Here is a 72089-nt window from a genome sequence, read left to right as displayed (position 1 = left end):
AAAACGAGGTTCAATAAGTTAGGGCATTATAAGCTAAGGAATTTAACTCTAGAGACAATTTGGTTGCTTCATATGTACAAGGCTACCTTTAAGGCTAAGTCGGGTAAATATTACATTGCAAAGCAAAATAACTAATATGAAGGAAAAATCTGGTCAAGTTCCTATGACAACATACTATGTTCATTAATCTTTGGGAGAAATTTGTGACGAATGAACATGAACATATGACTTGAAGACCACATGAAGCCGTATAAAGCTGTATGGATAATGAACCCCCTGTTATGCATCAATAGTGTAACACTCCAAATTTTACTTATGTATTTGTTTCGAAGTCCTTTATGAGTCAGTTGTGTTATTTGATAGGCGTTTAAATGCTTAAACATCATATAAATAGTTGAAAAGTTGTTGGTAGTTCACAACAACTACTCGATTAGGAGAGGACTAATTGATTAATGATGTTATGATTTTGAATGGATTAGTAGCCCTCAAAGCCAGGGCCGCAAGAGTCAAGTTGTAGCTTGTGTAAGTATACTTCGAATGGGGTAGTATTGACAGGACCATATCTATAAAGCTTTAGGGATGGTTTGGTCATCAAGTTATGACCATATATATAAAGAAAAGGTCGTAAATACCTTCGCAAATGCCTGACAATAGTTGATGAGATTTGAGAATGGTTGGCATGTTGTGGTCCCATATGCCCCCGACGGAGACATTCTCTTGGGCATAAAATAAATGTTTGATGTCTGGTTAGACAATCGTGGAGGTTTTTGGCCGAGTAACCCTTTATTCCCTTAATCTAAACTGTTGAGACCATCCGACCAACGTCGGTGGCATTCCAAAGAATTCGAATATGGAATCAAAGTCCAAACTCGATTCAAGGAGTCACACTGTGTGTCTTGTTTAATCCAACATAGTGATCATACAAAAATTAGAGATACTATTCACAAAAAGTGTTTACCAAACCAAAAACTAATTAAAAAAATATTTAAATTAGATATAAAATTTAGAATTTAGAATGTATTTAGAACAAATAAAAAATTCAAAATAAAAAAGTAAAAAAATTATCAGTGGAAAGCTGCAACTTCTTCTTTGAAATGTTTGAGCAGGTTCTCAATACTCATAAGGCTACTGTCTGTCTTATCCCTGACTTTGACATTAGCCTGGAACAATGAAACAACAAAACCTTAAACATTAATATATGATAGTTTTCTCTAGCAGCCATAGCAGAGTTAAATTTGAAACCAATTTATTTATGGGATAGTGGAGATAGGAAGAACCTGTTTGATATTAGCTTCCTCTTCTCCGACAACCAAGATGTAGTTGTATTGTGCTGACCGAGCTTCTTGTACCTACAGAATGACACAATATCTAGTTAATACAGTTTTTCGTTTCAACCTCAGATCTTTTTAAAACTAAAGCATAATACAGATTTGTTATAATTCGATTGAATTGTTGGTGGTATTCTAGAGGTGGTATGTTATAAATTATAGTGTTACAGAATTCTGCAGAGGAAAACTGGTTTTTGACACTTTTTGCACTATACTTCCACTGGTGGAAGATATGCTTTAAAACTGCACTGAACACTTTTTTCACTATACTTCCACTGGTGGAAGATATGCTTTGAATATGCTATTTTACTGAATTCACCACCAACTGATATATATTTCTTAACATTACAAAGCCTTTATATAGGCTTGAATCAAAACTGACTTTAGAAGATAATAAGATGATAATTAAGATGAGGACTCTTTGGTTCTCTCAATCTTAATGATACAATTCTAACATAACTCTAAATAAAGACAGTAATTATATTATGATGGTTACAACTCTTTTGCACTTCTTTCATAATGCTTACTCATAGTGGTGGTTACAACACATTAATTTTAACACTCCCCCTTAATGTGTTGCTCTTTAACTCCCATTGCTTCTCTAAGTTGCTGAAATCTCCCTCTTGGTAGTGCTTTAGTAAAAATGTCTGCAAGCTGCTCTTCTGAATTGCAGAACACTAATTGCACATCACCATCTTCGATCACACTTCGAATGAAGTGGTGCTTTATATTAATATGTCTTGTTCGACTGTGGAAAACAGGATTCTTCGCCATGGCTATTGCTGATTTATTGTCACAGTGGAGCAGCAGACTTTCTTCTTGCTTTTCTCCGATATCTTCAAGAATTCTTCTCAACCACAATGATTGTTGTGTAGCCAAACCAGCTGCCATATATTCTGCTTCAGCTGAAGATTGCGCTACAGTGTCTTGTTTCTTCGAACACCAAGAAATTACTCCTGAACCCAGGATGAACACATAACCAGAAGTGCTTTTCATGTCATCAACACTTCCAGCCCAATCACTGTCACAATAGCCTTTAATTTTGAGTTTAAAACTCTTTTCAAACCTGATTCCATGCTCCATGGTTCCCATGACATACCTTAGAACTCGTTTTGCTGCTCCAAGATGTAAATGACTTGGTTTACTCATGAACCTTGAGAGTAAACTAGCAGCAAACATTAAATCAGGTCGTGTAGCTGTTAGATAAAACAAACTTCCAACCAAACTTCTATACATGCTTGCATCTACTAATCTTCCACCATCTTCCTTCTTTAATTTTTCATTCACCACTAAAGGAATGTCAACAGGTTTGCAGTCTTTCATGCCAAACTTTTTCAAAATATTTTCAGCATATCTCCTTTGACAAATAAAAACTCCATATTCATCTTGGTAAACCTCAATACCAAGAAAATGATGCAGCAAGCCAAGATCACTCATCTCATATTTTTTCATCATTTCTATTTTAAAATTTTCAACCATTTCCTTGTTGTTACCCGTATACACCAAATCATCAACATAAAGGGCAACAAGAAGGATATCATCTTTACCTTGATGTTTCACATACAAGGTATGCTCACTTGGACTTCTTTGAAATCCTTGTTGAATGAAGTAGCTGTCAATTTCACTATACCATGCTCTAGGGGCTTGTTTCAACCCATAGAGAGCTTTCTTCAACTTGTAAACTTTTTCTTCTTGGCCTTTAGTCACAAAGCCTTGAGGTTGCTGCACATATACCTCTTCTTTTAATTCTCCATTCAGGAAAGCTGACTTCACATCAAGTTGGTACAAGTTCCACCCTTTTTGAGCTGCTAATGCAATAACTGTTCGTACAGTATCCAATCTTGCAACTGGGGCAAAAGTTTCACTATAGTCAATTCCAGGCTGTTGTGCATAGCCTTTTACTACCAATCTAGCCTTGGCTCTTTGAATTGACCCATCTGGATTATGCTTTAATTTGTACACCCACTTTACTCCAATAGCTTCTTTGTCATTTGGCTTCTCAACTAGCTGCCATGTTTTGTTTTTCTCAATGGCATTTATCTCTTCTTGCATCGCATTCCTCCAAACATCTTCTTTGATTGCTTCATCAAAATTGTCTGGTTCCACAACACAATAGTTACATCTTGCATAAATATCACTCAAATCCTTCAATTTTATTGGAGTTGAGCTGGGAGATGATGAACTTGAACTTGGTGAACTTGGAGAGGATGAGGAACTTGGTGTACATGGAGCCGGTTGCTCATTCTCAGCTGCTGAATTTTGTTGTTGTAATATGATTGCAGGGACTGTTTTCTCCTTCATTCTGTCTTCTTCCCAATTCCAAGAAGCATTCTCATCAAATACAACATCCCGGCTAATGATCACCTTGTTTGTCTTCAAGTTGTAAAGTCTATAGCCCTTTGACATGGAACTATAGCCAATAAAAACACATCTTTCACTTGTTTCTTCCAGCTTTGTCCTCTTTTGTTTTGGAATTTGAGCATAACAAACACATCCAAAAATTTTAAGATGGTTCACCGACGGTGTTCTTCCACTCCAAGCTTCAAATGGAGTCTTTTTCCACACTGCCTTTGTTGGACACCTGTTCATCAAATACACAGCAGTGTTAACGGCCTCGGGCCAAAAGGTTTTAGGTAAACCTTTCTCAAGTAGCATAGATTTCGCCATCTCCATCACAGTTTGGTTCTTTCTTTCAGATACACCATTTTGCTGAGGTGTATAGCCAACAGTGAGCTGTCTTTCAACACCTTCATCTTCACAAAATTTGTGAAATTCATTTGAGGTGTACTCCTTCCCTCGATCACTTCTCAGCATTTTTATAAATCGGCCACTTTGTTTTTCAACTAATGCTTTAAACTTCTTAAAGATTACAAACGCTTCAGATTTTTGTCTCATGAAATATACCCAAGTCATGCGGGTAAAGTCGTCAATAAACAAGATAAAGTACCTGTTTTTGCCATGAGACAAAGTATTCATAGGACCACACACATCTGTGTGTACAAGTTCCAACACTTGTTTGGCTCTCCATGCACTTTCTTTTGGGAATGGTTGCCGGTGGTGTTTGCCTAGGACACATCCTTCACACACACCAGATTTTTCTTCGATTCTTGGTAGCCCATACACCATCTTCTTTTGATAGAGTAACTTGAGACTTTCGTAATTTAAATGCCCAAGTCTCCTGTGCCATAAACACGAGTCATTCTCTTCTCTGGCCATCAAGCTTACATTTTTCTCATAGTTGAAAGATAGTGGAAAGCTCCTGTTGCTAGTCATCTTCACAACGGCAACACTTCTTCTTTCTGAGTCAAAAATTCTGCACTCTCTATTCTCAAAGTTTAGAGAATAGCCGTGCTCCAAAAGTTGTCCAATGCTAAGCAAATTTTCGTCTAATTCTGGCACATAAAGCGTGTCATGCATGACTTTGCTTCCTTGCTTTGTGGTGACTCCAATGCTTCCTTTCCCTTTCACTTCGACATGTTCTCCATTGCCCAATTTAACTTTTGAGGCAAATGAAGAATCAATGTTTATAAATGCTTCCTTCTGTCCGGTCATATGGTTGCTACAGCCGCTGTCCAAATACCAAACATTTTTACCTTCTTCATGCAATGCTTTTTGACACGCAAAAAACAAATTTCCTTCATCAGATTCTCCTTCTGCGTACGAAGCATGTTGCTGATTTGTAAGACGACAATCCTTTTGAAGGTGCCCGAATCTCTTGCAATTGTGACATTGCGGTTTGCCTTTGTTCCAACAGTCCTTCTCGTTATGAGTGTCGTTGTTACAAATTCTGCACCATTTGTTTGATGCTTCATTCCATCTTCCGCCATTTGCGCCTCTTCCAGATCTGCCACGTTGGTTTCGACCTCTGCCTCTGCCTCTTCCAAATCTGCCACCTCTAGAAGACTCACCTCTAGTTTGTATTTGGGGCTTATTTTCACCATTGTTGGACTGAATGTTGAGTTTAGATTGAAAGGCACTCTCAATTGATTTTTCAGAATGTCGTAACATCCTTTGCTCGTAGGATCTCAAAGACCCCATCAACCCTTGAACAGTTAAGGTTGATAGATCCTTGGTTTCTTCTATCACACCCACCATTGGGTCAAATCTTGCTGTCAAACTAATCAGAATTTTGTCAACAATTCTGCGATCTTCTATCGTATCACCATGCGACTTCATCTGATTCACCAACTCGGAGAGTCTGTTGAAGTACTCATTCAGGCTCTCGTTCTCCTTCATCCTTTCATTTTCGTAATCTCTCTTAAGAGATTGAAGCTTCACCGTTCGCACCTTTGAGTCTCCTTCGAACTCTTGTTGTAGGATACTCCAGGCTTCTTTCGATGTGTTAGCTCTCATAATCCTTGGGAAAATGGATAGAGAGACTCCTCTTTGAATCATTCCGAGAACTCCAGCATCTGTGATCTTCTTCTTCTTCAACTCTTCAAGCCGTTGGCTTGATTCTTCAGCTTTTTCTTTTGATTTTTCAGCCTCCGTTGGTGCCGGTTCTTCATATCCGTTTTTGACATACTCTAGAATATCCAAAGATGTGAATAGAGTCTCCATTTTAACAGCCCAAAAATCATAGTTCTCTCCTTCAAATAGAGGAACTTTGACATTGCTGTAAGTTGCGGAAGGGTTGTTTGTAAAAGCCATAACTTTTGTTGTTTTTGTTGGGGCTGCAAGGATCTGCAGCTCTGATACCACTCTGTTGGTGGTATTCTAGAGGTGGTATGTTATAAATTATAGTGTTACAGAATTCTGCAGAGGAAAACTGGTTTTTGACACTTTTTGCACTATACTTCCACTGGTGGAAGATATGCTTTAAAACTGCACTGAACACTTTTTTCACTATACTTCCACTGGTGGAAGATATGCTTTGAATATGCTATTTTACTGAATTCACCACCAACTGATATATATTTCTTAACATTACAAAGCCTTTATATAGGCTTGAATCAAAACTGACTTTAGAAGATAATAAGATGATAATTAAGATGAGGACTCTTTGGTTCTCTCAATCTTAATGATACAATTCTAACATAACTCTAAATAAAGACAGTAATTATATTATGATGGTTACAACTCTTTTGCACTTCTTTCATAATGCTTACTCATAGTGGTGGTTACAACACATTAATTTTAACATGAATATATGGTTAATAAGTTACAACACTTTCTTACATTCAGTAACCATCAATTAAACTACATTAACCATATAATTTGTGGTCAAATTTGATGACCAAATAGCATTTCTCATTTGGAAAAAACAGGTTTCTCCAAATTCAAACATAATTAGTTGTCACATTATCAATAGGCAGTAGATAAAAACCATGACAGCACACTATTTTTCACTCAAGAATTAAACAAAGATTTATCGGTTCAAAGGTTTGTGATACCTTCTTCTGAATCTCTTTATCAGTTGAATCAACATCTACATGATACCCTGCTTGATGGATCAAATCACGTACCTAGAAAATTGAAGAATAATAGTATGTTATAAAATTAATAAGCACCTAGTATTTCACACCAAAATATAGTAAAGTTACTCTACTCAATAATCACTCTCACATTTATTTTTCAAATGGGGTACCCTATTTGGTGCCAAAGCTTTATGAGGAAGTTAACACAGAAAATTTTTATAGAATAACACATGTAGCAAACTCAAAATATACAAATTAATCTAACAATTCGACAAGGCAGACAACCTAAGCAATTGTATCAGCTACATGGAGTAATCTGCATTTTATAAAGTATGAAAAATGACATAGGATGCTACAAAATTTACCCTCTAAGAATGTTAAAAGTGTTATCCAGTGATACACAGTTTGCCCCTGGATTAACTCTTATGACAAATATAAACATTAAAGCCAGGATTTAGAGCTTGTACCTGCAGTGCAAAAGCTTCTGATTTCTCAGACACGGTGCACAAAATTACTTGACGAGGACTGAGCCAAAAGGGCCATTTACCCTTGTAGTGTTCTAAAAGTATGGCGAACATTCGTTCAACGGATCCTAGTATGGATCTGTGTATCATAACAGGTCTCTCAATTTTGGCTTCATCTTCAGTTGAGAATTCCAACTTAAACTTTTCAGGAAGCTGGAAGTCAAGCTGCAAGCCACAATTTAATCTAATTAATTTTTTTTAAAATAAAAAACATTTCAACATAAGTCCAGTGAAACAGTGCAAACCTGTAGAGTACCACACTCGAATTTCCTACTCAAAGCATCACACACAGTTATGTCTATCTTTGCTCCATAGAATGCACCATCTTCTTTATTCCACTACAGAGTTGTACTCATAAATATAATCACACAATTGAAGCTGACAAGTAACATCCGTTAACTGACATTAAAGACCTACAGAATACCTGCCATGGCTTGCCAAACTCATCCAAAGCTTCTCTGAGAGCTTTTTCAGCCTTATCCCACTTTTCAAAATCTCCAACGCATGGCCTCTATTGAAGTATTTAACACAAGCAAGGGAAAATAAATAACCCATTCATTAAATAGATAATAGCAATTAGCATCAGCAGTAAGCATTTATGTATCATGTATCAAAAGAAATAACAAAGAGCAAAAGCATACCGTTGAAAGTTTCAGTTCATATGTGAAACCAAATATCTGATAAACATGATCTACGAAATTCAAGGCTTTTCTGACTTCATCTTTTATCTGTAAAATGAATTGAAACAATAATTTCAACTTCAGCTAAAAAGATATTTTCAAGATTTATTTTGTATGAATTTCCGTTCGACACACCTGGGACTCCCTGCAGAAAATATGTGCATCATCCTGTCCAACAGATAAAGCAAAGTACATAAATAATGAATAACTTCTAATAATATAGAAATGTATAGAAGACAAAACGGGTCTTCTTTCACGGTTCCACCAAAAAATTTCATTTGTCCCTAAATACATTTCTTCTTTCACAGGGGAGAGGTGTACCTGCAGAAATCTCCTTGTATTCGTCAATCCACTCAGGGCATCATTGGCCTCATTACGATGCAAAACCCCAAATTCAGCGAAACGGAGAGGAAGTTCTGCAAAACAAGAAAAATGCAATGAGATAATATTTCACATGAAAATATCCAACATTTGAAATCTCTTCAAACTATACACTCACTTTCAAAATAGAAACTAACTTATTAATAGCTCTTATATGTAAGGAAACCCAAAACTGAATTGCAAAGAATGAACAATTTTATTGAACTATTGCAAAAGGATAAAAGAGAAGATTGTGAGAGGATATAATTCCCCATATTCTATATCCTAACAACTTTACAGCAAAGTTATAATTTTTAATCCATCTCATGTCAAGTTCAATGTGGGTTTCTATATGCCAAATTGATATTTATATTTACAGCTTATAAATAAAGCACCCCTTGAGCTATATGATGAAGCTATTTAAAATACAGGCAAAATCAATTAATTGTCAATCCATTAACCAAGAAGCTTAAGCTGGTGCGTTATAAATAAACCAAGTACCAAACAAACACGAGTATGAATACAAAAGATATCAAATGAATACATATGTCCATGCGAATGAAAATTACCTCTATAGGATCGAACTTTGTGTTTATACATCAAGCAGTGCCCAGGGCAATTCATTGGTTTCAATCCAAACTCTTGTTTGTCAATCTAAAACATACAAAATATATAATATGAATAGATAACTTGATTGCGTTCAGAATAAAAACATATTCTTACGGTTTAGTAGATGTCTTCTTAAAAGTTTTTATCAAATTAGTACTTCTCAATTTTGCTATTAAAAATACTTACAACTCAACGCACAACGTTTACAAAACTCGATTTCCACACGATTCATCTAGCAAGGTAAAAAGATGCTACATCAGTACATCCAACACAAGCATGAAGACAAAAAACATACCTCTAAGACAAACATATCCTTTTTATAACATTCCGCGTGACTAGATTGAACCCACAGATCCTTGTTGAAGACATTAGGGGATATAACCTGATGAAAGAAACCAAGTACATTGTCCTTAGCAATTGTTAAAAGATTGTTTTCAGTAATAATCAAGAAATTTAACATCGAAACTTTACCTCTTGATAGCCCCTATCTCGGTATTGATCTCGAATGAAGTCCAAAAGCTTGCTGTATATCCGTGCACCACGCGGAAGAAAAAACCAGCTTCCCGGACTAACATAAGTAAGAAAAGATTATAACTAAATTCTCAATCAGTAAGATAAAATTATAACAAAATTCTCTATCAGACAAGAATGAATTGAACACAATATACCTCCAGTCGTGATGAACAATAAGTTCATGCTTCGCTCCCAAAATCCTGTGATCATATTCTTTAGCCTCTTCAATGTGATTCATAGTGTTAACTTCTTTTGCAACATTAAAACAAAAAGGCATAATTAAGCTTACAAATAAACCAGCGTGATACAAATCTTATAAATACAAAACAAACATATAGAAATCTCTCTAGCATCCGTTTGTGATAAAATTTAATTTATTCATTTTTTTTTCAAAAATTTTCAAATTATTATCGTATCAATGTGTCAGTGTCTTAGTGTCATATTTCAGGTGTTAGTGTCTTAGTGTCATATTTCAGGCGTCCGTGCTAAATTTTAGAAGCAGCATAAACAGGTGGAAGAGATCAGAGAAGAAACTGAAAACTTGGAAATCAAATCAAATAGAAACACTTACGGGACGAAACAAAACGCGGGAACGAACAGAACGCGGGAAAGAACGACGCGCGCAGGAATGGAACACCAGATGGATCACAATACGAGAAGGAACGATTTACGGTGGCACGGAGGTGATTAGGAAGGGCAGCACGACGGATGCCAGAAACGACGGCGCGAGAAAGCGGCGCCAGTGAAGCACACGCGCAAGGGGGCGAGTGGAAATTTGAAATCGGTTTTAGAAAACAGAATGAGAACAATAGGGTTTTTGAAGCAGATTGTGAGAGAGAGTATAGTAACGGCACAAAGGGTTTAACGTATTTTGAATCTACATAGGTCTGTTTGGTAAAAATAGCGGTTGACTGATAAGCTAGTTGATAGTTTATAGCTTATGACTGATGGCTGATGACTTATAGCTTATAGCGGATGATTGAGACTGATAGCTTATAAGCTCATTGAAGTGTTTGGTAAAATTAACGTTTTAATTAACATGTAAAATGACATAAATGATATTTAATATATAATTATTTTATTTTAAATTAAAATAAATTATACTGGTTAAAAATGAATTTTAATTGAAATAATAAGGATAAAAAAGGAAGAAAAAGTAATAAGCTATAAGACATAAGCTAAAACGCTATTTAAAATAGCGTCTAGAAAATAAGTTATAAGCTAATAAAATAAGCTATAAGCTCGTGATGAAAAGACCGTTACCAAACGGATCTAAATTATCATATGAGCTTATAAGACATAAGTTATAAGCTCGAAAATATGTCTTACCAAACAGAGTCATAGAGAGAATAGAGAGTAGAGTAACAACAAGGTACTACTGTATATTTGGTCTAGGTTCAATTGATTAAGAATTTAATTGGAAAGAAATTTTCATGTTATGAATGGTAACAGTAACACCATAAAAAAATGGTGAATTCTAGGATGAGGGACCAACTAAATCCTTCACCCATGTATCATTATTAGTCACCATAAATTAAATAATTGTATTAAATCTTATTATAGAGCTTCCACACCCAATAACTTTTTTTTAAGCTTCATTTATCTTTGTGCATCTACTACGTTTCAATCTTTCTATGTCAGCCATTTGTCAAAAACAAAACAAATCAAATAATTTGAAATTAAAAGGATAAACATAAGTGAATAAAAAAAACATCCATATTAATAACTGTTATTCTTCTTCCATCTCTCAAAGTCTTTGTGGCGATCCATGAATAATGTTTTTACTGTATTAACAAGGCTAAGATGAAAACTGGTTGCCTGTAATTGCAATTATGTTTATTAGTTTATGTATTCAATTATTCTTTTGATTGATGTTTTTAAAAATAAAAAATCCTAATTTGTAATTAATCGAAGAAATAGAATTTTTAATGCTTTGTATTAGATGTTGAATATGAATGGGAGGAAGAAATTATGTTTTAAACATATTTTGCTTTAAACAGTTTCTAGTTTGAAATTTTTAATGCAAAACAGAATTCCTAGAAGGCTGATTACAGAGGCATAACTATAAGGTTCATGTATAAGGTTCAACCATGACAGCAAGATTGCAAGTTGAGAAAGTAGAGATTATTTAGCGACGGTAACCGACGGTGACCGACGGTGGTGACATTAAATAAAAATAGAGGTTTTTGTTTTTTATTCACTTAAATTTATCCTTTTGAAAAATTAATGAAACTTAAAAAAAAAAAATTATTGGGTATGGAAGCTCTATAATAAGATTTAATACAATTATTTAATCTATGGTGGATAATAATGGTACACGGGGTGAGGGATTTAGTTGGACCCTCACCCTAGAATTCACCTAAAAAAATATATATATAAAAAAAAATTATTGTTTTTACTATCTCTTTATCATCTATTAAAAATTGTGAAATTTTTATTAGCTAAAGATAGAATTGGTATCTTTATCATCTATTAAAAATTGTGAAATTTTTATTAGCTAAAAATAGAATTGGAAAAAATATATTGAAAATTAAAATAAGTAATTTATTTAGATATTATTTTATTCTAAATAAATCACTTAGTCATTATGGGACGGAGAGAAAATTCTTATTTATTAAATAGTGTATTTAAATTGTTATTAATACATAGTGAAAGAATAATAAATTAAGAGTATTAATTATAAATTTAAATTGAAAAATAAAATAAAAATTACATTGAAAATAAAAGTGACTATTTTTTTTGAATTATAATTAAATTTTATTGATTAAAAAAAAAGTGAGAACAAATAATTTTAGGAGATACGGAAATTATTTTGATACCCATGATTTTTTTAGTTAATTATCAATATTGTTAATAAATAAAGTAATTTAAAATATGATATGATATTAAATACTATTATTTATTATTTTATTGAGCAAGAGTATTGTTAATTAAATTAAAAATATCAGAGTATTTATTAATAATATTAAACGAAATGTTAGCATTTCTATGTTATAAAAATTATTGGAGAGTTAGAATATGACTATCATGTGAAAATATGTACTCCTTATGTTATATATTATTTGTCTCAATTGGATATCCTTAATATATTACTCCTAAAACACAATACTATGTACCATTTTAAGCGCCTAAATGCAATCAATTCCCGTCTAAACCAATTTACTTAATATTTGCAATATTTTTTATCTCAACCACATTTATTAGAAAGAACAAAGCGCCTAAATGCAATCAATTTCCGCCTAAACCTATTTACTTAATATTTGCAATATTTTTTTATCTCAACCACATTTATTAGAAAGAACAGGAACGCGTTTGCTATTCCTGTATTCCCTTTTTTTTATCTCAACCACTTATTCTCTTTTACAATAAATGTGATTTCATTATTAATTATTAATTATAATTATAAATTATAATAAATTGTGAACTATTTTTATGGAGTCATTCTATAATCCTTTTTTATCTCAACTACTTACACTCTCATTCTATATTCTCTTTTTTATCTCAACCACTTATACTCATTTTCTTTAACCCACGATCACCTCCTAAAAAAATTGACATATCCATTCATTATTATTAACTTGATTAATTGATTAGTAAATAAATTTTTCATCCCATTAAATTATAATAATTAAAATCTATTTCATCAATTTAATTAATTAATTTATTATATTTTTATTTTTTATTATTCCCTTTTTTATATCAATCATTTATATTCTTTCTCTTTTTTATCTCAACCATTTATATTTTATAAATAACTCAATATTTAAAATCGTGATTTAATTTATATTCTATATTCTTTCTCTCAAATTATATTTTACAATTAGCTGAATATTTAAAATCACTTAATTATTTTTAACAACATATTTAAAAAAAAACTTTGATATTAAAAAATATTATATATTTAATATAAGTAAAAAATTTAAAATTAAGAGCATGTTTAAGTTTCTTAATAAGGTGACTGATGTGCATGATTACAAGCTTTGGGATAAGCTAAAGAGGCTGCAACCTACTATCAGAAGTTTGAGTAAACCTTTCAAAGGAATCAGTATGCAAATTGATAAAGCCAGAAGGGAGCTGGATGATACTCAAAAGCACATTGTGAGAAATAAAGGGAACAAAGAGTTGACTAAGGAAGAGAAACAAAGAACTAATAATCTCTTGGAACTGCTGGCCATTAAAGAGCAAATTATGAGGCAAAGAGCTAAGATCAATTGGATAAGGCTTGGAGATGAGAACAATGCTTATTTCCATGCAACTTTAAAAAGTAAACAAAGCAATATGAGGATTCATAGCTAGCATACTAAGGATGGGAGAATTATCACTGCTCATAATGATATAACTGAGGAAGTTATCCAATTCTATAGGAAGTTGATGGGAACTGCTCACAATAAGCTGGATGTTGTGGACATTCAGGTTCTGAGACAAGGTAAACAACTTTCTAGTAGCTGCAGACTTGACTTGATTAAGGAGGTTACTGATGATGAAATAGTAAGAGCTTTAAATAGTATTGGAGATATCAAGGCACCAGGGGTAGATGGCTATAACTCTAAATTTTTTAAGACCTCCTGGAGCATTGTGAAAGATGATGTTACACAGGTTGTTAGAGGTTTCTTTGATAAAGGGGAGTTGGATAGTAAGTGGAATCAAACCCTCATTACACTGATCCCCAAGACTGCTGCAGCAAAAACCATAAAAGAGTATAGACCCATTGCTTGTTGCACAACTCTGTACAAGATTATAGCAAAAATTATGGCTAGGAGACTGAGTGCTATTCTGCCCAAGATTATCAGTAGGAACCAGGCTGGTTTTGTTCCAGGGCAAGATATTCATGATCACATTTTGCTGGCATATGAATTGGTGAAGGGTTATGGTAGGAAAGGAGGTATGCCTCGTTGTATGCTGCAAATGGATATTCAAAAGGCCTATGATTCTGTTGATTGGGGAGCTCTGAAAACTATAATGGCTGAGATGGGATTCCCTAGGAGATTCATCAATTGGGCTATGCTGGCAGTCACCACTGTGAGTTACCAATTCAATATAAATGGGACTCTTTCTAGAAGGATGCAAGCTAAGAAAGTTTTAAGGCAGGGAGACCCCATTTCTCCCCTATTATTTGTTGTTATTATGGAATACTTACATAGGCTTCTTGATGAGCTTAAACATTCTGATACTTTCAGGTTTCACAGTAAGTGCAAAAAAATTGGGCTGATAGACATGAGCTTTGCAGATGACCTATTGTTGTTCACCCGGGGTGATGATACTTCTGTGCAGAGCCTTATGGAGAAGTTCCAGCAATTTTCTAAGGCAACTGGGCTAGTAGTCAATCCTGCAAAGTGAAAGTTGTTTTGCAGTGGCATGGACAATGCTCAAGGAAAAAGATTGGAAGAGATCACTAGGTTTGGTGCTGGAAAACTACCTGTTCAATACCTTGGGATCCCTTTGGAAAGCAAGAGATTATCTAGCAGGCAGTGTGCTCAGCTGGCTGAGAAGATTGGTAGGAAAATCAATCATTGGTCTGCTCAGATGCTGAGCTATGCTGGAAGGATACAGTTGATTAAAAGTGTCCTCTTTAGCACAGCAAATTATTGGCTTCAGTGTGTTCCTATACCAAAAGGTGTCATTCAAAGAGTTGAGAGCATATGCAGGAATTTTTTGTGGTCTGGCAAAAGTGAATACTCCAGTGAAGGATAGAAAAACACTTAGAAAGGGGGGGGGGATTGAATAAGTGTGACTTTAAATCTTGGACGATAAAAATAAATTGCACAATTATTTTTATCCTGGTTCGCTGTTAACGAAGCTACTCCAGTCCACCCCCGCAGAGATGATTTACCTCAACTGAGGATTTAATCCACTAATCGCACGGATTACAATGGTTTTCCACTTAGTCCGCAACTAAGTCTTCCAGAGTCTTCTGATCACACACTGATCACTCCAGGAACAACTGCTTAGATACCCTCTAAGACTTTTCTAGAGTCTACTGATCAACACGATCACTCTAGGCTTAGTTCACTCCTAAGACTTCCCTAGAGTATTCTGATCAACACGATCACTCTAGTTACAAACTGCTCAGCCAACTGCTAAGACTTCCTAGAGTATACTGATCACACTGATCACTCTAGTTCCTTACAACTTAATGTAATCTATTCAAGAGTTTACAAATGCTTCTTAAAAGCGATAATCACAACTGTGATATTTCTCTTAACGTTTAAGCTTAATCTCACTAAAATATTACAACAGCAATGTAGTGAGCTTTGATGAAGATGAAGATTCTGAGTTTGGATTTGAACAGCGTTTCAGCAAGTTTTATATAAGTTGTTTTGGTGCAGAATCGTTAACCTTGCTTCTCATCAGAACTTCATATTTATAGGCGTTGAGAAGATGACCGTTGAATGCATTTAATGCTTTGCGTGTTCCGTACAGCAATGCACTTAATGTTATACGCTTTTGTCAACTACCTCGAGCCTTGTTCACGCTGTGTCTACTGACGTAGCCTTTAGTAGCTTTTAACGTTCCTTTTGTCAGTCAGCGTAGTCTGCCACCTGTACTTCCTTCTGATCTGATGTTTGTGAATACTGCGTTTGAATATCATCAGAGTCAAAACAGCTTGGTGCATAGCATCTTCTAATCTTCTGACCTTGAAGTGCTTCTGAGCGTGATACCATCTTCTGATCTTCAGTGCTTCTGATCTCATGTTCTTCTGATGCTTCCATAGACCCATGTTCTGATTCTGCTTCGACCATCTTCTGATGTCTTGCCAGACCATGTTCTGATGTTGCATGCTGAACCATTTGAGATACAACTTCTGAGCGCTGAATTATGCGTACTCTTTATATATTTCCTGAAAGGGAAATTGCATTGGATTAGAGTACCATATTATCTTAAGCAAAATTCATATTATTGTTATCATCAAAACTAAGATAATTGATAAGAACAAATCTTGTTCTAACAATCTCCCCCTTTTTGATGATGACAAAAACATATATAAATGATATGAATTTGCGATCAGAAAGAGTAGACGGCAAAAGACAAATTACACAGCTATAGCATAAGCATATGAATATGTCTCCCCCTGAGATTAACAATCTCCCCCTGAGATAAATAATCTCCCCCTGAAATAAATACTCGAAGAACTTTGATAAAAGACTTCCCTGATTATTTCGGTAGAGACGATCATATAAGCTTCTGCCTTCAGAGAATTCATAGCTTCTGACTTCTGCTTCCATTGGACAGCTTCAGAACTTGAATTTCTTTAGATCCTTAGAACACTCACAGCTTCTGATTTCTGCTTCCATTCAGGACAGCTTCAGAACTTGACTTTCTTTGATCTTCAGAACATTCACAGCTTCTGACTTCTGCTTCCATTCAGGACAGCTTCAGAATTTGAATTTTCTGGATCTTTTAGAACATTCACATCTTCTGATTTCTGCTTCCCTCGGATAGCTTCAGAACTTTGAATGTCTACCAACATCACTTCATGCTAGATTTGTATCAGAACATTGTTGAATGTACCAGAGCATCATCAGAGCATCTCTACATCCTGAAATGTTACAGAACAAAAACTAAATGACAAAAGTCAGCATGAATGAGTTAGAACATAAAATGTATGTTTGAACACATTATATATATCAGAGCCATATAGGCTGAAATAATGTATCAGAGCAAATAATGTATCAGAGCCATAACATTATATGTATCAGAGCAAATAGAATTTTGTCAGAACAGGATAGACAATGATATTCAAATTCTATTATCAGTGCTTCTGATTCATTCTTCTTTCTTGCTTCTGATCTCTGAAGCTTGACAGCACTCAGCTTGCTTCAGTTTCCAAGGTTTTGCTTCTAGTGTTTGCTTCTGAAGATTAACTTCACTTTTGTACCTGCAAAACACTCAAACCATATAGAACTTGCAGTTCTTGTTAGTGAATGTGTGGGAGCCTTTACCCAGCAACTGATAGATTAATCAAATCATTTATCATTTATCTTCTCCCCCTTTTTGTCATAACATCAAAAAGAATATTTAAAAAAGATTCAGATGTATATAACGACAAAAGAAAACATTTACTGGAATGTAAAACACAAAGAAACTTTTCATTGATAAACAACAAGGTTTACAAGACAGGAATGCAGGAAAACAGATGCAACAACAAAGACCAAATCCTAAGATCCTAGCCTACGCAAAATCCGCGCCAGAACATCATGAATCCCGTCAGTGCTTGTAGCTTGCCTTGTCATGAAGGAACGAAACTCAGCATTGGCTGCTTCTTGCGCGTCCAAACGAGAAGCCAGCATAGCTTGATTCTGATGAAGAGTTTCCAAGGTCTCCATCAGAGCTGAGGTTTCACCAGAAGAAGAAGCACCAGTATTTCTGCCCAGAGGGACAGCAATCTCAGCAGGGTGAGCTTCTGGAAGATCTTCAGCTTGTGCATCTCCCATTTCCTCATCTGAGTCTGACTCAGAAGGAGCCTTGGCATATTCTGGTTCAGGCAGCTCAGAAGTTCCATCTTCCAATGCTTGAAGAATGGCTGCTAGGTTTGTTGGAGGAGTAGGACTAGCAACTTCAGCACGATAAACCACTACTGGAAAGACCATGAGAGGTGCTTTTTCAGAAGGGTTCATTCTGAACCAGTTGAACAGCCACTGAAAGTCTCCAGTCAGCACAGGAAACCAGAGCACAGAAGACCGGGGTTTCCACACCACGATATCTCTGCAGAGATTTTCTTCTTCCAACTCATCTGCAGGTATCTTCTCTTCAAGAACGCTTCTGTTCCTGATGAGACAGTGGTGGCTGCTCTCACCAACTTCCAACCGGAGACCACGAACACCAGGAGCTTCAGACATAATCCTTCTCTGAGTGTCTGTAGCCTTATCCAGAAAATCCTGACGAAAGGTATTCCAGAGGTTGTTTGTAGCATACTCATCCAGATGATTAAGGTGAGCAGCACCTAGAATCTCCAACCAGCCATTTACATCAGCATGTAAAAGCTCCAGATATGTTTGAGTGGTAGGGGTTGGAGGGTTGATAGTGAACCTTGAGTCGGGAAGAACAACACTATAGGGATTAGGTGTTCTGGAGGGAAAAGGGTATGAGAGGAATGAAGAAATATCTGATGGAGGGGTTAAAGGAGAGGAGATATCAGATGGTGAAGAAGGTGGTTCCGAGAGGATGAATGAGGAGGAAGAGGTGGTGGAGGTCTTTGAAGAGGGAGGTGATTGACGGGAACCGTCAAGGGGTTGATACACTTTGAGAGGGTCATAGGAAATCCTAACTCTTTTAGGTTTGGTTTCTGGTTCAGCAGATGCCTTTCTCTTTTGTTTCCTATCATTGACTTGATTCCCAGAGTTTGACGATGGATTCATGATGAACTTTCAGATATTGGAAACTGCTAGGGTTTATGATATGAAAAAAGAGAGATGAAAAAAAAAACCGAATGCAGAGAGAGAGAAATATGAGAGGGAAAAGAAACGTTTGAAGAGTATATATAAAAAAAAACTGAAAGAGAGTAAATGATGAAAAGCATTTAATGTTACGTGACATGAGGAGAGATAATAATGACAAAAGACGTGATTTGCACAGTTACCTAAGTAGACGTCCCCTCAACTGCACGCACGCTTGTCCAGGAATAGTGAACACGTGTTTACCATCTGGATAGCCAGTTACAGCTGTTTTGCTTTTAGAGAGATTCTGAATCATCTTAGACAGTAAGAATTTCTCATCTTCTCATTCTGAGCTTGCTTCTGAAGACCCAATTTATGCCGATTATATTGAATCCATCTGGTCTAGGAACAAGATCCCAAACATCATTCCTTGTAAACTGATTCAGTTCTTCTTGCATAGCAATTATCCAGTCTGGATCTTCTAGAGCATGATCAACAGAAGTTGGCTCGATCAAAGATACAAGACCCAATTGACAATCTGCATTGTTCTTAAGGAATGCTCTTGTTCTGATTGGATCATCCTTCTTTCCAAGAATGACATCTTCTGAATGACCAGAGATAAGTCTGAATGATCTTCTGACAGATGGTTCTTCAGAAATGCTTAGATCCTCCAGAGAAGCTGATACTTGATCTTCTGGTTCTTTGCTTCTGAGGAGCTCTGCTTCTGATGCGTTGCTTCTTGGCTCAACAACTTCTGATGTATCAATATCACAATCTGCAAAATTATCAAACTGCTTTGGTTTTTCAGAACCAAGCTTATCATCAAACCTGATATTGATTGATTCTTCTACAACCAATGTTTCAGTATTGTATACTCTGTAGCCTTTTGAGCGTTCAGAATATCCAAGAAGGAAACACTTTTGAGCTTTGGAATCAAACTTACCAAGATGATCTTTAGTGTTCAGAATAAAGCATACACATCCAAAAGGATGGAAATATGAAATGTTGGGCTTTCTATTCTTCCACAATTCATAAGGAGTCTTATTTAGAATAGGTCTGATAGAGATTCTATTCTGAATATAGCATGCAGTGTTTATTGCTTCTGCCCAGAAATGCTTAGCCATATTGGTTTCATTGATCATGGTTCTGGCCATTTCTTGCAGAGTCCTATTCTTTCGCTCTACAACCCCATTTTGCTGTGGAGTTCTAGGACAAGAGAAATCATGGGCAATACCATTTTCTTTGAAGAATTCTTCAAAGGATCTGTTCTCAAATTCACCACCATGATCACTTCTGACCTTTATGATTTTACACTCTTTTTCAGATTGAATCTGAATGCAGAAATCAAAGAACACTGAATGAGTCTCATCCTTGTGTTTTAAGAATTTTACCCAAGTCCAGCGGCTATAATCATCTACGATGACTAATCCATATTTCTTTCCTCTGACAGATGCTGTTTTGACTGGTCCAAACAGATCAATGTGCAAGAGTTCTAATGGCCTTGAGGTAGAAACAACATTCTTAGACTTGAATGCAGGTTTGGAGAACTTGCCCTTCTGACATGCTTCACAAAGAGCATCTGATTTGAATTTCAGATTAGGGAGTCCTCTGACCAGATTCAGTTTGTTAATCTGAGAAATCTTTCTCAAACTAGCATGACCTAATCTTCTGTGCCAGACCCACTGCTCTTCAGAAACAGACATAAGACAGGTCACCTTCTGACTCATAAGATCTTGCAGATCTGTCTTATAAATGTTGTTCTTCCTCTTGCCTGTAAATAGGATTGAGCCATCCTTCTGATTTACAGCCTTGCAAGACTTTTGATTAAAGATTATATCATAACCATTGTCACTCAATTGACTGATAGATAAGAGGTTATGAGTTAATCCTTCAACAAGAAGTACATTAGAAATGGAAGGAGAGTTACCAGACTTTATAGTTCCAGAGCCAATTATCTTGCCCTTCTGATCTCCTCCAAACTTGACTTCTCCTCCAGACTTAAGCACCAGGTCTTGGAACATAGACCTTCTTCCTGTCATGTGTCGTGAGCATCCAGAGTCCAGGTACCATGACATGTTGTGCTTTGTCCTTCTTGCAGCCAAGGATATCTGCAATAGGAATAATCTTATCCTTAGGTACCCACATTTTCTTGGGTCCTTTCTTGTTAGATTTTCTCAAGTTCTGATTGAACTTGGGTTTAACATTATAAGCAATAGGAGGAACAGCATGATAATTTTTAATGTGAGTTTCATGATATTTCCTAGGTTGTGTCACATGCTTCTGTGTGTGTGTTATGTGAAAACTTTGTGCATGTGAAGTGTGCCTAATATCATGAGAGCGGCCATACTTGAACTGATCATACAATGGCTTGTATGTAATTTTCATTTCATCAACAGGTTCAAGTTTGTATGGGGTTTCACCCTCAAAACCAATGCCAACTCTTTTGTTTCCAGATACGGCATATATCATAGAAGCTAGCTGACTTCTGCCAATACTTCTAGATAAGAACTTCCTGAAACTTAAATCATATTCTTTCAGAATATGGTTTAGACTAGGAGTGGATTTTTCTGAATCAGAAGGAGATCCAACATTATTGGATAATTTTAAAAGTTTTTCTTTTAATTCAGAATTCTCCAACTCAAGCTTCTTTGTTTCAAATTCAAATTGCTTTTTCAGCTTTTTGTATTTGAGACTAATCTGAGACTTGAGTTCCAGAAGTTCAGTTAGACCGGAAACTAACTCATCTCTAGTAAGTTCAGAAAATACCTCTTCAGAATCTGATTCTGATGTAGATTCTGATCCGTCATCTTCTGTCGCCATCAGCGCACAGTTGGCCTGCTCATCTTCTGAATCATCTTCTGACTCATCCCAGGTTGCCATAAGACCTTTCTTCTTATGAAACTTTTTCTTGGGACTTTCCTTCTAAAGATTTGGACATTCATTCTTGTAGTGTCCAGGCTCATTGCATTCATAGCACATGACCTTCTTCTTGTCAAATCTTCTTTCATCAGAAGATTCTCCACGTTCAAATTTCCTTGAACTTCTGAAGCCTCTGAACTTCCTTTGCTTGGTCTTCCAGAGTTGATCTTCTTCTTCAGATTCTGATTCTTCAGATTCTGATTCTTCAGGATCTTCTTCTTTGGCCTGAAAAGCGTTAGTGCATTTCTTGATATTAGATTTTAATGCAATAGACTTACCTTTCTTTTGAGGCTCATTTGCATCCAGCTCAATTTCATGACTTCTCAAGGCACTGATCAGCTCTTCCAGAGAAACTTCATTCAGATTCTTTGCAATCTTGAATGCAGTAACCATAGGACCCCATCTTCTGGGTAAGCTTCTGATGATCTTCTTCACATGATCAGCCTTGGTGTATCCTTTGTCAAGAATTCTCAATCCAGCAGTCAGAGTTTGAAATCTCGAAAACATCTTTTCAATGTCTTCATCATCCTCCATCTTGAAGGCTTCATACTTCTGGATTAAGGCAAGAGCTTTTGTCTCCTTGACTTGAGCATTTCCTTCATGAGTCATTTTCAAGGACTCATATATGTCATAGGCCGTTTCCCTGTTAGATATCTTCTCATACTCAGCATGAGAGATAGCATTCAGCAAAACAGTTCTACATTTATGATGATTCCTGAAAAGCTTCTTTTGATCATCATTCATTTCTTGCCTTGACAGCTTCACGCCACTGGCATTTACTGGATGTTTGTAACCATCCATTAGAAGATCCCATAGATCACCATCTAGACCCAGAAAATAACTTTCCAGTTTATCTTTCCAGTATTCAAAGTTTTCACCATCAAATACCGGCGGTCTAGTATAACCATTGTTTCCGTTGTATTGCTCAGCAGAGCCAGATGTAGATGCAGGTGTAGATGTAGACTTTCCACTTTCATCAACCATCTTTTAAATGAAGCGTTTTTCTCTTCCTGAATCTTTTCTAAACACGGTTAAGTGCTTGCACCTTAGAACCGGCGCTCTGATGCCAATTGAAGGATAGAAAAACACTTAGAAAGGGGGGGGGGGGGATTGAATAAGTGTGACTTTAAATCTTGGACGATAAAAATAAATTGCACAATTATTTTTATCCTGGTTCGCTGTTAACGAAGCTACTCCAGTCCACCCCCGCAGAGATGATTTACCTCAACTGAGGATTTAATCCACTAATCGCACGGATTACAATGGTTTTCCACTTAGTCCGCAACTAAGTCTTCCAGAGTCTTCTGATCACACACTGATCACTCCAGGAACAACTGCTTAGATACCCTCTAAGACTTTTCTAGAGTCTACTGATCAACACGATCACTCTAGGCTTAGTTCACTCCTAAGACTTCCCTAGAGTATTCTGATCAACACGATCACTCTAGTTACAAACTGCTCAGCCAACTGCTAAGACTTCCTAGAGTATACTGATCACACTGATCACTCTAGTTCCTTACAACTTAATGTAATCTATTCAAGAGTTTACAAATGCTTCTTAAAAGCGATAATCACAACTGTGATATTTCTCTTAACGTTTAAGCTTAATCTCACTAAAATATTACAACAGCAATGTAGTGAGCTTTGATGAAGATGAAGATTCTGAGTTTGGATTTGAACAGCGTTTCAGCAAGTTTTATATAAGTTGTTTTGGTGCAGAATCGTTAACCTTGCTTCTCATCAGAACTTCATATTTATAGGCGTTGAGAAGATGACCGTTGAATGCATTTAATGCTTTGCGTGTTCCGTACAGCAATGCACTTAATGTTATACGCTTTTGTCAACTACCTCGAGCCTTGTTCACGTTGTGTCTACTGACGTAGCCTTTAGTAGCTTTTAACGTTCCTTTTGTCAGTCAGCGTAGTCTGCCACCTGTACTTCCTTCTGATCTGATGTTTGTGAATACTGCGTTTGAATATCATCAGAGTCAAAACAGCTTGGTGCATAGCATCTTCTAATCTTCTGACCTTGAAGTGCTTCTGAGCGTGATACCATCTTCTGATCTTCAGTGCTTCTGATCTCATGTTCTTCTGATGCTTCCATAGACCCATGTTCTGATTCTGCTTCGACCATCTTCTGATGTCTTGCCAGACCATGTTCTGATGTTGCATGCTGAACCATTTGAGATACAACTTCTGAGCGCTGAATTATGCGTACTCTTTATATATTTCCTGAAAGGGAAATTGCATTGGATTAGAGTACCATATTATCTTAAGCAAAATTCATATTATTGTTATCATCAAAACTAAGATAATTGATAAGAACAAATCTTGTTCTAACATCCAGGAGAGCCCCTGTAGCTTGGAGCAAAATCTGTGAGCCTAAGAACCTTAGTGGTCTAAATGTCATTGATTTAAGTAGATGGAACAAAGCATGCATGAGTAAACTCCTTTGGGATCTGTGCAGAGAAAGAGATAGCTTGTAGATCAGGTGGGTCCATACATATTACATAAAAGATGGCAATGTGATGGAGGTCCAGATCAAGCCTAGCTGCTCTTGGATGTTAAGAGCAATTCTGAACCAAAGGGATGATGTTAGCCATATGGATGAGTGGAATAGAATGCTGACTGAGAACAAGTTTTGCAAGAGGATCATCTACAGAAAGCTTCTCAACAATAGCCAGGATGTGCCTTGGAAGAGACTGTTTTTTGACAATGCTGCAAGACCTAGGGCAATCTTCACATTGTGGATGGTTTGTCTTGGTCGAATTGCCACAAAAACTAGGCTTATGAAGTTTGCTATCCTTGATAATAATAGCTGTGTGATGTGTACTGGAAATGAGGACTTGAACCACCTATTTTTTCTGTGTGATAGGACCAAGAGCATTTGGCAAGAGGTTTTGCCTTGGTTGCAGGAAGATCATGGTACAGGTGGATGGGAACATGAGCTGAAGTGGATGATACACAGGTGTAATCACAAGGGGTGGAAATCGAACCTTCTCAAGACTGCCTTGGCTGAAACTGTTCATGCTTGTTGGCTGTATAGGAATAGTTTGGTGTTTAAGGATGATGATAAAGATAGGGATAGGCATAGAAGAATTGCTAAAGAAATTATAGATAGAATAGTGCAAAGAATATGGAATAAACCAAAGCTTAGAGGAAAGATAGCTCCTTTTCTTCTTTGAGTTGGTTAGGGTATAGATAGTGTTTTGAGCTGGACCCTATGGGCCGCTTTGTAGATAACTGTTTTTTGGAATTATATATATAATTTCTTATTCTTCCAAAAAAAAAATTTAAAATTTTGATATTCTTAACTTAATTACTTTTAACAACATATTTAAAAAAAACTTTGATATTAAAAAATATTATATATTTAATGTAAGTAACAATTTAAAATTTTGATAATATTAAAAATGTTTTATTAAAAATTTGAAAATTTTAAGACGTTATTTTATCAAAAAACTATCTAAATTAATTAATTTATTATTTAATGGAGCCATTCTATATTTCCTTTTTTATCTCAACTACTTACACTCCCATTCTATATTCCCTATTTTATTTCAACCACTTATACTCCTTTCTTTAACCCACGTTCTTCTCCAAAAAAAAATTGACATATCAATTCATTATTATTAAATTGATTAATTGATTAGTAAATAATTTTTTCATCACATTAAATTATAATAACTAAAAATCTATTTCATCAATTTAGTTTATCTATTTATTATATTATTATTTTTTATTATTCCCTTTTTTATCTCAATCATTTATATTCTTTCTCTTTTTTATCTCAACCATTTATATTCTATTTATTATATTATTATTTTTTATTATTCCCTTTTTTTATCTCAATCATTTATATTCTTTCTCTTTCAAACAAATGTGATTTAATTTATATTCTATATTCTTTCTCTCAAATTATATTTTATAAATAGGTCAATATTTAAAATCACGATTTAACTTAGGTGAATTCTTATCTACCCAACTCAAAAAGTTGGGTAAAGTTACCTTCAATATAAAATATCTTAGAAACATTAAATAATTGTATTATTTTAAAATTAATTAAATATGTTAAAATTAAATGGGATTTTCTGATTGGTTGAAGGTACACTACCCAACTTTTTGAGATGGGTAGAGAAGTTGTCCCCTTTAACTTATATTCTATATTCTTTCTCTTAAATTATATTTTATAAATAGCTCAATATTTAAAATCACTTAATTATTTTTAACAACATATTTAAAAAAAAATTGGATATTAAAAAATATTATATATTTAATGTAAGTAACAATTTAAAATTTAGATATTCTTAAAAATGTTGTAATAAAAATATGAAAATTTTAAAATGTTATTTTATCAAAAACTATCTAAATTAATTTATTATTTAATATTTTCTTTTAGTTTATTATTAAATATTATAAAATAAATATTGACAAAATTTTATCAATAATATATATTATTAATCAATTTAATACAAATCAATCAATCATTTATTTATTTTTCTTCTCAATAAATACAATTTAATAATATATTATTAAATTATTTATTTATTGACATATCAACTTAATAATTTATTGGGGACAACTTCTCTACCCATCACAAAAAGATGGGTAGTGTACATTCCACCAATCAGATGTCACCATTTAATTTTTTTGTATTTAATTATTTATCATATAGAATAATTGTTTGATGTTTTCAATGCATTTTACACTAAAGGTAACCTTACCCACCTTTTTGAGGTGGGTAAATAAGAATTCACCTAATTTATTTACTAATCAATCATTTATTTATTTTTCTTCTCAATAAATACAATTTAATTAGGAATTATTATAATAGATTGTGATATTGTTTTTACTAATACGTGTAACATTTGTTTGGAATGTACCATCCAATAAGTTGTTATGTATTCCCTTTTTAATCTCAACTATATTATTTCTTTTTAATTAATTTTTAGTAAAAACATAAGATATTTTCACTTATTGCTCAAACTATTCATTGAACAAAAACCCTAAAGTTTGCCTACTTTAGCTTCTCCCCCATTCTTTGAATCTAACCGTTCACTTCTTCTCCATTTTTAATTTTAATTTTGCAGTTTTCAACTTCCAATGCAAATTCCAAAAACTCTACCAATTATTTGCACTTATTGTACCTATTCACATTGCCCTACTATGATTTCAGTACAAATAGATCCAACCTCCACATTTTTCTATATTCTCCAAATTCTGAACAGAAAGGTTACATCAAGGTTCTTCAAACTTTAGGTATAGAAAATGTGCATTGGGAGTTCTTAACCCACATATATTTTCACATTTTGACTTCCTCTATATCAATTAATTGTTTAAATGTTTTCTTTTGCACCTTATGCAGAATGGCATTGTGTATCAGTATCGTCCCTCCAAAACTGAATTGGCAGATTAAAGTTCGTGTACTAAGATTGTGGAAAGTCCATTCTTGGAATGACCACAATACTATTACCAGTTTAGAAATGATTTTGCTTGATGACAAAGTGAGTGTCACAATTGTTGTTTATTAGCTGTAATCTGTTATTTAACTTTTTTGTTAGTTTACCAAATTATTACATTTTTACCTCTTCCCGTGTTATTTTTCAGTGTTCAAATATCCAAGTTTCGGTGAAATCGGCCCTCATTGGTGAATTTGACTCAAATCTTGAAGAGAGATCTTGCTATATTATTTCTAATATATTGGTTGAATTGCATGATCCTAAGTTTATTATGACAGATCATAAGTACAAGATTAACTTCATCAAAACCACAAGTTGTACTAAGATTGGAGATATTCCATCCATCCTTAAAACTTATTTTTAATTTGTGAGTTTTCCTCAAATTTTGTATGGCCTTACCAATCCCGTGCCATTGATCAGTCATACTTCAAAATTAGATTTTGCAATTATTTTTTTTAAGCTTAACTCAATTTTATTTTATCAAATTTTGTCAGATGTGATTGGTCACGTGATTAAAAAGTTTGACATGAAGGAAACAATGCGAAGTGGAATTAGTAAATAAATTATTAAACTTTGTTTATAAGATGTCTTCCAAAATATGAATAACATATGTTACCTATTCTATGCTACATTATTATCAAATTTGATTTCTTTTTTTATTTAACAAATTACTTTATGGAGTTAATTTTCCTTCGCAGGTTTAGTCCATTGATTGATTATGCTATCGAATGATTTTCGGAAGGTTAGAAAATTTTTACTTCAATACTTTTATATTTCAATATATAAATAAATATATGATTTCATTAATTTGTGTGATGTTTATTTTTTTTTTAAATAGGTGGATAGTGCCAATTACAAATTAGAAAGGTTTTGCTGCACATTACATACATATTGTGTAACTTTGTTAAAATTGTTATTTTAATTCATTTTCAACATATGCATAATGAATTAGGTTATATGTCATTATCAGTGCTATAAAAAGTTTTATATTCTCTTTTATATTTATTCTTTTTGCTTTCAGGTTTCAAAGATTAATTTACTCTATTTTTGTTCAATTGCAGGGAAAATCGGAAAAGGATAATTTATGTTTCATGTTCTTATTGTATCAGTGGGATGTACTTTTTGTTTTGTAATATGAAAAAATATATATATTTTTTTGTTATTTTCATACATTTATAATTTTACATAAAAAACAATATATATATCCACAATTTGTCACGGGTAGAAGTAGTAGTTTTATACAGATTAAGAAACATTAATAAATGAAAGAGAGAATTGTGACTTTATCAAATTATTTTGATTAATTATTGGTATTCAAATCAGCATTAATGTTAAATGAGAAAACAGTAAATTAATATTATTTATTAGAGGGTACAATTGAAAAATTAAATATAAAATTACACTTGTAATCTAAGTGACAATTTTTTTGGGACAATTTTTTTTTAAATGTGATAATTATTTTGAGACGGAGGGAGTAACACTTTTTCCAAAAGAAATAAGTATCCGTATGATAAAAAAAATTTAGAAAAAAAGAATCGATTCAAACATAAAAACCGACCTACAATATCTGGTCTATTGATATGATTAGTTCTATGTGAATTTTTTTTTATTTAGCTATCAATTTGTTAAGAGAGCGGTTCTTTTGGTCAATTAAATCGAATATTTGTCTGATTCTTAGTCCAACCAACTAAATCGGCCGATTTAATAATTACATAAAAAAACATGTAATATAATAAAATATAAATTTATAAACAAATAAATATTATATTTTGGAATTTTAAGAAGATTTCATAAAAAGGTCAACTTTTTCAAACAAATGTTATACTTAAAGACAATGATATTAATATAAATAATTGTTTTTTTTAAATGAATAGGTACTGATAAATATAAATGCAGAAATTTATATTTTGAATATTAGATTAGGTGTTGAATACATTGCGATTAATGATTAAATAAGGATAGTTTGATAAAAATAGCATTCTCTATTTTATTTATCACATTTTTTAAGGGTTAAATAAGTTTTTCGTCCCTCTAAATATTTGAAATTTCATTTTTAGTCCTTCCAAAATTTTCCTTCAACAATTCATCTCTCAAAAATTTTCCGTTTCAATAATTGATCCCTGACGTCAAATGCCATTAATGGTTGCTTATGTGGTAGCCTACGTGTAATAAATTTTTGTTTTTCTTTTTAATTTTTGGATTACATTAGCTTAGGTGGCATATTGTTGTCCTTATACATTTCAGAATCCCTAATAGAAGAAACATTTCAGAATTCCTAATAGAAAGGTGTGGTCCCTTGTTCCCTTCCCTCCTTCAACGCGCCTCTGTGGTCCCTCCATTGACGAAGGTTACAAAGTTTGTTGCGGTCCCAAGAACGACAAGGTAAGGCCCACTCCGTTTTGTTTATTCTGTGCAGTAATGATAGTATCTCTTCAGTAATGATAGTAGTGAAAACGGTCCCAACTATATTACGTACCTGAAAAACTAGGGTTTATGAGATTTCTTAAAAACTGAACCTACTTTTGCTTTTTCTTGAAAAGTGTAGGAAATGGAGTTATTTAAGGTGGTTTTCTATACGAAAGGTTCTTTTGTAAAGGATGTAGGGTTAACATATGAAGGGGAGACGTTTGTGCTGTTAGTGGTCAAGACCCGGATTATTGGTCATACTTTGAAGCCTGTGACTTGATTAAGGACATGGATTCTTCATTTAAAATCGAAGATGTTAATATGTGGTGGAAGACAGAAAAGGAAAGTCTTGAAAATGATCTTAAACCCTTTGATAATGATGTTGATGCAACAAAGTTAGCTGTGTGTGCTGAGGAGAATAAGTGTGATATCGAGATATATGCAGAGGCAAGATTACCTGGTGGTGAGAAGACTTACATGGAGAGGTTAATAGAGAAAGAAAAAGGCCATGTTGTTGCTGAGGAAATTGAAGAGGTTAATAGTGAATCATCTGAGGACTCTTTGAATGGTATACACTTTGAAGACAGTGAAGAGGAAAGAATGCACGATTTTGATGAACTCATTGGTGAAGGTCCAAGTCATGTGGAGAAAGGTGGTAGTGCTAGGAATGATGCTGCTGGTGATGGTGTTGGTGCTGATACAAGTCAAGTGAATGATGCTGCTGGTGATGGTGTTGGTGCTGGGACAAGTAATGTGAATGATCCTGTTGGTGCTGGGACAAGTTAAGGTATTAAGAAGGGTTTGATTACTGACGAGATGGATAGGGAACATGTAATTGATGATGGTTACATGACTGATGATATTGATAGTGGGGCAGATGATGATAGTGCTGATGAGAGGCCACCAGTGATCAGATTTAATGAAGGTGAAAAACTAAGAAAAGAGTTCTCATTCAAGGTGGGAATGGAGTTTGCATCTTGTAATACGGTGAACTGACTTTTATCGAAAATGTTGCGGATAGCAAGAGTCGCCACCGACTTTTATTTTATCCAAATTTATCAGAATATTTGCTTGAGAAATTACTCCAATGATAATATCACCTCCTTCGGACAAATTAGCTTTAGGAGGATTGTCATTCCTCTTGCAATGTTTGCACTAAGGTGCATGATGACATGCCTTACCATAATCATAATACTCTCTTATCTTTTTATAAGTGGGATTAGTAAGACGAGGGATACAATTATTATGATTATTATGATTATAATGACCAGACTTGTCATCAAATTTCATGATGGTTACCACTTTTTGTTAGACTTATTATAAGTATTATTTTATACCTAAATTGCTCGAAAAACTAATTTTTTTGCCTTTGTAACCTAGCTATCATCTTTGTTTGTACTCTCAAGGATCATATATGGCGATTAAAGAATTTCTCATTGATGACTCCAACATGCTCAAAGGTGTTGAAACTCAAAACCAATCAACAATGAACTCTTGTTGTGCCAACAATCAATTACGCCACGCCATTCGTTTCTAGATGTGTCAAATATTGATGTTTTTCAGCGGCCAGTATTTTCACATATTGTATGAATGTATTCACTAGGCATGGCAACGGGACGGTCGGAGACGGTTTTAACGTCCCCCAAACCCAAACTCTAATCTCCAAACAATCCATGTTTCTCGTCCCAAACCCAAACGAGGATGGAGAATTAAAACTCAAACCCGTCTCAAACGGGTTGGGTTTGTGTATCCCCACTCCGCCACCATCCATTTAGTAAAATCAATTTTTATAATAAAAATATTTATTTTTTCCAAAATCAAATTACCTTATAAATAATAAAATAAAACAATCTCAAAAAAATCCATACATACATTTCAAATATTTTAAATAATAAATAGAAATCAAATTATCAAAATATTGACCACATATTTAATATTCTAAATTATCAAAAATAAATAACAATGTACAAAATAAAGTAAACGGACGGGTTCGAGGTGTGTACTAGTGTCCCCATTATCCAACCCGTTCGCGTATTTTGTAATCGGGGAAAACGCAAATTCGAACTCAAACCCAGTCATAGCGGAGTTTCTCTATCAACTTCGAGGCAGGTTCGAGTGGGTACCCATGGATACGAGTTTTGTTGTCATGCTTAGTATTCACCCCATCCTTGAGATTATTGTTGATAATGTCACGAAAACCTTGAAAATAAAAAACCACCAAGATAATTTGAGACGGGTTTATTGTGCTTATCCTATATGATTTAACAGTTTCTTCTCGATAAATCGATGATTACAAGATAAGTATTTATGATTATAAGATAAGTCAAAACATCTTTTTCATTTCTTCTTATGTACAAGACTCACTCTATATCTCTCTCTGTAATATACGCTATGTTAAAAAATGTGGTTGGGCCTAACTCAACCCTACAAAACTGGCTAGTAGGGTGAGGATTACTCTCACTTATAAGCACATGTTCACGCCATATATTATTCGATGTGAGACTCTTAACACCCCCCCCCCCCCCCACGCCAAGGACTAGACAATTGGAGCATGGAAATAAATGGTGGGTGGCCCGATAGGGGAAAATTATAATAGATAACCCATCGAATCTTAAACGAGGCTCTGATACCAAGTTAAGAAATGTGGTTGGGCCTAACTCAACCCTACAAAATCGGGTAGTAGGGTGAGTATTACCCCCACTTATAAGCATATGTTCAGGCCATATATTGTTCGATGTGAAACTCTTAACACACCCCCTCACGCCTAGGACTAGACAACTGAAGCGTGGAAATAAATGGTGGGTGGTCCGATAGCGGAAACCATAATAGATGACCGACCGGACCTTAAACCAGGCTCTGATACCATGTTAAGTAATGTGGTTGGGCCTAATTCAACCCTACAAATCCGGTTAGTAGGATAAAGATTGCCTCCACTTATAAGCACATGTTCACGCCATAAATTGTCTGATGTGAGACTCTTAACACACCCCTCACGCCCAGGACTAGACAACTGGAGCGTGGAAATAAATTGTAGGTGGCCAGATAGCGGAAACTATAATAGGTGGTCCACCGAATCTTAAATCAGGCTCTGATACCATGTTAAGAAATGTGATTGGGTCTAACTCAAACCTACAAAACCGGCTAGTAGGATGGGGATTGTCCCCACTTATAAGCACAAACACAAGTTCAAGTCATATATTATCCGATATAGAACTCTTAACACGCAAAAAAAAAATTATATCCATCAATAAAAATTAATAAAATCAATTCAATGCTTTTCAATCAATTTTAATTAAAAAATATTTAATTTGTCATTATTCCAAATTCAAAAATTAAGATATTCCATATATAACGCATTTAATATAATAGTATGCAGAACTGAAAAGAAATAAATTTATTCATTCAAAGGTATGTCAAATTAATCATTTTATTATGTACCGAAAAAATTAATCATTTTAATGCATAAATTAAACATACAAATATATGAAGCAATTGGTCAAATATATAAATTATAATCAATTTATTATATCAATAATTTTTTAATGATATTACTAATTAAAATTTACAAATATAACAATAATATATTAATAATTTTCTCAAACATCATAGTCCAAATCTAACAATAATAATGAGGAACAGACTACTCCACATTAAGTTAACTTAGAATACTTCTTGTATGTTCTTTTTTTTTTTATTCATAGCTACTACATAATAATATTATTATCATATCTAGAACTCTTTATGATCCAATTTGTAAAAAATTGAAGCGAACCAAATCAATTCATAATAAAATTTATTCGAATTGAATTGAACCGTTTCAATTTATTAAAAATTAAATCAAACAAAAATTATTGGTTTGATATACTATTTCGAAATTTCAAATCATCAGAAGATACTTTTTTTCAAACCAAACTGTTTATTAAAAAACCGAATTGTTAAACTATTTTTTAATTTATTTTTTTTATAAATTTAACTTATTTTAAATATTTTTTTTTATTTTCATTTTTGGTTGGTTCAAATTCAGTTTTAATTTGGTTTCATTTTAGTTTCGATGTTAAAACTATTTTTATACATTATAATTTAGTTTACTAATCTCTATTATTTTAACTTCAAAATTTTAGTTCTATTCTTAGATTTTTTGAACCGCTCTAATTGTATCACATAATGCCATGTTCACGTGGGAACTCACACGTTAGTTGCTCGTGGTCTAATGGGGCCTTAGTTCTTATCTTCAATTGAACGAATTGCTGTTTGAACAACAACCAACCTATATGGAATGGGACACATACACACTAGCTAGTAGCTAGTAGTTAGCCCTTCGTCGCCACTTTATAAATTTATCTTTCCTTCCTTTTGTTGTTATGTTTTCATTTGTACCCGAGCAACAACGTTGCACATGTCTATTGTCCATTAAGTACGGTATAGGACAGGTGTTCTTTCAATTCCAACCATCAATAATTTCATTCAATTCAACATTAACAAACTTTCACAATTACGGTACTACTCTTGTTTGTTGTAGCAAATTTCTTTATTTTATTTCAATTTACAAATTATCAATTCACTTTAGGTTAAAAGTAAGGTGAATTTGCTGGCATTATGTAATTTTGTTTGTTTTTATTACAATATAGTAAAATACAAATTTTCTACTTCAAATAAATTGTTGAATAGCCGAAAGAAACAACGGACTATTGTTCTAGGATGATAAGATAGGATCATATATTTCCACTTAAACTTAAAAATAATTTTATACATAAATTACAGATTTTTTATATTGTAATCATAAACATATTTTATATTGGCTTAATTGCAATTTTGGTCCCTCTATTATCCATTTTTTTTGGGTTTTGGTCCCCCTATTTTAAAATCCAGAATTTTAGTCCCTATATTTTAATTTTTTGAGGATTTTGGTCCCCCTGCAAATTCGAAGGCAAATTTAAATGAAATGACGCTCTTAATGATGATGTGTCAGTGTCAGTTCAGAAGTAATCTGTTCAAAAAAGTTATTTTTATTTAAGATTTATGTTGAACATGTCATTAATCTGAGTTTCATTTCATTAAAAATTGTCTTCGGATTTGTAGGGGGACCAAAATCCTCAAAAAACTAAAACAAAGGGACTAAAATTCCAGATTTTAAAATAGGGGGACTAAAATCCAAATAAATGAATAATTGGGGGACCAAAATTGCAATTAAGCCTTTTATATTTAATTATTTTAAAATGAATTGAAAATTTGAATTATCTTCATCTCTATTACAACCTGAGATTACTTCAGATACAAGCAATAAAGACACAATGCACAAGAGTATAAATGTCTAAGTAAGTGTTAGTTAATACATTTGGTTGTTAGTTAGGAGATATTGATACTATGTAGGCAATGTATTATAGCTTTCATAGACTCTACTTGCTGCATAAATAGCAAATTGTAATTCATCTTTGAAGTTAATGAAGTTAGATACAATTACTCTCATTTCATAATATGGTATCAGTTTGAAATCTCTGAGCTTCATTCATCTTTCTTCTTTGACTCATTCGTCAAGAATAAATTCTTGATTCCTCATTATTTTCGGTTTACCACAGTTATCTTCTTCTATCTGTTCTTCATCTTTCTCTTTCTTTCTTTGGTTTAACACTGTGTTCTTGATCCGATTCTTCTTCATCCAGTTTCAATTTATAATCATGCCTCCGCGCGTTGCTCCGCTAGATACCCATTCACCCTACTACATTCATCCTAGTGAAGGTCCTAACTCAGTATGCATTTCACCAAAAATCAATGGATCTAACTACCTTGCATGGAGTAAATCTATGAAACGAGCTTTAGGAGCGAAGAACAAGCTCCCATTCATCAATGACAATCTTGACATTCCCGATCATCAAGATCTCAATCGCAATCAATGGGAAAGGTGCAATCACTTAATTCATTCTTGGTTATTGAATTCGGTTTCAGAACAAATTGTTTCGACAATTGTGTTTCATGCTAATGCTATTGATGTGTGGATCAACCTAAGGGAACGATTCTCAAAAGCTGGTCGCATTCGTATATATAATTTTCGTGCTTCAATCAATAATTTAAAGCAAGCTTTAAAATCTGTCATGGACTACTTCATTGAGTTAAGAGGATTATGGGAAGAACTCAATGAACACCGTCCACTTTCCATGTGCTCATGCGTTCAACAATGTCGTTGCCTCGCCATGGAGAATGTTCGTGCCTATCGTGCTGATGATCAGGTCATGGAGTTCTTGACTGACCTTAATGAACAATTTTCAGTTGTTAGAACTCAGGTCCTGTTGAAGGAACCTCTACCACCAATTAACAAAGTTTACTCATTAGTAGTGCAAGAAGAAAGAAATCACAAATTTATTAGCATTGTTGAAGACGATATTGCACTCATGGTGAATGCAGCTAAAAAATTTGAGCCCAAAGGCAAGCCTCATTACTACAAGAATCCCCCTCGACAATGTACATTTTGCCATAGGAGTGGTCACACTGTGGATTTTTGTTATCAGAAATATGGTCACCCTAATTTCAATAATAACAAATCACAAGTCAATGCCTCTACCACCCACACTTCTGATACTGATCAAGGATTTGGAAATTCTGCAGCAGTTTCCTCTGATAATACCAATACCAACATTTCTCAGGCACAATATGATCAATTGATTGGTTTACTCCAACAAGTCAACTTAATACCTTCAGCCAATTCTAATAACAGTGCTTCATTTTTTACTTTAATGACTAATTCACCACATGTTGCAGATTCTTCAGGTATTATATGTAACACTTTTAATTCATTAGCTCGAGCCAAATATTGGATTCTTGACTCTGGTGCCAATGACCGTGTGTGTTCATCTTTAGAATTTTTCACTTCAATTTATCGTATTGATCCAATCAACATTACTCTCCCTAATGGCAATTCAATTTGTCAAACAAGCTGGATATGTTTACTTCTCACCCACATTCTATTTGCATAATGTCTTCTATTCCAATGAATTTCATCTCAACCTGATATTTATATCCAAACTATGTCAGTCATTGAAATGTCAAGCTAATTTTGCTGTCAATGAATGTTTGATACATGATATGAGCAGCGTGAAGATGACTGGTTTGGGTAGACAGATTGGGGGTTTATATAGACTACAAGTATATGCTTGTCCTCTTGATGATGATACAACATGCACCAGATCACTTCAGCCACACACTACCAGAATCAACACCATTCTCCCTAGCAATGCCTTATGGCATTTTAGATTAGGCCATGTCTCAAATAAGAACCTTAGTCACAAGTCTTTGTATCCATCTATTTCCTTTGATAATAAAGCTATACGTGACATTTGTAACCTAGCTAGACAAAAGAAGCTTCCCTTTCCTCATAGTTCTACCATTTCCAATTCTAAATTTGAAATGCTTCATCTAGATATATTGGGTCCCCTATCTGTACCATCTGTTCAAAATCACAAATATTTTCTAACCATTCTTGATGATTTTATAATATTTGTGTGGATTGTCCTTGTAAAATCAAAAGTTGAAGTTTCTTACTTGCTTCCTTCTATGCTGCTAATGGCATTAATCACAAAAAGTCATGTGTTGAAACCCCCCAACAAAATGGGAGGATGGAAAGAAAACACCAACATCTCCTCAATATTGGCAGAGCCCTTTTATACCAATCCAAACTCCCTAAAATCTATTGGTCTTATGCCTTACTTTATGCTGCCTTCGTAATCCATAGAGTCCCTTCTACCATCCTGAACCATCAATCCCCTTATCAGGTATTTCATGACAAACTTCCTGATATTTAGTCATTCAAAGTGTTTGTCTCACTTTGTTATACTTCCAACCTTAGTGTACATAGAACTAAACTTGACCATAAAGCCAAAAAATCTCTATTTCTAGGATATCCTACTCATATGAAAGGATACACTCTTCTAGACCTAAACACCAAAGAAGTTTTTACCTTAAGAAACCACCAACTCACAACCAAATCCAACCAACTCACCAATTACCATTCTCAATTGTGTATCATCAAGAGTTTCTCATAAGCCATCATACCTGCAGCACTATGCATAAGTCCTATGTTGGGGTTTACAAATATGATTGTTGGAATAAAGATATGCAACTTGAATTATCTGCACTTGAGAAAACAGGTACTTGGATTATTGAGGACTTGCCTCTAAATACCAAGCCAATTGGCTGCAGGTGGGTCTACAAGATTAAACACCATACTGATAGCACCATTGAGAGATTCAAAGCTAGACTAGTTGCTAAGGGTTACAACTAAATTGAAGGTCTAGACTACTTTGAAACCTATTCACCTGTTGCAAAAATGACTACAGTCAGAACAATCATTGCTCTTGCTTCCATCAATAATTAGTATCTTTACCAATTAGATGTTAACAATGCATTTCTATAGGGGAGTAACTAACACCAGTGTAGGATTTTCGTTGGGATGCATGAAATACGGATTGAGATTATCATTTTGACCCCCTTGTTGAGATTTGAAGCAGAAGCATGGCCACAATGGGTGTTTGAAGGACTTTCAACTAACATTAGTGAAGTAGGAAATGAAAATAAAATCGAGAAATGAAGGATGATCAATGGAAGAAGATGAAAAATAAATTGAGATTTGTGAAAGAGATACGATTATGCAGTGGCAATGGTGGTGATAAAGCCACGGGTCGATGATACCATGTGAAAATTAAACTAAAACACCATTAAAAAATATTGAACAACTAACATTACATTGATAGAAAGGAGAATTACACAAATCTACCATATGCTGTTAAGCTATTCACTACTTATAGTAGTTATAATCAGTTAGAAATAGTAACTAACTTCTAACAGCCTCTTAACTACCTAACAGAAAATAGTTTTATTAGTTACAACATAGTTCCATTTGATTTTATCCATAGGGAAGTTAACTTATCGGACAAGTAACTTCACTAATCTCACTATCTCTTATGTTCAAGATGTTCTTCAATCTATATTATAAGTAATTGATCACATTTTATGATTGATATCGTTAAGTGAGTTGAAATTATTTGAGGTTTGAATCAAGATATGCGAGTTTTTTATTTCTTCTCTTCTTATAACATATAATTATATATGGGCTGTTACCCTTGCTGCTAGCATGCTAATAATATATAATTATAGGTGTCTCTCTAAACTCTAAAGTAGATGTTGCCTCTAGAATTCAATTTCAATATGTATCATAATGGTTGAAAATACATCTTTCTATTAAGTGATAGTTTTTTCTTTTGAAACGATTAATTTGAAAGCTGTATTCAACAAGTGATTATTTTTTATATCTAAAATGTATACAAAAAAATAACATTATATTCATAACATTATATTCCTAATCACCGACATGATAGAAAACGCATACTATAGTATATTATACTATATTTTTTCATCCTTGATTAAACAATAATTCACAATTAGTTCGTAAGTAACAAATTACATAGTTTAAATTAAACCATAAAAGCCAAAACAAAACAAAAAAGAAAAATTAAAAAACAAATCAAAGCAAGAACTAATCTGTGAAGCTTACATCTATACGAGTTGGTTTTGTTTCTTTTGGGTTGAGATTAAATATTAAGCACTAAAAAGTAGGGTCCACGTGACGGTGGATTAGTACTGTAATTGTTGATTAATATTTTGATTAATTAAATTTTAGTCAACGAGAAATATCTGACTTTGCTGTGTTAACCAACTGTTGTTCCATCTCCCAACTTAGCTTAGGAGCCACACCACAATGCTCAGGAACATATTCCTGTTCATAATTAAAAAAGTCAAATCAACGGCTCAGATTGTTTCCAATAATTGAGGTGTATATATATACAACCTATTGTCCCAATCATGTGCATATAATTAGAATGTAGAAAGTGTTAAGAGTACGTGGAATTAAAATGGAAAATTTGCAAATTGTAAGAAATAATTGAAAGTGTAGTACCTCAAGTTTGCACATGAGGTCTTGGGCAGTTTGGGCAGATACAATAATGTGACGGGCAGCTGGTGTTACAAAACCTTCATCTACAGCTTTGTCCATGAATGCCAACAATGAGTTGTAGTAACCATCCACGTTCAATAACCCCACCTACAACCAATTGTGTCACATTCAGTTTTTTTTTTACATTTTATTTCCATTTTAATAATAAGTTATTTTTGAGTTCGTATATGAGAAACTGTCTCTAATATTCTTATTCTTGCACAACTATCAACTGAGCTGATTTAACAGGAGGACTCTGATTTATTTATGTTGGTAATGATTTTCTTCATAATGAGATATTTGTAGAGAAGGGGATGAAATCTTACAGGTTTATCATGGATCCCAAGTTGAGCCCAGGTAATAATTTCAAGTAGTTCTTCCAATGTGCCATATCCACCTGTTAGAATTGTAATTTAAAATGGACTTAGTAAAGCCATACAAAAATCATGAATAGGATTTTAATTTAAGTCACCGCCAAATGATTATACAACACAAACCGTTGATAGTTACTCTTATCTTGTGAAAGTGTGGAATATACCTCATGGACAACGGAAATGTCAAATGGACGATTTGGATTGATTTTGAAGAAAATTTTATTTAATATGTGAAAGATAGACTAAAAATAAAAAAAATTATTTGATACAATTTCATATAATAAAATTTGAATCGTTTTTTTTTATATCTAAATATAAATTATATTTAATATTATAAAATACTATAAAGTATTATGTTTGATGTATTGATTATAGTTAAAATAAATAAAATAATTAAAATAAATAAATTAATTTAAATTAATAAATAGTATTAAAAAATAAGTATTCATAAATAATAAATTAAAATAAATATATTATATTGATAAAAAATAAATAAATATTAAAATACATATATGTGAATCAATTCAAATCCGTTTTAAAAAAATAATTTTATCTAAGTGATTTTCGCAAAATAATATTAAGTTCTTTTTGTGATTTTTTATTTATTTTTATTTATATGAGTTTGTTTTGAATATGAACTTTCCTAATAGACACTCATGTTATATTTGATTAACAAGTGTAAGATGAACGACTTTACAAAATCAATATTTTGTTATGGTATTGTATTAAAATATGTCTATATTCGATGGAATTATGAAAAAATTAATATTTTTAAATAAAATTTTAAAAATTTAAAATGGTCCTAGACACAAACTTATATTAATTTTTCAAAATCATATTGATTGGTTGATTGAATTAAAGATCAATCTATTAGTCAAGCAATTTATTAATAGAACTGGATCAAATTGAATTGAAGTTTAGTTCAAATGCGATTATTTTAGATAGCCCAATTAAACTAAATATAGTTAATTAAGTGTGAAAAGCAATTGAGATGAAATACTTGATTATGTATGATAATGATGTGAGAGTTGAGACATGGTGTGAAGAAAGAAAGAAAAAAAAGCAAGAGATTTTGCTATCCTTAGTTCACACGTGTGCATAGTTGGTGAAAGATGCATAACTAACTTGTAACTAACTAACCTGGCATGGCAATAAAAGCATCAGCTTGTTTAGCCATTTCAGCTTTGCGTTGGTGCATCCCTGATACTGCTCTTACTTCTCCAACACTCTCACCAGTTATCTATATTAACAACCAATTACACATGTTAATTAATTGATTAGTTGTATAATCCTAATTAGATAGCAGGATTAGTACAAGTAAAAGTAATTAAATTAAATACCTCTTTTGGCATAAGTGTTTTTGGAATGACTCTGCACAAGGAAGCAAGAAGGAAGATTCATCATTCATGTGCACAAAAAATACTAAAAATAAAAAGAAAGAAAAATCAATAATTATGCAGAAATATCAGATGCTGAGTTCTGCGACATTCCATTTATTCATCTTTAAAGGATGAATATCAGCAACTAAATTATTTGATAAAAAGAAATTACCCTAACACGTGACATCCGCCATCATAAACAACTTGTGAGATACGACCCATCAGCCCAATACTGCCTCCTCCATATACCAAGTCAATCTTCCTTTCCACCTACACACATGTATCAAACTTTTTATATATATTTCTATACTCAATTATTTTTCAAAAATGTCAAATGAATTATCTCAATCATTCAGATTAATTAATTGTCTCTTCATCTTCTGCATCTCAATAGAACAGAGGAAAAACAGAACAACAATAAGATGAATATGAATGAATAATTAATTACCAATTGTTTTCCGAGCTGAATAGCAGCAATTTGGTAGCTAGGATTTCTTCCAGGAGTGCTACCACAGTAAACACATATGCGTTTGAATCTAGACTTGATGAGGATGGTGGGTAGTGGCTGTTCAATTTCCATAAAGAGTAAAATTAAGATTAAGAGAATAAGTGATTTTGTTGAGAGTTTAATGAAGGGACAAAGAGAATAGGATAGAAGGGAGTGAAGTGATATGTGAGAAATGAAATGAAAGGAGAACACTCAAAGGAAGGAGTAGTCAGCAATCACTTAATTTCCAAAAGTGAATAACAATTTGGGCCATGGCTTATCTCTCTTTATACTACTATTTTGCTTTCTATTATTTCTAAATTATTTAATCACAGATATTATCACATTAGAATCAAATTATTATGTGATACTATTTTTTAAACTTATTCTTACAAATATTGTAATAAATATTTATTTTAATTTTACATAATTTAATTAACTATATGTAAATATTTTAAATTAGTTATTACATATTTTAGAGATTAGTTGAAATACAGTAAAACTATTTTACATTGTGATTCAATTAAAATGAATTATTTTGAACCATAAAAAAAATATAAAAGAATTAGTTATTAAAATAATTTAATTTTTTATTTTTTTATTTCATACAAACGAGTTAAAATAATTATTTTTATTAAATAAAAGTGTAAAATTAATATTTTAATTGAATGACAGTATAAAATAATTTTGCACCGACAATATTTCAATTACGAGTATTTATATTGAGAGTATTTATATTGTCATATTAATTTATAAAAACACATATCAATAAGGAAAATTGAACTCATGCAATTAAAATATTTGAGTAAATTTCTTAATGATTAGATTAATTTCTTTGAGGCATTCTTATTTCAGTATCATCACCACTATGATATCTCATATTTCTCTTCTCTCTTTTTCGTGAGACATTCTTCATTCAATTTTGGTTCATACTCCTTTATACTTTTTTTTCCTTTTTCTTTTTGAATTCTCTGATACCATCATTTTCATGCATTTTCATGTGGTTTAAATTTATTCTACGCATCTAACTATATATATTAAGTTCAAAAAAAAAAACTATGTATACGTAATTAACGCGTATAGATAGATCACTTTATCTCATGATAACAAACACGTGTTTTGAAGTACACTAATGACTTTATTTAAGAATGTTTTAATAAATTTAATTCAAAATATCAATATTCATAACATCTAAATCGTTAAAGATATTACCGATCGTTAGTTGGCTTAGTGATGATTGGCGTTAGATTAACTACGATTGGGAGGAAGCTGAAACCACTTGATGCCATCTGATTGGACTAGGGCTTATACAACTTGAATCAGATTTGATATTATTAGATTAGATTATATTTGATATTATATTAATAATATCAATTCCAATAATATCTCAACAAATCTTCACTCGAGCAATGCCTAACTTCAATTTCGCCTCGATTTACCTTCTCCCTCAAGAAGTGAAATCTAGAGGTTTTTTTGCCAGATTTATGGCTAACTTGTTGTCGATTTGCAACACAAGAGGTTTCTTTACTTCGACCTCCATTTCTTTAAGCACTGATCTGATCCAAATTGTTTGACATGCAACGTAAGATCGTGCTATATATCCATCTTCACACGATGATAATGCCACCACAGGTTGTTTCCTCGAACACCATGAAAATTGGGCACCAAATACTTGATAGAAATATTCAGTTGTGCTTCTTTGATCTTCCTTATCTCCACACCAATCAGCATCTGAAAAATAAGCAATTGTTACTTCTTCGCCTTCAGATTCTCGTCGAAAATAGAATTTCATACTCTATCGATCCTTTTAGTTATCTTAGAATTCTTCTTGCAGCCTTCATGTGTGACACTCTTGGTTCACTCATGTATCTGCTTACTAATACGACTGTGAAATCTATATCAGGTAGACTGTTGCACACATATCTCAGAGATCCAATAATTTGCTTGAACAAAGTTACATTGACTTTGTCTTCCTCTCCATTCTTCTCCAACTTCAAGTTTGTTTTGACAGGTGAGGATGCAGGATTTGAATCATCCATTCTGAATATCTTGAGCATCTCTTTGACATACTTCCTTTGATGCAGCACCATACCTTACTTTGACAATTAAAATTCCATGCCGAGAAAATAAGACAATTTTCCATATCCTACATTTCAAATTCCTTTATCATTAGTTCTTTGAACTTCGGCAAGTTCTCCAAGCTATTTCCAGTTACCAACAAGTCATCGACATATAAGCAAATTATTGTTATATTTTGTGCCACAACATGAACATAGACACCATACTCAGATTTGCATTTGATAAATCCTAATTCGACTAAGTATGATTCGATCTTCTTGTTCCATGCCCTAGGTGCGTGCTTGAGATCATAGAGTGCTTTGTGCTACTTATATACTTTACTCGTTTCCTTCTGAATCACAAAACCAAGAGGTTGTGTGACATAGATCTCTTTGTCTAAAGGACCATTCCAAAATGCTGACTTCACATCTAAGTGAAATGTCGACCAACCTTGGTTGCATGCCAATGCTACCACTAGTCGAACAATCTCCAATCTTGCTACTGGAGAAAATACTTCAGAGTAGTTGAGCCATGCTCTTTGAAGAAATCCTTGAGCTACCAATCTTCCTTTATGTCTTGCTATCGACCCATCAACATTGTGTTTCAGTTTGAATTCCCACTTTACGTCGATAGCTTTTTTATGTGTTGGCAATTCGACTAACTTCTATGTGTTGTTTCTCTCGATTGTCTGTAACTCTTCGACCATAGCTAACTTCCATTGTTAAATCTTTAAAGCATTGTTATAGTTGATTTGTTCAACACTTGCAAGTAAAGAAAAATGAACTAATTCTCCATCTGGTGTGACTTCATCATCACTAGCCACTTCATAGTCTTGAAGTCTTGTTGGAAGAATTCGAGTTCTTTGAGGTCCTTGGCTTGTGCAGCCATACCTTCTTCGACTTCGACTGTGTCAAGAATTTTGGCAAATGCTTCGACTTCAATTGGAGTTTCGACAATTGCATCAACTTCGACTTCAGCCGTTGCTTCTTCAAAGTAAGAGCTCATCAATGGCTTGTTAAATTACTTGAATTCCAATCCCAGGCAGAATTTTCATCAGCCACAATATTTGGACTCAACACAATCTTCGTATTAACTAGATTGAATAGTCTGTATGCACCAGTATGATGATATCCTACCAGAATCATAGGTTCACTCTTGTCATCAAACTTCCTTCTTCTTGCATCAGGAACATGCTTGTAACACATAGAGCCAAACACCTTCAGATAACTCACTGATGGTCATTTGCCACTTCACACTTCTTCAGGAACCTTATTCTTCAACTTCTTAGTAGGACGCCTGTTCAGGATATAAACTGTAGTAGAAACAGCTTCATCCCATATGGACTTTGGTAAATTCTTCTGCTTCAGCATGCATCTCGCCATATCCAATATGGTTCTGTTACTTCTTTCGGAAATTCCAATATGTTGAAGAGTATAAGGAGCAGTTACCTCATGATCAACACCATGTTCGACACAGAGTTCTTCGAACATCTTGGATGTGTATTCTCCACCTCCATTTGTTTGCAAAACTTTGATCTTCTTCTCACTCTGGTTTTCGACAAGTATCTTGAATCTCTTAAAGATATCAAATACTTTGTCCTTTCTCTTGATCACATAGAGCCACAACTTTCAACTAAAATCATCGAAAAATGAAAAAAAAAAACCTGTTTCCACCAAGGGTATGTTCTTCGAATGAAGCACATACATCTGAGTGTACCATTTCGAGTATGCATGATGATCTCATTGGCATAGTCGAAGCAAAAGAATTTCTGGATTGCTTTCCGACTAAACAACCTTCACACAATTTGTCAGGCATCTCAAGACTTGGAATACCAATAACCATATCTTGAGTAATTATTTGATTAAGGGATCGAAAGTTTAAATGTCCAAACCTCAAATGCCACAACCAACTATCCTTGTGGTCGACAACAATTTTTAGACATTGTACTTCATTCGAATTGATCATGGTTTTAAACGTCCTATTCTTCGATAGAGGAGATTTCAAGACCAAGTTGTTCTGGATGTCAAACAATTTTAAAACTCCATCTTTCATGACAACTGAGAAACATTTTTAAACCAGTTGTCCAACACTTACTAGGTTGCACTTCATACCAGGTACATAGACCGCATCTTTTATCATAGATTTACCTCCATTACTCATGTGAAAAACTATATTATCAGTACCTTTTACTGGCAACGAACTATTATCAACAAGTTTTACCTTGCTCTTCTTTGATTCGTTGAAATTTGCCAACCACACCTTTTGACCAGTCATGTGATTTGAACAGCCTGAATCGAGGAACCAAATCTTGGATTCGACATGGTTATCTGTAACTGCAGCCATAACCACCATACCTTCAAAATCATCTGAATCTTGGCGTACAAGGTTCGCTCATTCGTCTTTTCCTTTTGTCGATCCATTGTCTTTCCTGTACCAACAATGTTAATACAAGTTACCCCACTTCTCACAGTGATAGCACTGCACACCTTTCTTATCTTCTTTGTCCTTTCGATAATTTCATCCTCCTCTTTTGGAGGATTCAGAAGTTATATCTTTGGCCTGTTTCTTGTGAGGGTTTGACCAAGGCTTCTTGCCCAGAATCTTATCGACTTTGCCTTTAAGTTTGTTGAAACCACCATTATTTTTCCATGAATGAGCCTGCAAAGCTTGTATAGAATATTGAACTCCTTTCCTTTCGACAATTCTAATCTCATGCGCTTCCAATGAACCAACCAAATCTTCGAGATTTAGGGTTTCAAGTTGATTGGATTCTTGAATAACTACGATAACGTGATCAAAGTGAGAGGTTAACATACGCATTACCTTCTCTACTATCATCTTATCAGTTAGGGTTTCACCATAACTCTTCATGAGATGGACGAGTTTCTGCACCTTCGACACATCTCTGTAACCTTTTTGTCTTCTCCCATTGACAACAATTCATATTGTCGATGCAAGGTTTGCAACTTGACAACCTTGACTTTCTCACATCCTTCATAATATTTGAAAAGAATATCCATGCCTCATTTGCTGATTCAGCTTGAGAGATTCTGTCAAAATTTGCAGTATCAACCGCTATTTGAATACAATACGCAGCCTTGCAATCCTTCTTCTTGGCTTTGTAGTGGGTTGTTTTCTGTGTGTCAGATGCATTTGCAGCCAGCGCAGAAACGTCATTGGTAACCACTTCTAGAGTTTCATGAAAGTCAAACAGAGATTGCATATGTTTTATCCATCAAATCCAATTCTTCCTGTCAAGCATTGGAAGCGAATTTGTAATGTCGTTAGTACCGTTCATCTTTGCAGCGATTGATTCACTTTCCCTGGAAACACGATCTCCGACGTGAAGTTCTCAAGAACAATAACCGGAAACTCTGGATACCAATTTGTTAGTGCGTGAGACACTTTTAGTTAGGAGATAATAGAGAGAATAAAGGAAATAACGATTCTATTATTGAATTGAATTGTACAAATAACGCTAGAGACTATGACTATTTATATACAATCTTGATTGGGCTTGGACTTATATAACTTGTATTATATTTATATTTGATATTATTGGATTATATTATATTTGATATTATTGGATTATTTTAAACTTAAATTTTTTTAAAAAAAATATAAATGCTTCATTTTCTTACTTGAACCGCGCGTAAAAATATTTTATTTTTTGAAATCTAAAGAATTACTATAACATTACCACAACATTAATTTTATTTTCCCTTTTCCTTCTCATCATGCAAATAAATAGAGGGTGTTTACTGAAATTAAAAAAATAAATATTTTCCTCTTCTCTATATTTTGCTATCCAACTATGTATTTTTTCCTTTATAATTTATACTCATTTATTTATTATTCAAATGGCGTTAACAGATTGTAAATAAATGATGTAAATAGACAAAATCAAACATTTTCATCAATAATTTGAGAGGAAAAAATAATCCATCAAACTTAGAAGGACCTACAGAATACGAGGATAATTGTGACAAACACAGCTGTAATGATTGTTGCACGAACTACTGGATCTGGCTCTGCAACCATGACCATCAATCACCATATAACAATTTAATAATGCAAAAATAAGACATCTCATACAAATTCAAATAAATGTTATTATTTGAATTTTTTATAAAAAAATTATTTTATAAATTTAATGAATAATTAATTTATCTAATTTATATATTGTTTAAATATATTAGATATTGAATATTAATTTTTAATACACATTAAACAATTGTATACTCAATACATTATACTCCCTCCCTTTTTTATTATAAGTTGTTTTGGACTTTTCACACATATTAAAAAAAAATAATAACTCTTGTGTGAAAATAAAAAATTACGAAGGTTTTTACAAAATTGTCTATCATTAATAATATGTAGAAGATAAATTTACATAATTGAAAGGAGAGAAAATAATAAATATTTAAGAATATAATAGAAAAAATAACATTAATTATTCATTGGAATTATAAAGCGAATTATATTAAAATATAATTTTTTTCCAAAGTGACTTATAATAAAAAACGGAAGGACTAATTGCTTAACCCTTCAAAGACCTCGTAAATTGTGATAAAATTTTATTTATATTCTATTAGTATTTTATTAATTCGGTTAATTATTTTTTTTATTTCACCAATTTATATTAATTAATAATTTATTTAAAAATTAAATAGTTTTTTTAATAAATGAATATATAATAAATAATAGATAGAAATAATTAAAATATTATATAACTAAAAAAAGGAAACAAAAGATAATTTGAATCTATTGACATCTCTTATTAAAATTTGAAAATGGTGCCAAGAGTCATATTAGATTTTTCATTATAATTATTAAAAAATAATTTTGATTATAATTTTTTTTATTTAATGTGACCAATTAGAGAATTATCAGAGAAAATGTGTTAGTTTATGATCAGAGGGGGGTTTTAAAACTGTACATTATATCATAATTAAAATTTTCCTTAACTTACATTCAACCTAAACTTACATCTATTATGCCTTAATTTTATGATTAAGAACGATTTTCTCTTCCTCACATTTGAATCTAGATTCTCTCCGATGTACACGCTCCTGTTGCCTATCCTGGTTAATCTCAGGCATTAATTTATATTTTTTCTCTCTCTTCAAAATAACTTCTTATTTATTTAATTTGTATAATTTTTTAGCCATTAGAGGAGACTGACTGGGGAGGAATAGTCATAGACAGAGGCAATAAGTGATATATTTTGTCCATATTTAAGGTTTCAGTTTTAGCCTTCTCAAATCTTTTTTGTTAGTTTATCGCCTTTTTTCCAAATACATCTTGTCCCTTCTTCTTTAATCTCTACTATCTTATATTCTTTCTTTTTCACCTTCTCATTTTTATGCTACTGTTTTCTCTTTCAGTTTCATTTCTATCCACCTCTTCTTCAATCGCTAATCTTTTTTTTTTTTTCATATTCATCAATCTCTCATCTCCTCTATTTTTTTGTTTCATTATAATATTTTTTATATTGTTTTATGTTTTATGTTTATTATTCCACTTTTGTCTAATATGATTTTTATATATTAAATGGGAAGTTGTGGTCCAAATATGATGAATTTTATTCTTATAGTGTATCTTTTATCTCGTCTATTTTTTTGTTTCATTATAATGTTTTTTTATATTATTTTATGTTTTATGTTTATTATTCCATTTTTGTCTAATATAATTTTTATATATTAAATGAGAAGTTGTGGTCCAAATATGATGAATTTTATTCTTATAGTGTATGAAAGAATAAATACAAAGTTATATTATCATCTATGTGTATATATGACTTAATAAAAAATTTTAAAAAAAAAATCAAATCAAATAAACCAAACCAAACTGCATTGATTTAATTAGTTTAACTTATTTTAATTTTATTTTTAAAAGTTAACCGAATTAAACTAAACCAAAAAATTTTTATTTTCAAAGTTCAGATGATTTTTTTCTCAAAACTGCTTAAAATGCCCCGCAAACACATCTAAACATCTAGTTTAATATATTATAGGGAAACTAGTCTATATTGGTAAAAGAAATTAAATGCTGCTAACTCAAAACAATATTTCATTTTTTAATATAATTTTTATTTGTGTTGGATGTGAACTTTTTCCTTGTCCGAAGGAAGAACTTCTGTAGTAATCTTATTAAAAGTAATAATTATTGCAAATAATTTTGTCAATCATAGATACAAAAGGGTAGCAGTTTGAAGTTGTAAAGACAAGTAAACAATGAAGCGTATTGTCTTATAACTTCCCTAAACATAGCCACTCCAACAAACTTATTAGTATAAATTCAGGCATTGTTTGTTTTAATAAAAAAAATAGAAAAAGGGAAATATATGTTGAAGGTTTTTCATTTTATTTCGTGTCTTATTTGATAGGAATTTCTTTTATAGGAAAACTAAAAGAAAAGTAAGCAAATGATACTTCTACGAAAGAAAATTCTTTCCACAAATATACAACACGTAAAGCATTTTTTATGTAATATAGACAATAACTAGTTCTCATCTAACTGGTTCTTATCTAATATTTGTATTTTTTTTCTTATTCGTCCTATACAATTCAGAGACAAATTGATGATTAATTCACTTTATATGTATTAATTTATAATTTTTTAAACGTTAATTCAAATAGTTTATACTCCTTTTAATAAAAAAAATAGTGAATGATTCATAAACTTAATTTATATCATGTGAGTTTTATAACTTATGATCTATGAGTTGACTGTTAACTTATATAAGGATTAAACTAATTTATTAACTTTATTGTGTTTGATAAACTTAATAGTTAAATTAGCTTGTAAATATTGAATCATTGAAAATTATATTTAATTCATTTTAAATAAAATTTTAAAATACAATTAAGAGTAAAAGTAATAAATAATAAATTAGTAAATAGTTAATTCACAATCTTTTTTAAAATTAATAATTTATAAATAATTTTGTTTACAAATAAATATTATTAGAAAATACAAAGAAATTTTGTTGTGATTGAACTGTAAATCAACCACTTACATTCATTTTGACATAAAAGGATTCCAATAGTATCCCATTATGTAAATGTAATATATTTATGGTCAGAACGAAATTACGTAATAATTTTTAGGGTTAATACCATTTTATCCCCCTGCCATATAGGTCATTTTTTATTTTGTCCCCTGTAAAATTTTTTTTTGAAAAACAACATTGCCATTTTAAAATACTAACATTTTAGTCCCTAAAGTCAAAATCCGCAGGAAAATCCGAAAGAAAATACGCAGGAAACCTGCAGATTTTCCTGTGGATTTTGACTTTAGGGGCTAAAAAGTTAGTATTTTGAAATGGCAAGGTTGTTTTTCAAAAAAAAAAATTACAGGGGCGTAAACCAGAAATGACCTATATGGCAGGGGGTAAAATGGTAATAACCCTAATTTTTAAGTATGGAGTATTTTTTAAGAAGAACATGTATAAAACGTATCGAAATTAACAATTAAATTTATTATGCAATTATCGGGGATGACAATTGGGAAGAAGAGAAAAAGTGAGACTGAGAAAGAGATTTTCTTTGCCCACCTCCCAACCTTTTAGGCCACCTCTGGTGAAAAACCATATAACCCCTGACTTCGGAAATGGATTTCCGAAATGCAAGAAAAAGGTGTTTTCGGAGATGCATCTCCGAAAGCGCCTTTTTTTTTTCTTTCAAAATTTGTCTTATTTCGCAAATGCATTTCCGAAAACAGCATTTCAGAAGTACATTTCCGAAATACTGCGCGTTTTGCAGAATAAACAAAACAGCCCCCCTCCCCCATTCATTTTACCCTAATTCAACTTCAAACACAACCCCAGAGAAATTTTGTGCAAACCACTTCCAAGGACTACATCAAAGGCTCCAATAACCTTGCTATACTACATTCAAAAGCCCTCCAATCTCTTCAATCGGTAAGCTTTTCGAGTTTTAGATCTATGATTAAAATTTCTATTAAGGTGTTTAGAAATAGCAAAAATTGTATTAGGTTAGGTTGGTACTGCTATTTAGGTTGTTTAGAATGATTAAACATAGTTTTGAAGTTTGTTTTTGGGGTCTTCCATGAAAGTTGCAGAAAACTTCTTCGCAGGCGTGTTTCGGAAGTTCATTTCCGAAAACACCTCCATTCCCAGTTTCGGAAATGAACTTCCGAAGTGTATCAAAAATGAATTTTTTTTTAGTTTTTTCTGTTCTCTCGAATATTTATTGATTTCAATTGTTTTCAGGAACATGTCAGGCAACCAAGCACGCATCAGACAGGGTAGAGAGACCCAGACTGCGTCGGCTAGACGCGAGCGGGCGACGCAGCTGGCGTCGACGCAGGGACGGGGGCAGGGCCGGGGACGTGTGCGAGTTCCCGTGCAGATGGATGAGGGTATCTCTACATCTGGATCGAGGAGTCGTCTGGCTCGGGTATCTTCTTCCGCCAGTGAGAGGAGGAGGAGGAGGAGGCAGTGACATACCACGAGGCGGAGGAGGTACCGGATGTTGACCCTCCACACGGGGAGGAGGAGGAGCAGGAGGAGGGCTACCCGGGAGGGCCCAGTGACACTACCGTGCTGATTACCTACCACGAGCACGTCGCTCGGTGCATCTGGGAGGGAGAGATATTTTTTATAATTTTCCCGACTATATTATTTAACCGTTTATAATTTAACCGTTTATTCAATATTTTCTTAACGGTCTAATTAACATACTTTTTTATTTGTTTTTTTTAACAGGAGAGAGAGCCTTTGAAAATGGTGAACCACTCCCGGAAGGTTTTCAGTCTGTTTAAACCGAATGATGAGTGGTTTAACGACGCGGTGAGAGCTTCAGGGCTTAGTGGGCTCTGCATGACGGGGTATACCACCATCAGCCACAGAATGCAGTGGGCCTTTGTGGAGAGGTGGCACAGAGAGACGTCTTTTTTCCACTTACCGGTTGGGGAGATGACGATCACCTTGTACGATGTGTAGTGTCTTCTCCACTTGCCGATCAGGGGGCGCTATTGGACCACTCCCGGATCCAGAGGATCGAAGCCAGTGAGTGGATGGCGCTCTATTTGGGTATGGACCCCGAAGTTGCTGACTTTGAGTGCATGACGACAAATGGGCCTCATATCCGGTTCACCACACTGAGCACTTATTTCGAGCACCACCTGGTGGCGGCGGCCAAATCCGAGGAGGCGGGTGACGCCCCATTTACACAGTATCAACGTGGCTGCGCTCTCCGGTGCTGGTACATGTTTGTGGTAGGCGCTGCAATCTTTGTGGACAAGAGTGCAAGGTACGTTGACGTGACCTACCTCCGCTACTTCATGGACTTGACTACCGTTCACCAGTGGAACTGGGGGTCAGCTACTCTGGCATACCTATACCAGAAGCTGAATGAGGCCTCCAGCTGGAGGACCAGGCAGTTGACCGGATCCTGCACACTACTTACGGTACGTTTCATTTTAATTGTTTCACATTTATTTATGCTTCGTATTTATTTTTAATACATTATCGTGTTTGTGTTTCAGAGCTGGATCATCTCTTACTTCTCCCGCATCCACGGCTTCCGCGTTGATCCTGAGTACGAAGACGCCATGCCCAGGGCCGCCAGATATGTTCTCCAGAGGGGGAACAATGCAGTGGGACCATACCGTGGGTACCTCGACCGCACGATGCACGATGACGTTACTTGGAGGCCATTTAGCGACTACACTCATGTTGTCCCCTTTGACGACATATCGTTATATTCTGGCTGGTTGGCATGCGGGACCAACACCATGGTGCGGTATCTCCCTGAGCGGTGCATGCGGCAGTTTGGATATGTGCAGATGATACCCAGGTCACCTTTTGAGGCTGCTCCCGACCCAGTGACCCGAGTGCAGCTCACTGACATATTTGAGGATTGGGAGCGTCATGTGGTCCCGGAGGAGTATCGTCGCACTGGGTCACCCAGGGCTGGCACAGTGTGGAGGGGTATGTCACATGGTTCTATCGGGTGTCACATCCTCTTATGAGACCCGACGCTCCCGGCGCTCCTAGGCCAGCACACGAGGAGATCCTGGAGAACCAGCAGGCCGAGGATGACCACGCCATTGATCTCCTGCCGATTTGCCAGCGGATAGAGATGCTTGGGCGGGACGCGTTGGATCGAGGTTTCGTTCATCAGGGCGGTCCAGAGGCAGTCGTCGTGATGGAGATGATCGTCACTGATGCGGGCTGTGTGGCGGCATACAGGCGGCAGAGGAGGTCCCAAGGAGAGAGGGTTAGGCATACCCAGTAGGGGTCCGGGTTTATGTTTTTTGTTTTCAGATTATATATTTCGCACACTATTACTATTTGATTCGGCTTGTATATATTATTTGGATTTTATTTATCATATTAGTATTTTCTGTTTATATATCGTTTATTTTATTTGGCGTTTTCCTTTAATTAAAAATACGAGACTGTTAAGAAAAACATAAAAAAAAAACACAATTTCTGCATAATTCGGAAGTGCATTTCCGAAACCTCCCCAAAATGTGAAAAAAGGTGTTTTTGGAAGTGCGTCTCCGAAAACACCCCCATGAGATGTTTTCGGAGATGCACTTTCAAAGTATGAGAAAATTTTAAAAAAAAATACTTCGGAAATGCATTTCCGAAGCAGGGGTAAAGTGGGATTTTTGCTGGGGGTGACCCCCACAGAGAGGTGGGTAAAGAAAAAACCCTGAGAAATATGTGAGAGTGAATGATGATTATTACATTGAACTACTTTCAGCTAACAGAAGTTTTTTAAAGACCCCTTCTCTTCTTGGTTCTTGGTCACCTGCGGCGAAAATATTAAAATGTCTTTATATTTCGGAAATGCATCTCCGAAATCACTTTTTTTCTGAAAAAAGTTGATTTCGGAAGTGTACTTCCAAAAACACCAAAAAAGTATTTTAGAAGATGCATTTCTAAAATCATTTTTTTAGAGGGGTGTCTTCGGAGATACATATCCGAAATATTCCAATTTTTGGTCTTGAATGTTTCGGATATGCATATCCGAAAAAATCTAATAATTATTAAAAAATTAAAATCAAAGTGAATCAATACAATTAATAGTATAATTAATTGTATTAATTAAAATATATTATTATATATACTTCATATCATTATAATAAAGATATAATAATAATAATAGCCTTATAAATATTTAAATTAACACTATATTTTACTAATTTATATAAATTAAAAATATTCTATTATATTACATAAGTAAATTTTGAATTATATAAAATTAAATATATAATTTATTCACTAAATAAAATTAAGACAAAATATTTTTGTAATTTTTTTAAACTAAATAAAAAACGAATTTTTATCATAATTAATTATTAAAATGGTTTTTATATTTGTGATTTTTATTTATCATGTTGAAAAACTATGTAATTTGAAATTTATATTAAAATATGAATACAATAGTAAATAATTTTATTCTTACTTGATCTCTTTATTTTAAATTTTTGTTAAATAATTATTAATGTATTTACTTTTTATATAATCATAATTGTTGTGTATTAGTTATAGTTTTTGTAATTATTAATATGAAATTTATTAAAAAAATGATTAAATGTTTTATGAGTTTTTTTTTATAAAATTTATAATTTGATTTAGAAAAGAAATATCAACTGTATAATTATCATTATTACTAATCATAACTTATAAATTATATCGATTTTATGATATATGAATTAATCAATATCTCAAATTTTTTAATTTTTTGGGATTTTGATTAATACGGATATGCATATCCGAAAACTCTGACATTTTTTGGGGTTTTTTTTTCCGGATATGCATATCCGAAAAAATACCTGACAGTTAAAATCCAACGTTTATTTTGAATTTTCAGTGATTTCGGAGATGCATCTCCGAAAACACCACAAAATGGGTGCTTTCGGAGATGCAACTCTGAAATCTGGAAAAATTTGGAAAAAAAAATAGTTCGAAAATGCATCTCCGAAGCAGGGGTATTTTTGGTTTTTCAATAGGGGTTCCCCCATAGGGGGGTCTACAAAGAAAAACTCGTCAACTAAACGGCTATGGATCTAAAACGGTAAGGTGGTCCAAATAAATAGGTGGCCTCTTATCAAAAAGCCTATTACATAAGTTTCAGCACTGTCGATGAAGTTGATGAAACCCTTCCAAGAAGCCGTGTAGACCAGGACAACATCCAAAAAATTTAGTTCGACGTCGACGTGATCAAATACAAAGGCGGCAAAAGACAAATTCAAATATACAAATCAAGGAGCAGAACGTGGGAAAGTGGGGATAAGTTTCACATGAATTCCCAGCATCGGAAACCTTCGACGATTGCCTGTATATTTTATCTATTTAAGCAAATTCATATATTCAGTTTAGAGGTCGCAAATTTGTTGCATTGAAACATTACACTCAAAGTACCCGCATCTAAGAGAGAAACGAGTTTCACTTATTTCAATGTATGTTTGCTTCCAACATTTTAATTCAAAACAATTTCCATTTTTATTCTTTAAGTCTTTTGTCTTAGTTTATTTTACTTCTTCTTTACATTGCATTCTTTTACAACATATTTCCTTGATCACTGATTCATACGAGAAACTCAACATTAAGTCTAGGATTATTGTAGGCGATCCTGCAAATAAACTTTAATAAGAGGCTAGCGATTGTTTTGCGCAGAAACAAATTGGCACACCCGGTGGGACATGATCGTGTTGAATCCATCTCACTTCATGCATGAGATTAACAAGTGGGAGAAAAATGGGTGATCTGAGGAATCTGAATCCAAATGGGAAACAACTCCCAGGAGGAAATACCAATGCTTCACAAGCATCAGAAGTTGTTTCGTTCTCAGTGGCGGCATCGTTGCCAGCCTACAGGGCACCAATAGCGACGAATCAACCGCTGACTCCAAGGTCGATGCTGGCCAGCACCACTAGTCCATATATGCCTAGTTTCACTTTGCATTTAGTCGGTGGGGAACGACCGTGCGGAATGCCAACATCAATGATGGTAGTATTACACGATGGTCATTCAACATTTGTTGGAAATTTGGAGTCAGCATTTTCACCCTATCATATGTCTAGTACTTTAGGAAACCAATATGGACGACCAACTAGTTTAGGGTTTTCATCCCAGTCAATTCCAACTTTCACCACGAATTCTATTGCAGTCAAGAGACAACAGATGGACGAAATTAATCACAAAATGGTTCATTTGCTTATGCAGCAAATGGGAACCATATTACGACCCTTAATTAAAAGTTCGATCCAGAGTTACCAAATGTTGGCAACTCAAATGACCCGTATAGGTGAATTCCTTGGCGCTTCTAGAGTGCCAGTTCGACATGCTGCACCACACCCACCCCCGGAGGTACCTGAACAATATGAAGAGGTGGTTGCTGAAAAAATTGGCCACGCACAGGAAATCCCCTAGGTCGTCGAACATATACCTAGAGTTATTGAACAACCTCGGGTAGTAATAACAAACCGAAACCAGAATGCTGAACAAGTGATCAAGAGGGTTAGACATGAGGCAGCAATTGGGGAACAAAACCAGGAAGCCATTGTCGAACGTATCATGGTTAGAAATGTAATGAATACTGACTATCAGAGAACTAATGCCTTGCCATCGCAAGATTTTATGTTACAAATAGAGTTACCAAGAGGTTGAAAACTTCCAAAATTTACTAAGTTCGCAGGGGGTGTCGAGGAGTCTACTATCGAACACGTTGCTAGATACCAGAATGAGCTAGGTGACTTAGTAGTGAATGAGGATATGAGGATGAAGTATTTCCCTCATTCTCTAACAAAGAATGTGTTTATGGTTTACGACGCTTCCTTCAAGTTCACTCCAAACATGGAATCATTTGGAGAAGTTGTTCCATGAGCAATTTTACACGGGACAGTCTAAAATAAGCGCGATAGAATTGTCCAATGTCAAGCGAAAAGGTATTAAATCAATAGACCAATATCTCAACAAGTTTAGACTTTTGAAAGCAAGATGCTTTACACAAGTCCCTGAACACAAATTGGTCAAAATGGCTGATAACGGTCTAGAGTATTCTATTAGAAAGAAACTGTTGGATACTCAGTCTGTGAAAGATATGGCTAAGTTGGCCATTAGGGTTTGACAGATCGAACGCTTGAAAGCTGAGAAATCCAAATCGAGTAAACTCCACAAAAAGGGAAAGGTTACTTACATAGCAGCCGACGAAGAATCTTCTGACGATGAAGCGTCAGGGGAAGAAATAGAGGTCAATGTGGCTGAGCTTCAGTCTGGGCCACCTTATAAATGTAAAATGTTAAAACCGTGGAACGGGAAAAATCCCGTCGAAATCGGGAATGGTGGCGCAACCATCACCAAAATGTATACATTTGATATAACCAAATGTGATAAAATATTTTATTTTTTAGTAATTGACGGTCAGATTATGGTCGCTCAGGGCCTAAAGAATCCCCCACTTGAGCATAAGAAAAAAAGAGGATTACTTTCTTAGTCATAAAACATTTGAATGTGTCCTTTTCAGTGATTTGGTGCAAGAAGTTCTGAAAAAAGGGAGGCTTCAATTTGGCGAGAAGCCAAAAATACAAGTTGACGAAGATCCTTTAAAAGTCAAAGAGGCTTTATACGTAGATCCTTTGTATTGCATGATGATTGAGGTTACTGAAGATTTCAACGTAGATGTGATGATGGTAGAAACTACCGAAGGTCCCAGAGAAATGCAGAGTGAGAGGATCAAGGGCCCAATTATGCCCTTGATGCAACACTCTGTATGATGAAGATGCGACAGAAAAATATGAAGCTGCTAAAGAAGAGGATCCAGCAAAAGAGAAGCCTCTAGTTCCAAGATTCGTTTTCGACAAGGAAGGAAATCCTCGACATAACGAGGAGTATAGGTGTTTATTCCAGCAACCTCGTCCGAAGACCTTTCGCCTCCGTCGGACATCCCACAAGAAAAATGGTTGGAACCGATAAATTAGAAGGAAGGCAAAAGGCCAAAGTGGAAGGTGGTTGTTCATGGAGCTGAGGCTCAAGGAAACAAGGTGGAGCCTAAGGGGCATCAGGTTTCTCCCAATTACAAAGGAAAAACATCGAGAACGCTTTAGCAATTAATTGGATTTATCGGTTTTCAAAAATTGGTTAGAACCCCTAATTGAGTGAGCGACAACAAAGCAATTGCGGTGTCAAACCATAACGATGGTTGCGGGAGAGTGAGTAGCATTTTTAAGTTGACATTTTCTTACGAAAAATATTTTATAAGTCAAGAATAAAAGTGCCGATACTTATATGAGTCCTAGAGGTAGGACTGGAAATCATATTCCGGTCTCGCTTTTATTAATATCCTCTTAAAACCAATTTTATTCTCCATTCTTATTTTCCTGCTTCAGTGTCTGTTTCCACTGTTGGAGGCTACTTTATGGGATCAACGAGGGAGCATGTTACACTTTGAGACACACTCTGTGAGAGACACGCCACTTATCCACCTAAAACCTTAAGGTGATAGGTGTATGAGTTCTCTCACTTATAAAGTGTTCATTCTTCATTTTTCTAACCAATGTGAAATTTCTTCCTCACACTTGATTCTCAACACAAACATCTTGTGCACCAAAAATCACTTTCATTTGAGACAGCCATTTATTCCAATTTTTGTCATTAAAAATAGGTAGGTGTACTGCAAAATTTTCATGACCCACCATAATTGATATCTCTTCCAATTAGTTGAGTTCTTTAGAATCAACAAAGTTCGAGATACCAATTTATATAGGATAATCGTTGAGACTAAGATAAGAAGAGAGAGATTGAGAAAAAAAATAGATTTTTTCTTTACCCACCTCCCTATGGGGGTCACCCCCAGCGAAAATCCCATTTTACCCCGCTTCGGAAATGCATTTCCGAAATATTTTTTTTTCTAAATTTTTCCAGACTTCGGAAGTGCATTTCCGAAAAAATCCCAAAAATTGGGATTTTGACTAATTCGGAGATGCATCTCCGAAACAACAAAAAAAATCTAAAAAAATCCCAAAAATTAATTTTAGGATATTAATTAATTCACATATCATAAATTTGATATAATTTATGAGTAATGAATAATAATAATTATATATTTTGATATAATTTATGAGTTATGAATAATAATTATTATATATTTCTATTTTGATTCATATTTTAAAATTTAAAATAATTTTAATTAAAAAATTAAAATAATTTCACTTACAAAATGAGTTATAATTTTTTATTTATATATTTATATATTTATAATAATTATTATATATTTATATATTTACAAAAATAATTAAAAAAATGAGTGTTTTAATTTATATATTTATATATTTATATAATAATTTTTATATATTTATAAAAATTATTATATATTTATATAATAATTATTATATATTAATTATAAATATATTTATACATTTATATAATAATTATAAAAATTAAAACAATGAGTGTTTTAATTTATAATATATATATTATATTTATATATTATATTATATTTAATTTTAAATAATTCAAAATTTACTTATGAAATTAAGATGTTTTTGATTTATATAAGTTAGTAAAATAATTTTTAATTTTAAAATTGTTTAGGAAATTTTGATTCACCTTGATTTTATTGATTCACCTTCATTTTATTGATTCATCTTGATTTTATACCTATTAATTGTATTGATTCACCTTGATTTTAATTTTTTAATAATTATTGAATTCTTTCGGAAGTGTATATCTGAAACATTCCAAGACCAATTTGGTCTTGGAATATTTCGGAATGTATATCCGAATTCCTCCAAAGGGGGTGAATTCGGAGATGAACTTCCGAAAACACCACATTTTCTGAAAAATAACTTTATTTCGGAGATGCATCTCCGAAATCAATATTTTATATTAAAAAAAACACTTTTTCGGAGATACATTTCCGAAAACACCTTTTTTTCAAAAAAAATACGTTTTCGGAAATGAACTTCCGAAAATAGGGGTATTGTGGTAAACTCACCAGAGGTGGCCAAGAAGGTTAGGAGGTGGGTGAAGAAATTTTCAAAAAGGGTCATGCTAACATGTGCCCTAAGGGCACATGTTAAGAGCAAAATGTAGAAATTTTTACTTAAAAATTGTGCATTGTTTTCATAAAAAGTTTATAATTAATGTGTTTATTACGTTTTCCAATACAAATTTACTATATTTAGGTTTCTACAAATTTACTATATTTAAGTTTCTTAACATGTGTCCTTTGGGCACATGTTAGCTTTATCCTTTCAAAAAATATGTGAAAGTGAAAGATGATTATTACATTAAACTACATAAAAGTTATTTGTATACAAAATACAGTTGTTGTTCAAGAAGTCATTGTCTCTTAACAAACTAAAAAGCAAAGAAACTACCTCTATTTAACTTGTATTATCATAACTAACGTCTATTAATATAGTTTGGATTAAGCTCAAGACTAGTCGGTCGAGAGTTTTGAATTAGCAATTGTTTAATATGTTGTTGGTTCAAAGTGAGAATCGTGTTTAGATTGATTTTTTGACTATGGCTTTATTTAATCACTTTAATTATTATACTAAAATGTTGCATTACTCAATATTAATTTTCCTCAAGGTAGGTCTGTTGATCAACCTGGTGTCTACAACACATTTTCGATTTTCTAAACATCGTTACACGTCCTATTAAAGTATTTTTTAAGTTAAAAATTAGAGTTTAATTATTAGTGTAAATTTTCTTAGACCATCGATGCATCACAATTAGAGCTGTTAAATGGGCCGGCCCGACCCAGTCTGGTTCGGTCCAGAGGTCAAAACTTATAAAGAGGTTGAAGTGGGTCGGCTCGATAATTTCATGGGCTGCTAAAAATGAGCCCGACCCAGTTACTAAGAGATCCTGTGGCCCGATGGGCCTGTCAGTCTTTTATTTTAATATTATAATTTTAAATTTATAAAAAGGATGTAATGAATAAAAGCTACATAACATAAGTAGAGAGTAATATTAAACTTAGTTAAGTGATATTTAAAATATTCTTCAATTCAACATCCATATATACGAATTCCATGAAGATATCCATGTAAAAGTAGAGAGTAATTGAATATTATCTCTAATATTTATCAAAATTTCTCTTTATCTCACAACTATTTTCTTAACCATATCATCTTGAAACATATCTTCATCATTTTTAACTTTTCTTTTTCAATTGAAATACTCTTATGCAATTATACCTTAACTCAATAATTTTTCTCCAAAATTAACTGAAATTATTACAAAATTTTATTTTTAATCGGCCAGCCCGAAGCCCGCTAGGCCGGCCAGCCCAGCCCGTGAAAAACATGAGCCCGGTGGGCTGACCCAAAAAGATATGGTTGTGTTTTTTAAAGGTTTTTTGCCGCCCAACCCACGATAAAATAAAAGGCTCGTGGGCCGGCCTAATGGGTCGAGTCCATTTTGACAGCTCTAATCACAATCTTTCAAGTATATTATTTTTTAAAAAATTAAAATAAAAATCAAACACTTTAAACAAATTAACAGTTGTGATTCAATTTTTAAAGCATTATATCTTTAAACCATTTATTAACCTTTTCATTAAAAAATTGTCAACAATCCCATGAAGAAATTCATATTTATTAAGAAAATTAAGACCATAATCATTTTAATTAAGTTTTGTGTTTTTTGTGTAAAAAAGTTTTATTAAAAATATAAAGTAATTATAATAGGTTATTTGTAATGGAAAAAAAAGGAGACAGAGTAATTTAATGCAGTTTACGATTAATTTCATTAAAAAAAGTAAAGTTGATTTTTTTTTTATAATTTATAAAAAAAATGTGATCTTTTTTATTATATTTTACTACGGAGAATATATTAAGTAAATTTGGTATGATAAGTACACTGACTCAAAAGTTTATTTCATATTTTATTTAAATAAATAATTTATTTTATTTTATGTATATTAATGAGCGAGTGTAAACGGCTGATTTTGAATTCAATTCTTAACAATAATATTTATTTATATTTGTATTTATATATTAATATTAATTTATTGTTGGTATTTATAAATTAGCAATTTAAAAAAAATCAATAAATCAATTAAATTAAATTTAATTTACTTTTGAGATATGTATTTTGAGATTATAATTGATAAACTCTTGTCTGATAATTATTAATTTTCACCAGATTATAATTTATTTGGGTTAATTACCAATTCTCCCTCTCATATATAGGGCGAGAATTATTTAAAATTAAAAGAATTGATACAATTAAACAAAACTTTGCCAAAGGAGTTTGAATGACACGAGGAAATAAGTACTTTTTTTATAAGATTGTTTTTTCTTATTTCCCCTATATGTCCTATATGTCAAGGGACAAATAGATGATTAATCCACTTTATTTTTGTTAGTTTATATTTTTTATAAGTTAATTGAATAATTTAAAACTCAGGTGTTCTTGTTGATTTCTATTGTGATCGAGTAAATTTATAATTTTGTAATATGTTGTTCAAAGTGACAATTGTGTTTAGGTTGATTTTTTGACTATGACTTTATTTAATCACTTTAACTTAGTTCAAATATTATTATTATTATTATTATTATTATTATTATTATTATTATTATTATTATTATTATTATTATTATTATTATTATTATTATTATTATTATAACCATGCTTAATTAGGCAGGGCAAAACAAGTATGTTTCTTTCGACGGTGCCAGAGAAGACAAACCATAGCCAATAATATTTGAACACCTCTAAATTTTAACATTTATTCAATTAACAATTTAACATGTCACATTATTCAATATTATTTTTCTCAAGGTGTGTATCATATAATATATCAACCTGGTGTCTACACTCTACAACACATTTTTCCATTTTCTAAACACATAAACATAGGGCTTACAGCATTACACGTCCTACTAAAGCATTGTTTAAAGATTTTAAATTAAAAATTATTTATTTCAATTTTTAAAGGACCATTCATTAACTTTTTCATAAAAAAATAGTAACAACTATGCCATGATGAAATTCACCTTTGCACAGTGTTATATTTTTTTATTAGCTAGAAATAGTCAAATGGATACATGTTGAGATATTTATAAATATATGAGAAAAGCTAATGAATTATTACGAAGCAATTTGTAATTTTTCAAAAAGGTTAAAATATTATATTAATTTATGGGAATACCCCAAACTTTAAACGTGGCCCTTAGCTGCATATAAGTATCCGTTTAGAATAATAGTTTTGTTTAAGTGAAAAACTAAATACTTTTAACGTAATTATTTGACCAAACTTTTTGCTGACCATCTTTATTCAAACTTTCATACCACTTTAAAATTTATATCTAGACGGTGATCAATAAATGTATCTTAGACAGCGGTAAGAATAGGTAGAGTCGAGTTAGCTAGATTTTGTTAAGTTTAAGTTTGATCTGTTTAAAAAAATTCAAGTTTAAATTTTGTTTGTAGTTTGTCGTAAGCTTATTTTTAAGTCTGAGTCTGATCTTTTTGAAGGCTTAGTTACTCTGTTATCCTACAAAAAAGTCTATTTGTTTTAGACATATATACATAAACAATTAAAATAATGTTTAAATAGACTAACTAACTAAAAGATCCAAGAGACTAAAAATTTGTTTACATTGACTTATTTTAACTTATCTATTAACATAAGCTCTGTGAGACTATTTGTTTAAGAGAATTTATGAAAACAATGTTTATCAGGTGTTTTCATCTTATTTCCACAAGTTCTTCAAAATAACCAAGATTTATTTATATTTTAATTCAAAGTACAAAACATAACATAATGATAATAAACAAATTATTCATATTTATTTAAATAGGCCGACCTGGTAGATTAAAAGACTTTTTTTTTGCCTGAGGCTTAACATTTTTAACTAAATAGCCTTATAAAAAAGTCTAGGTCTTTTCTATTTAAAAAAAAATGTATGGCCTGACCTTAGTCTGTTTAGGCTAGTCTGTAGACCCTGTTATCGGTCTGACCTATTTCTATCTCTAATTTTGGGTAACTTCTTTGTTGCATAACTTGAATTACAAGTTATTTGCAAATTGAGAGAAATAGAGAAGAATAAAGAGCAATTAAGAGAGAATTATTATTGAAATAAAATTGATGGAATTATATATATATATATATATATATATATATATATATATATATATATATATATATATATATATATATATATATATATATATATGATCATATTACTAACTAATTAATTTCTAGTTAATAACTACATACATAGTTAGCATTAATCACTTGCATTATTACTAAAACCACATGTTAAACTATCAATAGTCACATGTTAATCTATTAATAACCACTTACTGAACTAACCACATGTTGAATTATCACTAACCACTTACTAAACTATTAGTAACCACATGCTGAACTATTAGAATCACTTATCAAATTATTAGTAACCACATACTGAACTATCAATAACCACATACTTAACTAGTAGTAACCACATGCTAAAAACTGAATTACACATCTAATACCCTTCCTAATTCAATTTTCTTAAGCTTCTCATTCTCATAAGTCCTTTGAGGTCTTCAAATCTTGTCTGCTTCTAGGGTTTTGTTAGAATGTCCGCCAGTTGCAATTTAGTCTTACAATACTCAATTCTCAACCTTTCTTTAGTAACTCGGTCTCTAAAGAAATTGTGTCTTCTTTCTATGTGCTTGCTCCTACCATGGATCATAGAATGATTTACCAAATCAATTGTTGATTGATTATCCATTAGCAACTTGATTTGATAATAGTTACTCACATTCAACTCTTCAAGCAACATCTATAACCAAAGTGATTGACATGCAACATATTAGGCTGCAACATACTCTGCCTCATATTAAGTCAAAGAAATTTCTTGCTTCTTTGAACTCCATGAGATTGAAGTTGATCACCAATCCAATTTGAATAAGAATAACCATACATCTTGGTACGTATTTTTGTGTTTTATTCATTTGGCATGAATACTCCATGGTCAGTTTTATCTCCAATGTACCTTAGAATTCTATTGTTGGACATATGACTTCACATACAAGAGGGGGGTGAGGGTTGGTGAATTGTGTATTTTAGAAAAAAGATGAGTTTGAAAAAGTTTTGGATCAATTTTAGAGTTTAAGAATATTTTAGAAAAAATTTATAAATAAGTAGCAGAAAGTAAAGAGTTTAAGGGATATAGAGATAACATCAGAAGTTATAGAGGTTTGGTAAAAAAAAGACCTCATCCTCTCCCCTAGATTTGTTCTTGACAGTATCCAACAAACTTGAGAGTATCCATAAACCAAGCTTTCAACGAGTATAACTTTGAACCTAAATAAATAATCCCTAAATAGATAAATTATTCAACCAAGTTCAAAATAAATGTTCCTTGGAGAATTTACAAGACTATCCATTTAGAATTACACAAATGCCTCACTTGCAAAAGAACTTTCTCGAAAATATTACGACTAAATTTAAGTGAGAGAAATTAAAGAAAAATATTTTAGAGAGAGAGTGAGGAATAAGGTATGAGAACTCACGATTCTGGATGTGAAAATATGAGGTAAGGGCCCTCTATTTATAGGCTAGAGTTTGGTGCAAAAAATGATATTTTTCGGGGCGAGAATTGATGAGTCAATTGATTGGCATATGCTCCAATTGATTGGTTGGCCTAAAAATAATTGATTAGAAAGTTTCAAAAGGCAAGGAAAGATATGTAGTTGTTACCATTCATTAAGATATTGTCCTAAATGTTTATGATTCATTTTGGAACTAACCCAATCAATTGGGTATAAATGTCAATTGATTGGAAAGTTCAAAAAAAATTCCATAACTTTTCTACAACTCCCAATTCATCTAGAGCGACTTCAAGACATTTTAAAAATATATTTTTGAGAAAAATAAGTTATAAAAGTCGTTTTTGTGTGTGTATGTGTGTGCGTGTGTGTGATTAGCCATAAACTTTATGAGAAAGCCCTTAAGATTTTACAGTTTACCGTTAACTCAGACACATCAGGACAAGCTTTCACACTTCAAGACTTATCAAATATTGCTTTCTTGTAGAAACTTGCTTGATCTTTATTCGGATATGAGGTTAAGTTATATTCCATTTAGGTACCATCATCGGAGGATTAAGGTCATCAAACCCTATTGATCTGGTTGCATGTTTAACCGCTTTATGCTTTACTTTAGTTGTTATCATCAAGGACTAGTTGTCCTCATCAAAAGCATGATCATCCTCACGAGAACTCCCTTTATCAATAACCTGAAAAACATGGTTCCACATTCTCCCCCTTTTTGATGATGATAACACATATCTCAACAAGGTGACAAAAGAAATAACATATATATATATATATATATATATATATACATATATATATATATATATCTTAATTAAGCCCCATCTTAATTAAGTAGTGAGTATACTCTACTCCTCCTCCTAAAGGTATACTTCTCCCCCTTTCTCAAAAGAAAAAAGGCGTGTAAAGATGCATTGCGATAATTTAAATATGCAAATATATTGGAAAATAAACATATAGGAAAGGAAAAACACCACTCTTTAATTAGAAATTGCTAAGAATTTAAAATACAAAAGGAAAATTGTAGAATTGAAATAGTCAGAAAGTAAGAAATTACAAGATGAAATATAACAGAGAAAGCAAACATCCTAGGACACTTAAGTGAGACTATTCTATATCAAAATCATCATTGAGGAACATATCTCGTGGTAATTGCGTCGGGTCTGGGATAAAGTGTCGAGTTATGAAGTCAAACTTGCCAATAATCACATCTATCTTTCAAATTATGACCTTGAGTAAGTCTTTAGTTGAGGGTAGTTAAGGAAGTTAAGGAATGGAGTAGTTAAAGTTGAGGAATCACATCTTATACCTTATTACTTCATATTGGCTTATTCCATTAATATAGTAAAGATTTGAGAAGAATATTTTGATTAATGATGGATATGCCTTTTTCGAGGGGCTGCAAAGGAAGGTGGACATATTTAGTTCTTCAAAAGTTTTAATGAATTCACATTCTTTAAAGGCTTCTCAATCTATGGTGTGAATTCTCATAAGGCTTATATGAGCCACAATGATTTTGATAGAATAATCTCACACTAACACAATTTGAAAGAAAAGTATGTAATGCAAAAGAATGATAGATGAATACCTATTTATAGCGTGTTTCCTAATGATTTGATCGTGTATTTCTGATAAGCAATCAATGGAGATTGTGCTGATTGAAAATTAAATCAAAATCATTCCAAAATAGGCGTGCCAATTGATTGGAAAAGGGGCTCCAAAAGATTGGACAATCATATCTTTCATACTCTTAAGTGTTTATCATAAATTTTGGGATTTGATTGCTTTAGAGACTATGTGTGGCTTAGATTTGATCTGAAAATATGCACATGAAGCTCTTCCAATCATTTTCCATTATGTGTCCATCGACTGGACTTACGTCAGTCAACCTCCTTGGAATATTTTGGACCTTGTGTTGGATTTTATTGTTTTTCTGCACCTCTGTTCAGTCTTATTTGCACCTTTTTTCTATAAAACACTTAGAAACTTATTTATTTGGTTAGCAAACATGATTTATCGAGATGAGAAAAATTAAATCCATTGTTTTAAAGGATTAATCGTAGTTTTTGGTCATTTCAATCTTAAAATAATATACTACCTCCATTATCAAAAGGCCTTGATAAAAAATCCCTTTAAATGGAACACCGACAAATTATTGTGTATCATTCTCTATGTATCGTTGGATGCGGGAGTTGGCTAAAAAACAAGATGGGTAAGTCCATCGTAGACATATCCGTCCAATTTACTTGGAGGTTAACTAATACTAAGGATCATGAAATTTGAGATATCCTTAAAAACACTTTGTCGCACGCTCGCGAAAAATGAACAGAGTCGCCACTAATATATTTATCCCATAAGGGAAAGGAATATCAGAAAACCTAACAAAGGGAAGAATAGGGTCTTGCGACCAGAGAATCAAGGTACGGGAGTCGGTTGCGCAAGGGGAAGGTATTAGCACCCCTCGCGCCCATCGTACTCGATGGTATCCACCTATGTCTGTTTCTATCTAAAGGGTGTGTACTATGTCTATATCTACATGCAAATGAATGCAAAAGAAATACGGGGAAAAGAAGGAATTACTTACAATTGTGCTCGTTCAAGCCCCGCGACTTGATGCCTACGTATCCTTTTCAGGAATCAGAGCGCCGTAGTTCGGCTCAAGATTTTGTGTTTGTTTTTGTGTTTTTTAGTTGGGCGGAGTTAACGCTCGCGCTCTTGCATAAGGGGACAGCCTACGATGCAGTAGAGCGGAGATAACAATGCCCTTAAGAAAGGAGAGAAGAGAGAGAGTTTGAGTGTTTCGAGGAAATCCCTAAGGCAAGGGAAACTCGAGTTACTCTTTGGTTTGTGTCTTTTAGAATTTGGGAACTTACGCCCGAATGGTTCCCTAAAGCAAGGGAGATCCAAGCACTCGAATGATTCCCTAAAGCAAGGGAGATTCAAGCTTCCATTCCCTTTTTAATGATTTTCACTTTTTTATTAATGTTTTTAAGTGTTTTCTTTGTATTTTTTAAAGGGATTTTATTTTGAGTATTGATTAGGTGTTTTAGGGTTGTAAAAGAAAGAAAATGAAAAAGAGGGGGACTAGCCTAATTTCTAAGCCTAGTTGTTATTATTGTTTCTACCTAAGGTTAGGAATAAAAGAATATGAAAATAAAGATTATAATTAGAAGTCAACAAGTAGGATACATGAAAATAGTACAAGAGCATGAAATAGAACAAGTCAAAATATGGTACAAAGGTGAATCAAAAATACTACTATTTTTATATTGATTTTTATGAGAGAAATTGAGATACAAGTCAAGTAAAAAGACTAAAAACAAATAGCCTAAAACTAATATTTTTTTATGATTATTTTTATATGACAAAAATTGTATTAAAGGTCTAAAACAATAAGAAAAGTCAGCATTTTTATTACTAAAAGAAGTGACAAAAAAAATCTAATTACAATCTAAATTGTTAATTGAAATAAAATTGAAACAGGGGGTGTGAACTGGGAACAGTAGAGTCGTAATGAGTAATTGGGGCGCAGGGCCCAGGGAGTCTAGCCCAGAGTGGTTTTTTTGTCAAATCTCAATCAGAAAAGAAACGTGGATTGGGCCTCAAAGGGAGTGTGAGGAGCAAATCGTGGCCCAAGTTCAATGATCCAGATTGATTATTCAGTTATCATTCATATTAGTCCAATTAATCCTAATTAGTACTAACTAATTCTAATCATATCTAATTAATATTAATGTTAATTAAAGGAAAATGAAAAAAAGGGGAATAGGGTTGAGAAGTGTCGTTCCCAATTCTTCTTTAATCTCAGAGCTCTCACGCTCTCTTTCGTCTCTCACTCTCACCGGAGCGATTTCCGGCGAGCAACGCCGCTGTGGCCCTCCGTCTCCGTCCTCTCAATCAACTAAAATTAAACACAAACCCTATCTCCTTTTTAATCCTCAACACGAATCTGAGTTTAGATTTCCGAAAATCAACTCCCTTTAGCGGGATTGAAGAGCTCAACACGTGAAAACCTAGACCCCAAATTCAAGCTAACATAGGGGAATCGCAACTCAGAGAAGATCGATTGTATACATAATTGAAGGAGAGAAAAAGTGAACAGAACCTGGTTGGAGATCATTCATGGAATAACAGAAAGCCAGAGAGACTCCAACAGCTCCGCTGCGAAATAAACGCAAGGAAATAGAGCAAGCTTGGATTTCAGGTAAGAACACGAATTCAGCTTCTTGTAATGCTCATCCTATCACCTTCTTTTATTCTCTTCTTCTTCTGTGTTGTTCTTGATTGCGATTTTCTTGCGTGTTGTGTTGTTGTTGCTGTGCGTTGAGTGTGTGAGCGAATTGAGAGCTTTGGGATTGATGGAGGTTGAGCTCGGGTTGGTTCAGAGCTCAAAGCAAGCTCTGAACAACCTTGGTGATGAGCTTTTCGTGGTGAGGGTTGAATGAATCGGGAAAGAAGAAGTTGCAGAGAGTGAGAATGAGAGGGTGAAGAAGATGGAGGAGTGAAATTAATGGAGATGAGTGGATATGTGAGAGAGTGATGAAGAAGATGATTGAGAGAGATGAAGATGATGATGAGTGAAGTGTGAGAATGGCGTGTGAACCCTTGAATCTGAGAAGTGAAGATGATTATATAGGGAGAGTTGATTGAAGCTGAATTCAGTTAGAGGTTAGTTTTTTTTTCTGTTATGCTGTTATGAAATTGGTTGAAGTTGGTTACTAGTGGTTATGTGTTAGTAACCGATTCTGTTAGAAGTTAGTTTCATGTGGTTAGGATTCTGTTAGGATAGACTTAGGTTAGTTATTTGTAGGTTTGAAAGTTGGCTATGAGAATGAAGTTTGAAAGAGAGTTTGGAGGGATTAGTATTAATTGACAGTGGGGGTTAAGTGAAGTTAAGGGCTAGAAATTAGTTAGGAGTCTGAAAGTTTGGCAAGTCGGCTTAATGTGTAAGTTACAGATTCAACTATCGAGATAAATGAACTGTGACTATATTTTTTTGAATGGACAAATCTGTTAGTAATACTAGTGAGTTCGGGACTGTTTTGAAATTCGAATGCAGGGCTGCAGTAGGATTTTGTGTTGTATTTTGAACTGATGGGATTAGGTATTATGTGTAGGTGCATAGTGAGCAATATGGTGAGGAGTGACGTCGAATCAATGTTTTCACGTTATCAGTATGGTTTTAGCCTGAATACAGTGGTAGTTCTTACTTCTGTCCAACTTGAGGTATGACTTTGGATTTTCTTTGAATACATACAATATATGGCAGCTTGTATTTAGAACTGTCCCCGTATAGGCTGAATGACGTAATTGTTAGATCGGTTTGGGTTCTGTTATGAATTTGTTAGAAACTTGTTAGAGATTTTTGTTAGGTGGTTTTCATGTGTGCAATATATGTGTATGCTACTGCTGTGACTGGATTTTGCATTTGCTGAATTTGTGACTATTATGATAGAGCTGGAAGTGTGTGTGTGTGTGTTTTGTTGATTCTTATGGAAACAGGGGGCAGACTTATGGTGTGTTAGCAAGATTGGTTTTATGTCATGACAGTTAGGATTGGTTAGATGTTGGTAACTGAATGCTAAAAAGTTTGTTCTGAGAATGTTATATCTAAGCTTGTTTATGAAACTTTCTTTGGCAGGGTACATGGATCTAGATATAGTCGAAGCGACGTG

At 33.3% G+C, this 72089-nt stretch overlaps 3 protein-coding genes across 3 annotated transcripts; 1 reads left to right on the top strand and 2 right to left on the bottom strand.

The window, feature by feature from the left end:
* Positions 1-987: 987 nt before the first annotated feature.
* Positions 988-10310, bottom strand: LOC131660254 (threonine--tRNA ligase, mitochondrial 1-like). The gene is made up of 14 exons (XM_058929462.1): positions 10003-10310; positions 9587-9680; positions 9390-9486; positions 9214-9300; positions 8879-8963; positions 8271-8365; positions 8085-8117; positions 7911-7997; positions 7694-7780; positions 7515-7607; positions 7213-7434; positions 6722-6793; positions 1278-1349; positions 988-1160 (listed from the first exon to the last, which is right to left on the bottom strand). The coding sequence occupies exons 2-14, from the start codon at positions 9667-9669 to the stop codon at positions 1065-1067; spliced, it is 1209 nt and encodes a 402-aa protein (XP_058785445.1). The 5' UTR covers positions 9670-9680; positions 10003-10310; the 3' UTR covers positions 988-1064.
* A 14016-nt stretch (positions 10311-24326) lies between these two features.
* On the top strand, positions 24327-24908 carry LOC131657518 (uncharacterized). Its single transcript, XM_058926907.1, has one exon. The coding sequence runs from the start codon at positions 24327-24329 to the stop codon at positions 24906-24908; it is 582 nt and encodes a 193-aa protein (XP_058782890.1).
* A 14179-nt stretch (positions 24909-39087) lies between these two features.
* LOC131654876 (cytokinin riboside 5'-monophosphate phosphoribohydrolase LOG1-like) lies at positions 39088-42050 on the bottom strand. Its single transcript, XM_058924797.1, has 7 exons — positions 41769-42050; positions 41493-41590; positions 41282-41312; positions 41082-41181; positions 39894-39964; positions 39532-39675; positions 39088-39351 (listed from the first exon to the last, which is right to left on the bottom strand). Exons 1-7 carry the CDS (start codon positions 41898-41900, stop codon positions 39256-39258), a joined length of 672 nt encoding a protein of 223 aa, XP_058780780.1. The 5' UTR covers positions 41901-42050; the 3' UTR covers positions 39088-39255.
* Between the last annotated feature and the right edge of the window lie 30039 nt (positions 42051-72089).

Source organism: Vicia villosa, linkage group LG3, assembly GCF_029867415.1.
Source record: "Vicia villosa cultivar HV-30 ecotype Madison, WI linkage group LG3, Vvil1.0, whole genome shotgun sequence".
Taxonomy (NCBI): domain Eukaryota; kingdom Viridiplantae; phylum Streptophyta; class Magnoliopsida; order Fabales; family Fabaceae; genus Vicia; species Vicia villosa.
The sequence above is the reverse complement of the archived record's forward strand: the minus strand, read 5'-3'. Positions and strand labels throughout refer to the sequence as shown.

What these genes read in the sequence shown, in the direction of transcription:
- LOC131657518 (XM_058926907.1), top strand. Translation starts at nt 24,327, where the DNA reads ATGGATGAGTGGAATAGAATGCTGACTGAGAACAAGTTTTGCAAGAGG.
- LOC131660254 (XM_058929462.1), bottom strand. Translation starts at nt 9,669, where the DNA reads ATGAATCACATTGAAGAGGCTAAAGAATATGATCACAGGATTTTGGGA. An exon ending in CAAAGTTCGATCCTATAGAG is followed by an intron (nt 8,366 to 8,878) that starts GTAATTTTCATT and finishes CTTGTTTTGCAG; the next exon opens with AACTTCCTCTCCGTTTCGCT. An exon ending in CAGAAGCTTTTGCACTGCAG is followed by an intron (nt 6,794 to 7,212) that starts GTACAAGCTCTA and finishes TCAATTTTCTAG; the next exon opens with GTACGTGATTTGATCCATCA.
- LOC131654876 (XM_058924797.1), bottom strand. Translation starts at nt 41,900, where the DNA reads ATGGAAATTGAACAGCCACTACCCACCATCCTCATCAAGTCTAGATTC. An exon ending in TGCTTTTATTGCCATGCCAG is followed by an intron (nt 39,965 to 41,081) that starts GTTAGTTAGTTA and finishes CAATTCTAACAG; the next exon opens with GTGGATATGGCACATTGGAA. An exon ending in TTGGGATCCATGATAAACCT is followed by an intron (nt 39,676 to 39,893) that starts GTAAGATTTCAT and finishes AATTGGTTGTAG; the next exon opens with GTGGGGTTATTGAACGTGGA.